Source organism: Ammospiza nelsoni, chromosome Z (assembly GCF_027579445.1).
Source record: "Ammospiza nelsoni isolate bAmmNel1 chromosome Z, bAmmNel1.pri, whole genome shotgun sequence".
NCBI lineage: Eukaryota > Metazoa > Chordata > Aves > Passeriformes > Passerellidae > Ammospiza > Ammospiza nelsoni.
The window spans coordinates 10,057,918-10,129,611 of record NC_080669.1 but is presented as its reverse complement, the minus strand read 5'-3'; the positions used below and the strand labels follow the sequence as shown (position 1 = coordinate 10,129,611).

General features: G+C 48.2%; 1 protein-coding gene across 1 annotated transcript; it reads right to left on the bottom strand.

The window, feature by feature from the left end:
- Nucleotides 1–20,925: 20,925 nt before the first annotated feature.
- LOC132087022 (serine/threonine-protein kinase PAK 1-like) lies at nt 20,926–29,301 on the bottom strand (the record flags this gene model as incomplete). The annotated part of the gene is made up of 6 exons (XM_059493047.1): nt 20,926–20,982; nt 22,708–22,761; nt 26,997–27,193; nt 27,594–27,693; nt 28,393–28,510; nt 29,195–29,301. Coding segments are annotated over 6 exons (633 nt in total), but the record flags the coding sequence as incomplete, so codon positions are not given.
- Between the last annotated feature and the right edge of the window lie 42,393 nt (nt 29,302–71,694).

The window sequence follows — 71,694 nt, the reverse complement described above, 5'->3', positions numbered from 1 at the left end:
AGGAGGACTCTGGACTGGCCATCTTGGATCTTCAGAGGACAGCTGGCTACCAGGACCAGAGAGATCGGCTAAGGACAGCGACGCAGAGGAGCACCGGAGCACTGGACTGGTGAGAAATCCGGTGGCGGGAGTGGGAGACGTGCGCATGTGTGTGTGAGTGAGATGCGGGCCGACAGCCAGGCCTTCGAAGTGAGAGGGACCCCTCAGTACTGCGGTTCCGGCTTTTCACGAGAAAAGCGGCCAGGAACAGGGGGAAGCAAGTGGAATTAGTGTGAGTGAGTCCTCTCCCAAGGGGGAATAAAGGGCCCCCCCACTCCGGGCGTGCGGAGTGAATTACTGTGTATGAGTGGCACGCACCTAAAAGTCCTGACAAAGGGAGGTCAGGCACTTTTGTAAGTCTCGAGAAGGATTCGAGTAAGATTTGTCAGTCCCGAGAAGGATTCAGGTGTTTCACAAGCCCTGCAGGCAAAGTAAGTCCTGACAGAGGGAGTCAGGCACAAACCCCAGCGAAGGAGGCTGCGGTTTGCTTTTAAGTCCTGATACGGTGAAGCCTAAAAATTGGCAGGTTAGGCAAACTGAAAATCAGGCAGTTGTTTTCCTGACTGAGGGAGTCAGGCACGACCCGGATTCTTGGCCGAGGCTTCATGTGTTCAAGTCCCGATAGATGTAAGACCTGACGTTTGGAAGTTGGGCAATCAAGAGATTGGGCAGTTGTTTCAGTATAAAGTCCTGAGCATCAGGCAGAAATTTGAAGTTCAGTGGAGGAGGCTGAAGCTCCTCAGACAAGGTGTTTTTGAAATTCCCGGTCAGTAGAGGCACCTTTGGGACTTTTTTTTATTGAGACCTGAAAAATGGGATGTTGTAATAGTAAAAAGACTGGCAAGAGACTGAGGGATATACCTCCTAGTAGTCTCTTAGGAGAACTGTTAGTAAAATGGGATTCTATGGAGGCCACGGAGGGATTAGATAAAGAGAAAATGATCCATTATTGTATGGAAGCGTGGCCAGAATTAGAGTTGCAAGGAGGATGGCCTTGGTGTGGGACAAAGGATAAGTGGATGTGCCAACAATTAAATAATTATCTGACAGCTTGAAGAGATACTGATCCTGAGCAATTATTGTATGTGGCTTGCTGGTTAAAGAGTGCTGTTGAGGATGAAGGGGTGCGAATTTGTACGGTACAGAGGAAGAAAGAGGGGAATGAAGGAGGGGATGATAGAACTAGTAAAAGATGGGACCCCCTGGATTATTTGCCTCCTTCTGCCCCTCCATTTTATAATCCTCTTCTTCAAGCACCTCAAATGGCAGGTCCAGTTCCTCCCCCGGCTGCCATCTCATTACAACCTGCTCAAACTCCTCCTTCTACCTCTTCAGCTTCCGCTATGATGAACCCAGTATCTCCTCCAGTTCCTTCTGCATCACCACAAGTGCCTACTCCACCTGCTGCATTCTCCACCCCTTCTCCAGCTCCGCTTAATATCTACTCAGGTCCCTCTCCCCCTCCTATTGCTGTCCCTTTACCTCCTCCTAGTTGGGACACAAATGCCTCCTCGCCCGATAAACAGCTATCAGCAAATACACCTGCTGATGGGCAGAACGTTCAGGGTAACCCAGATATCCCTCAAAGTAGTTTGGCACCTGAAGATGGGCCATACTGTAGCACCAGATCCAAGACCTCCAAGGCAGAGAGACTCTTTCCCCTCAGAGAGGTTCCTATGGGAGGAGTGGCGGGAGGTGTTGGCTTTGTGAATGCTCCCCTAACTGCTTCTGAGGTGAGAGGATTCAAGAAAGAGTTGGGGCATTTGGTTGAGAACCCAGTGGGCATAGCCAACCAAGTGGATCAATTTCTAGGTCCAAATATCTACACTTGGGGGGAGATGAATTCCATCCTGAGCATATTATTTTCCCCAGAGGAGGTTCAGATGATAAGGGCGGCTGGCATAAGAATTTGGGAGAAAGATAACAGTCCAGGACCCCAGGTGCCAACAGGTGAACAGAAATTGCCACTAACAGAGCCCAGCTGGAACCCTAACCAGGAGGAGGGGAGGAAGGCCATGGTGGAATATAGGTCTTTGATAATACGAGGGATCAAAGAGTCAGTTCCCAAAGGAACTAATACCCAATTGGCATTTGAGGGTACACAGGAGAAAGATGAAGCTCCTGCTGCCTGGCTTAACCGCCTAAGGCGGAACTTTCAGTTGTACTCTAGAATAGACCCAGACACCTCAGAAGGTCAAATGCTGCTAAAAGTCCAATTTGTTACCAAATCTTGGCCTGATATAAGGAGAAAACTGGAAAAGATGGAAGATTGGCAAGAGAAGGACATTAATGAGTTATTAAAAGAGGCATTGAAGGTGTATTTAAGGAGGGAGGAAGATAAAGCAAAGGCCAAGGCTAAGATCATGGTTGCTGTAGCTAGAGAAAGTGCAGGGTGGGCAGGTCCACCACCAGGAGGAGGCAAGGATAGGCCAGTACTGACCGGTGCACGAAGGACGGAGAGACTTCAAGAAGTCCCTTTGAGAGGACGACAGTGTTATTACTGTGGGGAGGCAGGACACATCAGGAGGTTTTGTAAAAAGCTCAGTCTCGATGAGGCAATAGCCAAGGAACAGGACAATTTAGGAAGGATTCTTAAGGGGGAGGACTAGGGGTGTCAAGGGCTTTTTACTATAGGGGACCCGAAGAAACATCTAGAAGAGCCCTTGGTAAATTTGGAAGTGGGACCCCTAAATGAAGAATTTGAATTTTTGGTTGATACAGGGGCAGATAAGTCCTGTCTCAACAAAATACCACAAGGTATGGAAATTGGGAGACAATTTTGTGAAGTATAGTCATCGAGCAACTGTTGCAGGAGGGAATTTTAGAACCCTGCATGTCACCACATAATACCCCTATACTGGCAGTTAAAAAGGCTGAAGGGAAATATAGGCTGGTACAAGATTTGAGGGAAGTCAACAAAAGAACCATTGCCAGACATCCAGTTGTGCCTAACCCATATAGTCTCCTAAGCAGAATTCCAAGAGAACATGCTTGGTTCACTGTCATAGATTTGAAGGATGCTTTCTGGGCGTGTCCTCTGGCAACAGAATGTAGGGATTGGTTTGCCTTTGAATGGGAGGACCCGAGTACGAAAAGGAGGCAACAGCTAAGGTGGACCCGATTACCACAGGGGTTCACTGAATCCCCCAATCTCTTTGGACAAGCTTTAGAGAGTTTGTTGGAACAATTTGTCCCTGAACAAGAAGTGCAGATCTTGCAGTATGTTGATGACCTGATGGTATCAGGAAAGGAAAAAGATCAGGTCAGACAAACTAGTATTAAACTTTTGAATTTTCTGGGGGAGAAAGGACTAAAAGTTTCCCAAGGGAAACTACAATTTGTGCAATCAGAAGTAACATACTTGGGGCACATAATAGGGGGAGGGTATAAGAAACTAAGCCCTGACAGGATTTCAGGCATTTTAGCTCTCCCGGCCCCAAAAACGAAAAGAGATGTGAGAAAACTCCTGGGCTTGTTTGGGTATTGTAAGTTATGGTTGGATCAATACACACAGAGTGTGAAATTTCTGTACAATAAACTAGTGGATCCAGAACCCCTAATTTGGACAGCTGAAGATGATCAACAATTGGAAAACTTAAAAAACAAATTGTCTTCTGCCCCGGTCCTAAGCTTACCAGACCTCAGGAAGGACTTTGACCTGTTTGTGAGTGCAGAAGGAGGTATAGCCTATGGAGTATTAACTCAAGAGTGGGGAGGGTGCAGGAAACTTGTGGCATACATCTCCAAATTGTTAGATCCAGTGGCTAGAGGCTGGCCAGTTTGTATACAGGCAGTAGCAGCAACCGCAATCCTGATAGAGGAGAATCAAAAATTGACCTTACAGGGAAAAATTAAAGTGCATACTCCTCATGATCTTAAGGCAGTACTGAGACAGAGAGCTCCGCAGTGGTTAACCGATGCTAGAATATTAAAATATGAGATAATACTAATGAATACAGAGGACTTAGAATTTATCACATCAAATGCCCTCAATCCAGCACAATTCCTAATGGGAGAGCCTATAGAGAATTTAGAACATGATTGTCTAGAATTGGTTTATCTCCAAACAAAAGTAAGAGAAGATTTGGAAGATCAGCCTCTAGCTACTGGAAGAAGCTTATTCATAGATGGCTCTTCGAGAGTAGTAAATGGAAAAAGAGCTTCAGGTTATGCCATTATAGATGGAGAAACATTACAAATTGCAGAAAAAGGGAAACTATCCCCAAGCTGGTCAGCCCAAAGTTGTGAAATATATGCCCTGAAAAGGGGACTGGACTTACTGGAGGGGGACCGGGGAACCATTTATACGGACTCCCAATATGCGTATGGGACAGTTCACACATTTGGGAAAATATGGGAGGAACGTGGGTATTTAAGTTCAAAGGGAAAGAGCTTAGCCCATGAGAACCTAGTCCGATCAGTACTAGAGGCCCGACAAAAACCTATAGAAATAGCAGTGGTCCATATAAAGGGGCACCAAAGAGGAGACAGTTTAGAAGTTAAAGGAAACCGACTGGCTGATCAGATAGCCAAAGAAGCAGCTCTAGAACCAGGAGATCCAGTAAAAATTTTGAAGACAAAAATGACACCTGAAAAAGGGGAGGAACCTATATTTAGTGAAGAAGAATTAGAAGCAATAAAAGATTTAAAGTTACATCTAGGACAACAGGGAGAGTGGTTAACCTCAGATGGACGGGTGTTTTTGAATAAAGCACTGGCTCGGACAGTGCTAACAGAACTACATAAATTAACTCACTGGGGAGTCCAAGGACTATGTGATCATTTCCTAAGAAATAACCTATGCATCGGGGTATATAGCCTGGCTAAAGCTGTTACCAGAGGGTGTATCATTTGTCAAAAAGTGAACCAGAAAGTTATGAGAAAAGTAGCACCTGGAGGAAGGGAATTAGCCTTGAGACCCTTCCAAAGCATACAGATAGATTTCACTGAAATGCCCCCAGTGCAAGGATACAGATATTTACTGGTTATAGTTGATCATCTCACACACTGGGTAGAAGCCTTCCCGACCAGGAGGGAAACAGCTCAAGTCGTGGCAAAAGCAATCCTAGAGAATATTATCCCCAGATATGGTATTGTGAACACCATAGACTCAGACCGAGGTCCACATTTTGTGTCCCAAACATTACAAAATATAATTGAGGCTTTAGGAATGAAATGGAGGTTGCATACTCCGTGGCACCCCCAGAGTTCTGGGAGGGTGGAGCGAATGAACAAAACTCTCAAAAATGTATTAACTAAATTGATTGAAGAAACAAAGATGAATTGGCTGAAGTGTTTGCCCCTAGCGCTGTTGCGCATCAGAACAAGACCTCGGGCTGACATAAGAATTTCACCTTATGAAATGATGTTTGGGCTGCCATTCTTGTTAACACCTTATAGCACAGGAGACTATCTGGAAGGGGAAGAAGCTACCAGAAAGTATTTAGAAATAATTGGAAGAACTCTGGAGGGACTTAGAAAGAAAGGATACCTTCCTCAAACTTCCCCTCTCGACACAAAAGTTCACAACATTAGTCCAGGAGATTGGGTTTTGATAAAATCATGGACTACGGGAACATTAATGCCTAAATTTGAAGGCCCCTTCCAGGTGCTCCTGATCACAAATTCAGCTGTGCGGACCAAAAAAAAAGGTTGGACTCATATCACAAGAATAAAAGGGCCAGTCTCACCCCCAGGTACAGGACTGGATCCAACATCAGCTTCCCCCTCTGGCATTGGACCAGAGTCCACACCACTCTCACCCCCCGGCGCTGGACGAGATTCATCTGCTTCACAAGCTAAATCACCTGAGTACACTGTGGTAAAAGGACCAAAGGATTTAAAGTTGACTCTCAGAAGGAAGAGTCAAAAAGACTGAACTGTGTGGGAAAAAATTGTTTGTTAAGAGTTCTAATATTGCTTAAAATGTTTTAAGACTGTTCTGTGTAAACTATGTTGGTAAAAAGTTTAAGACTGTAAATAAGTAATTCTAGTTAAGTTCCCCAATTTATTTCTAAAGACTCCAGGTTAATCCTCTACGGAACACTCCCCTGGGAGGGGAAACCAAAATTGGCAGGGAACAGACCAAGAGAGGTTTAACCAGAGAAGCGGGTAAAAGGGACTCTAAAGAGCTTGGAAGCTTTTCCTCAGTAAAATTCCCCAAGAGGCAAGGCCGGGTGGGCAGGCTGTGCGAGATGACCCATACCGGACTCTTGGGAAGGGTAGTACTGATGGCTCTGATTGCTGGTGGTGCTCAGGGGAGCCCAGCTGAGCCGTGCAATGAATGCGACCAACCCCTCTGTGAGAAGGAAGCGAGCTCCTTGTCGAGAGTCCACATCAGTTCTAACCCTGATTGTGTTAACCTCTTCCAATTGGTCTTTTATCAAAAAAATAAGAGAGTGTATTGGATAGTATACAATACTGCTACTTTTAGGCAGCCACTCCTAGGAGAGTGCCCTACAGGGGAAGCCTGGTTGTGCTTTGAATGTGATGCTGCTGAAACAAGCTCAGCAGATCTAGTAAAAAGCAAAGAAATGGTGAAAATGGTAAGAAAAATTGTTTGTTACAAGTATCTATATGAGTATACTGGAAAAGAGATCAACTCCTTTTGGAACACATTTCAGGGGAGCCTTAAACCCCTAGATTTGATCTTGTCTGGCAGCTGCGCCGCTAGAGTGATAAAACCAATTTTCTTATTACCCAAAGAAACTGGATCAAGTTTGGGAGTTCCTATATATAATAATTTGGGAGAAATTAAACAGAACAGGCACAGTGAAATAGAAATGGAGAGAATCCAAAATTGTAAAAGCCAAATTCGGACCCCAATATCCATGTTAAACAAAGTTATCCGGCTCCAGGCAGTATTAAAAATAAAGAATTCAATTATTAAGAACATTTCAAACGAAATAAAAAGGTTAGCATGTGTAAATAATGAAGATCAAACTCCTACACTTGATCCCAGTGGGTGGGAGAACCTGGAGATTTTCAAAAAGGATGTGTGGGAAAAGGTAGTTTTTCTCGCTGTGTGTGTACTTGGAGGATTGCTATTTTTACTATGCTTATTTATCTGTTTCAGTAAAATAGTGTTTGCCGTGAAGACAAACCTGAAGAAACCAAGGAAAGTAACAAGGTTAAGTAACCATGATTACCAAAGTGCACAAGAGATTTATAGTAGATTCAAAACAAAAATCGGGAGTTGATGCGAGCTTAAAATTTAAGCTCGATCAAAGAAAAAGAGGGGGGACTGTTATGAACAAAAATTCGGTTAATATTTTTTTGTGAGAAAAGGTTGCAAAAAGGCAGCCAGATCACTGTCGCTGCCGAAGTTCTGCGTGTTTTGTTATTGTAATCACGGGTCATTGTTGTTGATGGTTGTTTTTGTATTAGTAAAAGCCCTGGCTGGGGCGAGTTAATGGCCCTTCTCCTTAGACTGTAACGGGTGGGGACCTTCCCGAGGCTAAGTTGTACCTTTCTCATAGTGAAGACACCTGAGAAGGTGGGGGGGGGTTATGCAAAGTGACTCCAAGACCACAATGCAGCATGGGTCCCCCACTGCACGGAGAAAACCCCAAAAACAACGAGCCAAATAAGAGTTGAGAGACTGGAGTGATGTCTGGATGTGAGGAGCAGGGCGCTGGGCCTGCAGAGATGCGGGAAACCTTCGTCGTTCCTCACCCTGTTCTCGAGATCCCCCGGGCCAGGACTGGGAGGTCTGGAGACCCGGATCGAACTAAGATCTGACGGGATCAGCAGGCCCTAAAAGCTCCCAAGAGGATCTGATCCCCAGCTCTGCCCCTGGTGGACAGAGCTGTGCATATCCTCCTTCTCTTAGTCGCCCTGGGAGAGACGACGGGAGACTGCAGCCCCGCCGAGCTACCCAATCCTGAGCTGATCACTTTTAATAAAGGCATTAAACAGGAGAAGAATTCTCCTGGCCCTTGTTTATTTCATGACTCCCTCCGAAAACTCAACATTTCCTCCTCAGTTAGCAGTTGTTTTTCTACTGGTGCTAAGACACACTTATGGTTTCTTTTGAACGGTTCAAAAGTGGGGAAGGTTCTTCTTCATTCATCCTACCCAGAGCACACTGCCTTTGGAATACCACCCACTAGCTGGTTTTGGCACAGCTGCGGTATTTCTAGTTGAGACAGAAAAGGCAGTGGCATTTGCAGGAAAAACCAAAAGAGGAGTGGGGCAGCCCTGACATCCTGTGTGGATTCAAGCCTGCAGCTGTGACTCAAGAGCATTTGGGTTCCTGCCACTTGGATTTGGATCCCTAAATGCAATCTCTTTGGCTGCAGGAGAGACAGGAACCCAACATGACAGGTCATAGGCCAATTTCTAGCTGTCACTGCCTGCAGGAAAAGGCTCCATCCTGCAGGACTCCAGCACTCAGCATCCTCAGCCAGACACAGCAAGTGCTGGCAACTCAGAAACTTGCATTTGTAAGCTAAAACAGAAAAAGAAGGGCAGAGATAATAAGGAATGAAGATTTTAAAATTGCACTGTGCAGAAGAGACATACGAGCCACCAGTGTGAACACAGCTGGGAGATTCATCTTGGAGATGGATTAGAGTAGAACTCATTCACTGAATGTTTCTGGTGCACATGAGTGCAAAGACTGAGGAAAAAAGGAGAAAAGTTTAGTTTCTGAAAGCTATTTAGATTCCTGGAAGCATTGTCTAGAGACCTAAAAATCTAAAGCCTCAAAGAATCTGAACCTAAAACATCCCCACATGGATTGATCAGGTATGATGGGCACATCTCTGCTCTTTTCAGAGTCAATGAAATTGACAATGAGTGTCTGGAAATTAGGAATGCCTGCCCAGATTTTATGTCGGTTACTTTAAGAGCACCTTTATAAGGCACTTCAGGAACTGAACTCTAAAGTTCTTCACCCTGCTCTATTTACTTTACATTTGAAAAGAGGCTGGTAGAAGGAGAGATCTGGCTTTAATTTCTCCCCAAATCACCTGTTGCACTCTCAGGTTACAAGTAGATGTAAAATTCAGCTAATCACTCTCTCTATCCATGAATATTCCACTAGTGAACTGACATATAGAAACATCCTTTTTCCCTTGGTACCTTCCTAAATGGTGCCCTGATGAACAGGAGACTTGCATAAATCTCACATAAAATCACCAAAATTGCTGAAATTAACACTCAATTCCACGATAAAAGCTTCTGGGAAAAGGCTTGACAGGATCACTGAAGAAAGTCAAACTTGGGAGAGAAACGTGCATTTTAGTGCTGATCAAGGGGAAAGAAAGAGAAATGCTGTAAAAATTCCAAGTGGAAGGTGAGGAGAAAGACAGGCAGCACAGGAAGCACAAGGCCCCGTCAGATGACCTGTGGAAGGTAACTTTGTGCCCCAGCTCTGTTAGAGGACGTTGCCTGTCATTGGTGCAAGCAGCTGGAGACATAAATACTGATTGATTTGGGAGCCACAGTCTTGGTAAATGCAGAGGTGGTTCAGTAAGGTGACATGAGGGAGTTCCCTCAGAGCAACTGGGATGCCTGAAAGAAGTGAACAGCTCACCACAGCCCAGCCCGCTCGGCTGCTTTTCCTTCTGACCCTCCTGGGGAGGCTCTGACATTTCCTCTTCCCTGATGGAAGTGCAGCTGCTGCCAAGGGAAACGTCCCCATACTCACTCAGTGTTCCCTTTGCTTGCCGGATGCCCCATCTGCTGTCGCTGTCCAGGAGAGCTGCTCTGCACGGGAGGAGGAGCCCGAGGGAGAGGCTTTGAAGATGGGGCAGCTGGGATCCCTCTGCTTGGAGCTCTGTTTAAAGATACACGGACTTGCATGTGAACAGGGATTATTATATGGATTTGTACATAAGTAGCCAGCTATGTGTTCAGGCCTATTTCTGTACATATGGTATCAGATTTATGAATGTACTGTGTATCTGTGTACGTATAGATACCTGTATAGATACAGGTTTTCAGTCACATCTTTGTGTGTATATGTATCCAGTTTGTTATGTGTATTGTAATATCTGTGTTTAGATTTCCGTATGTATACGGTTGTGTAGGTATCTATTTCTATTGATGTATTGATGTAGTTTTGGTCTTTTTAAATAGCTATATTGGTATTTCTTTTGGTATATATGTATTTTTATATTTTTTTAGATGTGCATTGATGTATTTCTATATATATAATATTTACATATATATCCAGATATATTGCTGTATATTTGTATTGATGCAGTTGTACAGATATTTAGGTTGGTACTGCTGTTTGTCTGTTTATAGATAGGTTTGTTTTATGTATCTGCTTCTTGAATGTAATAGGTAACATTTATTCTGTATTCACATATGTACATTGTAGTGGTTATTTATGTATTCAGTTCTATTTAAATGTGTCTGGAGTGGTATAGTGGTGGAATTCTATTTGTAGAGTACTTGGTATTACAGGCAAATAGTAATATTTTCGTATTTGTATATGGGCTGTATGTTTGCCATAATATGCAATACATTAAGTTGTTAATTTTCCCTTGATCTCTGTGCGTAATGAGTGTTTTTAGAGGTTTGCAATAAATTAGTTTTTGTTACCAGAAGTTGTTATTTGTATCTTTTTAAATAGTGTGTTGTAACAAATACATAAATTACTTTTTTAAAATTTAACAAAGATCTGTATAGTTCTGTTTTGTCAGCGCTGGTGTAAGAAATGGTCAGCGCTGGTAAGAAATGCCATTTGTCAAGTGAGATGGATGTGTTGTAATTTGTGCTACCCAAAGGCATGGGCAGATGTAAATGCTGGAGGATTTTGGCCATGCAAATCTCCAGCCATGCCCAGCACGTGCCCCACCTGCACTCAGGCTGGGCAAGGGAAGCGCAGATTTGGGCTGGCAGCAGAGCCCCACGTTGGCTCAGAACTCGCTGCAAAGGCCTGCTGGCTGAGAAAAAGATCAGGGATACATTTCATAGATTCTATTTATTACAGTACATATATTAAAATATATATTATGTGGTGTATTGTAGAAATCCTTTAAATCAGAGGGTTTTGGGAAAGCTGCTCCTCAGTGAGGAGGATTTCTAGGCTAGAGGAATATAAAAATAAAAAGAAGGCCATGGACAGTGCCATTGCCAGAGGCCCAGGCTGTTAAACGGAGGAATGGATCGTCCCCTCCGCCGCCTGTAGCTGATACCCCGGTCAGTAATAAGTAGCAACTCCGGGGGCAACGAGATGGGAAACCATGTCTCTAAACCAGAATGGGATGTCGTTTAATAGCTTGAGGCAATTTTACAGGGTCAAGGACATTCAGACATGTCAAAACATGAACTAAAAGATAATTAATCTGGGTAAAAGTGAATACTCAAAATACAGACTTGAAGTCTGATTTTACCTTTGATTTCTGGGACCAGATAAAGTGGAAAATTCACAATCTAGTCTCTCTCAAAAAGGAAGAGTCTTTGGTCAAACTTATGCCTGTCTCCAGAGCTTTAATGGAGAGCTTTGGTCAGAATGATTGTAAGAGACTTTCTCAAACATCAGAACAGAACACCTGGCTCTGAGACTTTAATTCTGAGTGGTGCTGGACCTTCATCCTTCTCTGGGGGGATCTCAGATTTTGTTCACGGTGTTCTGGCATGTCCAGGGTTTCTCCAGGCAGTGTGGACAGCACCCCGAAGCCCGGAAAAGGGGAATCAGATCAGCTTCCAGCTTTGGTCATGTTCTCTGCTTTTTCCAGGATTCCCTGAGTCACTGACGCTGCAACCAGGAATCATTGTCCCAACTCCTCCGGGAAATCATCCACCCCCAGAATTCCCAGAAACGTGTTTGGGATTTTTCTTGCATTCCAAGAGATTGAGTGGTCATGGGACATGTTGTAGGTAGGCTGGGAATCAAATTGGTCCAGGAGATTAATGTTTGGGGAGGCTTTGCAAAAAAGGAGCTGCTGTTTCTGTGCTCTGCTGCTCTTCTGAAAAAGATGCGGCCGGATCTTATTCTGAAGTTGTGCAGGTGGGGTCAGCCAAGGGGGGGCCTGGACCCGCTCTGCCTGGCCGAGGGGCTGCAGGGTCGCTCCTGTCACTGTTTGCCCTTCCCAGGAAGTCACCCCCTCGGATCGGGCTCAGGCTGGCAGTTGGCTTTGGAGCTCCGAGGACTCTTTTCATACAGATTCCTCTGCCAAAACTTTCCGGGATTTTCACCACTTTTGGCTCCCAAGCCTCCGGTTACAGCGGGTGGTGGGGCTTTGGATTTGGCTCTGCCTGCAGGGGAGCGGGCAGGGGAGAGGACAGAGGTGGCGGGGGGCAGCCAGGGCTTGAGCAGGGCAGGGATGGCTCTGCCCGGAGAGGTGGATGGGGTGGAGGTGGGAGAGCTCAGGAAAGTTGCTGTGGAGGCACAGACAGTTCATTCAGAAGCCTTGAAGCCTGTCTCATTGGCTGCTGGGCTCATGGGGGAAGGCATGCTGAGATTGCTCTTGGACCTGAGAGTTTTCCAGCTGTATCCCTGCGGGCAGGGATACAGTGTGGAACCTCTCACAGTCCATTGGAAAGCATCACAAATACAAAGTCAGGGTGTGCAGCTGGAGAGCAGCCCAATTTGTATGAATCTAAAAAGATCCAATTTAGTGAATCCAGATGTGAGTTAGCAGGCTCTGGCTTTCTTCCTGTCACCAAGAACTTGGAGCTCTCCTCCCCAGCCCTTCCTAGCAGGGTTCCCAGGAAAGTTGCTGCGGCAACACTACTGCCAAGTGACGCCGCCCGGGGGCTATTTACAGACTTCAAACAAGACAGGGCTGCTATGGAAAGTGCCTAGAGCTGTTTATTTTTCAGCATCAGTCTAATTACATGATTATGATAATGGGAAGATGCTAGCAGCTCACAATCCAGGCAGCAGGCCAAAAATCAGAAGGTTACAACTTACTATATAATCTTCTTAACAAATCACACTAAGCAAAACATATTGACACTAGTTCTATCCAATCACCATAAGCACACGTAGCTTTGGTTAAAACAATGCTTGCTTATTTCAAATACAGTACCTGTTTGTAAGCCTTAAAACACAATGCACAGAGCTCCACTATTAAACGTCAACCTTCCTAATATCTTGCTAGATAAACTTTGTGCAGCTTAGAGAGCTATTCAGACAAGCATTAATACACAGGCTTATTGTTCTATTTGCCCTTGCTTTTTCTACAGTTTAAATAATTTTTTCTGCTGACCTATCTCATGACTGTTGCTTTAGATCTACTCACAATTCTGCTGTGTCTGAGGCCTGCCTTTTGCAGCTTTCCCAAAACCCTCTAATTTTATGGATTCCCTCAATTCCCCCTCTCTCTTCACCCAAAAAGAAACCTTACCAATTGTGTCATTTATTACTTGCGTTTTGTGGCCTTACTATAATATTTTTGTTTCTTATCTGCCTAAAGCATGTTTTTGTTGGCACTAAGCATTAAATTGCTGTATTACAACACAGCAATTTAATGCTGTGAAGGTCCAGTCAGTGGAAAGGCCATAAATTATGCCTGACAATAGTTACAAGTCATTGTTCAAAAATCTCTTGTTGATTCCAGGGTCTTAACTCAAAACCTTCCTCCATTTCTATACCTTCATCCACCATCTCCATGACATTTTGAGCACTGTCTGTGAATCCATTTCCTACCTCTCTCTCTTGTGCAATAAAAATTTCTTGGACAGTTTTGTTCATCTCTCGTTGCACACACTGAAGGATGCAAGGTATTACTATTAATATCACTACCAAAACACCCAATACACTGAGACCGATTTTGCAAAGTTCCCTTAGCCAAGGTGCAAAGCTCCATTCTTAGGACAAATTATCTGACCAGGACCCACCATCTTCTTTAATTTCAGTTTTTGTGTGCTTTTGAGGATGGATTCAGAGTGATCAGACAGGTTCATGCAACACAATCCTTCAAATTCCTCACAACCTTGTCCTTGTGCCAGTTAAAAAAAATCAATTGCTGCTCTATTTGAAAGGGTAGAATGTCTAACACTATTAACATCGGTCAACATGTCACTGATTGCTGTGGATGTGCCATTAGTTTGTTTACTCAGCCAATATCCAAACCTATCTAATTGTTTCAATGCCATTGCTGAAGCCAGCTGGGGTAAAAACAAACCTTGGAACTTGGAGCTTTTTGGCAGGGTTCATGGAACAGCTGATTGCTGTGACAACACTACCTGTTCTTCTGGATCAGATACAGGAGTGATGAAAAGGAAAAAAACCACGGTCTAAATCGACAGTAGACCTTCCATTGCAACTACCTAAGTGGTCTTACATATTATTCAAATATTATTCAAAATTTAGAAAAAAATTTGGATTCAAATAAACACTTCCTTGCCTTACCTGTAAGATATGCTCATAACAATGTAAATGCACAATCCATAATTCCTTCTCACCACGAGATCAAAGAACTTATAGGAAGAATGCAAAAAAAACTATCATAACTTTACCTGATCAGCCTCCAAGTGTAACAGAGATGCTAACAGCTTGCAGTAAGCTCATCTCTTCAAAATATCTTGCTAATGTGCAAGTCAGTGCTTTTGGAAAGCTGATTGCAGATTCTTAAGAAAAGTTAGGAATCCAATGGGAGATAATTTGGGAAAGGCTTTGGGAGAAAATTTGGGACAAAATATGGAAAAGCTTGAAAAGGCCCTTGAAGCACAAAAAAACATTTTCTAAAAATCTGTTGGTACTGTACAGTTGGACTCTGATAAAAAGGCTTGTGGCTTTGCTTGTGGTAAAGCAGGACACATGAAAAGAGATTGTCCTACAACAACCATCAAACCTAAACCACATTCTATTTGCCCGCAGTGTAGGAAAGGGAAGCATCTTTCTAAGTACTGTCATTCTCAATTGGACATCGATGGCAAAGCTTTGTCGTTAAACTGGAAAAAGAGCGCGGATTATCACCGCACCTGGACACAAGTAGTGACCTCCTTACAGTCAAGTACCCAGTCAAATGGCATTGGTACCTCAGTCATTTATCCTTCAGTCAACCATCCCTCAAATGGTCCCAGGTCAATACCCTCACATACAAGGTTTGAATTGGCCCCCTCAAAAATTGATACACCTTTGAAATAATTTCTGGTATGAAAGTATTTCTACTGGAATTATCAGGTTTTTTCAGCAAAGACAAGAGCTTTTGATTCTAGGCAGAGCTAGCACCAAAATTTTCAGACTTGCAGTCCTTCCAGCAGCTGTTTCCATAGATTTTAACAATAAACCAATATATTTAAATCTTGCATGTAACGTTCCTATAGCGACTCCACCAAAAACACCTATAGGTATTGCATTTCTTCTACCCATGAGTACAGCCAAGCAAAACAACTTTCCAGAGAATTCAATGCTGTCTGTGCCATTTGGAAGCTAAGGTCCTGAGGTCTTTTGGATGCAATTTTTGGACCGCAAGCAAGCAAAATTGACTTGCTGCCGGACTCACTGTAGTAAAGCAATTTACATTACAGGCATGCCGGATACTGGTGCAGATGTCACTGTAATCTTTCACATGTTTTGTCCCAGAGATTGCAATTTTAGGAGGAAAGATGCAACTTTGTTCTGTCATTTTTCAATCAGACACTTCTGAGAGAGATCCTTTGTTGATAATAGAATGGGGTTTTCTTCCCTCAAGGTTTCCAAAGACTATTTTCACAGTCTTAGAGAGGATAACACAAATTCTGATTAAGGCCAGAACAAGGTTATTAAGTTTAGCAGGTGAAGAATTTGCAGTTCTCTATTTACCACTGAAAAAAACTATCTTGATTGGGCAATGCAATATTCTGTAAATTCTGGTGATTTGCAACGAGAATTATTTAATTTTGCAGATATTGCTTCTCTTCATTACCCGGCTCACAAATTATTGCAGCAAAATTGAGTTTTAGAGAGAAACCTTTGTTAAGTAAAGAACCTTTAAACACAATAACTCTCTTCACTGATGGAATCTGGCAGAGGTCACAAATCAGTCATTACTTGGTTGAACCAAACCAAGTTCCCAACTAAAACTTGGGAATCAGATATTCAAATAGTAGAGCGATCTCCTCAGATTGTTGAGCTTGCTGCTGTGGTTCAGGCTTCTCAGTTCTTCCCACAACCTTTTAATTTATTCACACATTCTGCGTTTGTTGCTAATGTGGTTAAAGAATAGAAGGATCAGTTCTAAAGAATCCTAGTAATGACACTTGATATCATTTGCTTTCACGGCTTTTTACAACTTTACAATAACCAGCTAATCCACAGTTTGCTTCTCACATCAGGGCTCATTCTTCGCTTCCTAGATTTTTAGTGGAAGGAAACACGAGAGTGGACAAACTGACAGTGCTTATTTCCAACACTTTGCCAAACATTTTGGAACAAGCAAAACTGAGTCAGGCCTTTTTTCACCAAAATGCACAAGCACTTGTGCAAATGTTTCAAATTTCCAAAAGTCAAGCTAAAGCTATCATTAGTACTTGCCCTGACTGTCAGCTTGTGCAGCCTCCTGTTTCTAGAAAGAGTTGTTCAACCCACGGGGTTTGCAAAGCCTGCACTTATGGCAAATGGATGTCACTAAATAAATAGCCTTCCTTTGGTAAATTTACCAATACTCATGTTTCAGTGGACACATTCTCTGGTGGAGTTTTTGCTTCTCTTCACACAGGGGAAGCAGGTAATCATGCCTGTCAACATTTTTAGCAGAGTTTTTGCTTCACTGGGTGTGCCCCAAGAAGAAAAAAACTGACAATGATCCTGCATATATATCTCAAAAATTGGCCACATTTTTAAAGATTGGGGTGTTCATCATATCCTTGGTATTCCACATTCTCCCACAACCAAGCATTTGCTGAGAGGACACATCAGACATTAAAACGCATTCTTGATCAAGACAGGGGGGAGTCGAGGTCACACCACAGATGAGGTTAAACAAAGATTTCCATGTTTTAATTTCTTCAACAGCTCTGTTGCAGAACCTGATCCACCGATTTCTAGGCATTTTTACAATAACACACAGGCAAAAGTGAAAGACAATCCCTCTGTTTTAATTAGATACCCTGGGACAGGACCAATTGAAGGTCCTTTCTGATTAATCACTTTGGACAAAGGGTTTGCTTCTGTCTCTACAGGTGCAGGAATTAAGTGGGTCCCAGCAAAAAACGTCAAACCATATCGCACCTTTTGCCTTCTGGATCAAGGCAGGCGACCTGGTTCTAAGGATCAGCACGGTGGCCCACTCTCCAGGGCCACTCGGGCCAATGACACACGCAGACACCAATATGGTGGACGGTCAAAAGGCGTTTATTACTTCTTCTCATGGGGCCTTATAGTCTAAGGGGTCTCTACGTCAAAAGGGGGTTTGTCCTTCTTATCTATGGTTAGTAGGGAATGGAAAAGTACTGGGTAAGGAATGGAAAGTTACTGGCAGTACTGTTAGTGGAGCCACATTCCTAGGGTAATCTCTTATCTTAGAGGAACAAAGTGTTCTGGCTTTCCGTGACATCGCGTGATCTTCCGCAGCGCCTTTTCCCTATCTACCACACGCACCCCAGGACACTCGACGAGTTCAAGACCGTAGAAGCAAGTACACAGGTGTGAGCCAAACAGAGGGATCATGGGTCACACCTGACGTTCCTTGTGCATCGGTGGAACCTGCAAACTCTGATTTTATGTGGTTTACAAATGTGTCACTTGTTGGTTTCATAGAGCTCTAGTGGAGAAAGCGTAGGTTTTGTTTGGTTCATTTTTATTAAAGGTCAAAAGTCATGTTTTTGAATTGAAAAGGATATGGGAGGAGCTTAAGCCAACAATTAACTTATAAAAAGGATGCTGCAAAATCAAATGTTACTACGATGTCAGTACTGATTGCTTCTTCTAGTGCAGTGTTTTAGTCAATTTGTAGTGTTGATTTGTCTGTGGAACAACCAAAACCAAATGTCTGGGTAACCTTAGCCAAGGCAGCAGGCTTGGATACCATGTGTTTGTCTAATTCGGAACAGAAAAGCCTTTCTCAACCTGACTAGTCAGTGTGCCAGTAAAGAATTTGCCCTTGGTCAAAAAGCAATTCAATAGTAAGCCTGGTGAAATTGACAATGGCAGGAGCTCTGTATAGGATTGTAACATTTGGGAAAAAGAACTTCCCAAAGCAGTACCTGCACCCCAAGAATTAGAAATCCTTGGTCCTTTAACAATGGATTTTTGCCTTACATTTACAGTTAATGATTAGTGAGAAAGTGATCCTCCAAAGCACAATGTTACTCTCCATTGTTTTGCATACAGAAACTCAAGGTTTTGGTGTAATTATTAGGAATGTTGAGAGTTGCTTTCTAAAGCTGACCAATATCCACGACAGTTACCAAAAGGATGTTGGTTCACCTGTGTAGATAGGCCCTGGCAGGGCATCCCATGAAGGTGGCCCATGTAGCAATGGGATGCTCACTGTAATTGCGCCTACTGCCAAAGCGGTCATTAAGAAGAAACAAAGGGGAACAAGATCTGCTCGTCATTATTGTGAAAACTGTAGAAGTGATTTCACGCCTTGGAAGGCTGCAAAAAGGGTTTCCGCAGGTTTGTTTTTACCCCGGCTGCCTTCAGCAATGGCATTGAAACAATTAGATCGGGTTGCATGTTGGCTGAATAAACAAACTAATGGCACATCCACTGCAATCAGTGACATGTTGACCGATGTTAATAGTGTTAGACATGCTGCCCTTCCAAATAGAGCAGCAATTGATTTTCTTTTACTGGCACAAGGACATGGTTGTGAGGAATTTGAAGGATTGTGTTGTATGAACTCGTCTGATCACTCTGAATCCATCCAGAAAAGCATAGAAAAGCTGAAAGATTTGACAGCTCCAATTAAAGATGATGGTGGCTCTTGGTTAGATGATTTGTTCCAAGGATGGAGGTTTGCACCTTGGCTAAGGGGACCTTGTAGAATAGGTCTCCATATGTTGGGTGTTTTGGCAGTGATACTGGTAGTAATACCTTGCATATGTCGGTGTGTGTGACAAATGATGGACAAAACAATCTAAGAAGTTTTTATCACACAAGAGAGAGAGGCAGGAAATGGATTCACACAGAATTCCCAAAATCTCACAAAGATGGTGGATGAAGGTATGGACATGGAGGAAGGTTTTGAATTAAGACCTTAGAACAGGCGAGACTTTTTTGGAACAATCACTTGTAATTGCTATCAGACATGACTTTTGTCCTTTGAACTGACTGGACTTTCACAGCATTAAAATTGCTGTGTTGGAATATAGCAAGGCTGAATGCGAGCAAGAAGGATGCTTTATGCAAGGAACAAGCAGGTATACTACAGTAAAGCTATGAAATGCAAGGTAGTTAATAAACGACACGGTTACAAAGGCTTCTATTTAGCCAAACCGTGAGGGGGAATTGTGGGAATATGTGAAATCAGAGGGTTCTGGGACAGCTGCAAAAGGCAGACCTCAGAGAAAGCAGAACTTTGGTTAGAGCTAAGCAGTAGATTTGTCAGCAGAAAATTTATATAAGTAGTAGAAAAGTAAGGACAAATAGAACAATGGTTTGTGTCTATTACTGTAGAATGCAGGACATTCATATGTCTGAGATGTAACACAAAACAGAACTCCCTTTGGTCATCAGCAAACAGCTTCGTTTATTGCCTTCAGCACCCACAGTCCATTTAGCCCAGTCAAAACTCCCAGGCCGAGACATCTCATTGGTCTATCTCTGTGCCCCCAGACTCTGAACCAATGCAATGTCTGTATCTTAGGAGAGCTCCCATTGCCTGGGAACTTCTGTCAGTCAGTCCAGAGGCTGCTCCGTGGAGCTGAATTGGGCTCCTCATTCTAATTTGATTGATACTGACCCACCAGTGTATTAACGCTTGGCTGGAATGACTCCCTAAGCTACAGAAAAGTATCTCTAGCAAGATATTAGGAACTTCTAAGCTTAATAATTGTTATATTTGCCCAATTATCCCATCAAAAAAACCAAAAAACCAAACAATATTTAGGTAGCAGTAATTTTAATTGAATAGTTTAGAAAATATATAAATAAGGGATAATTTGGTTCAAATAATAGCACATAAGCAAAAGATACCGCGAGGTACGGAGGGCAGAGTTCTTGACCCTTGCCACTTCACGTACAAGCTTGCCAAGTGAAAATCACCCCTTGTATGCCATATGTCAATACCATCTCCTCCTATTTTCGGTTCGTCACTTTTCTGTCTCCGCCTTCCTCACCACCTTTACCACGCATGCGCCACCACTCGGTTTGGTGGTCGCACAAGTCTTTGGGGGTCGTCACTGATGAAGGCCCTGTAGTCTTCTTTGTTGTCCTTTAATTCACCTTTGGGTTACACATGCGCATCAAGCCAGCACGTAGCCAGTACAGCCAATGTAAGCCAAGACTAACGTATCACTCCATCTACATATCAAGGCAATAAATCCCTTATAATTAGGATTTGTTGGGACCGAACCAGGTTCTTGCTCATTTTTAGCAACTGTATCTTCAGCTTCTTTCCTGTGGTCCTTGAGAACAGCTGCTGGGAAGGGGGGTGGAGCCCCTCCTCTCCCTCTCTTCTTTGGCATTACAACTTTTTAACTATTTATTATTCTCAAATATTAATTACTGTATCAGTATCAATTACTCTTTCAAATTTTATCAGCATGAATGATACCTATTTATCACAATAATGGAGCTCTGTGCATTGTGTTTTAAGGCTCAAAAGCAGGTACAGTGTTTGAAATAAGCAAGCAGTGTTTTAACAAAAGCTACGTGTGCTTATAGTGGTTGCACAGAACTACTGTCAATATGCTCTTGCTTTGTGTGAGTGGTCAAAAAACTTTTCAAGTAAGTTGATTGCCTGCTGCCAGGGATGTGAGCTGCTGGCATCTTCCCACTGTAACAACCATGTAACGAGACTGATGCTGGAAAACAAACAGCTCCAGGCGCGTTCCTCAGCAGTCCCGTCCCTTTCGTGATTCGTACAGAGACCCGCGGCCAGCAATACTCAGCTGAGGACCAGAAGAGACCGGAATAGCCCGGGCACTCCAGCTTTAGTGCAAGGCATCCGGCAGCCTTGAGGGTACAAAGCGAGCACAGGTCGCAGCTCCTCGTGTCCGGAGCGAGCCCGGAGCAGCTCTCACAGGCCGCAGCCCCTCCCAGGCCCAGCTCCGGGCGCAGCCGGGGCCGCTCCGACTGTGCGGGGCCGCTGCCGGGGCGCTGTCGCGGCTCCTCCCGCGGGGCGGAGCTGACGCGGCCCCGGCGGCCCCGGCCCGGCCCCGCTGCGCTCCGAGCGCGGCCCCGGAGCGGCCCGGCCGAGGCGGCGAGGGACGGGCGGCGAGGGGCCGGGGGCATGGGGCGCTCCGGGAACGGGCGGACATCCCGGCAGAGGGGAGAGAGACCTGGCAGAGGGAGGAGTGAGCGGGAGAGGGGAGAGATGCTGGGAGGAGGGAGAAAATCCCAGGAGAGGAGGGCGAGCCCGGGAGTAGGGGAGATCACGGGACAGGGGGGATGAGGTCCCTGGGAAAGGGTGGGTAGCCTTCCAAGACAGTAGAGAGCCCTGGGAGAGGGGGGAGATCCTGGAAGAGGGAGGACTAATCGGGAGAAGGGGAGATCCAGGGAGACAAATAAAACCACTGGCTACAGCTAGGGAAAGGAGGGAGCTTGTGACAAGGGGTAGCTTAGGACTGGGGAAAACCCGAGAGAGGAGGGAGAACCCAGGAGACAGAGGACAACCTGTGAAGGGGGGGAGATCCGGAGTAGAGTGGACAGGGCCTGGGAAAGACGTAGGAGAAGAAAGCCCAGGGCGGGGGTCCAGGAGCGGAGGCTCCTGCAAGTGGACTGGGAACCCGGAGAGCCCGGAATCACGGAGTCCTGCAGCCAGGCCGAGAACGGGCGCGGGTCAGTGCGGTTCGGGAGAGCGCGGCTGCGGGGCTGGCTCCGGAGGCGGAGGCGAGTGGAAAGCGCTGCTCGGCAGCCCCGGCGGCGCTGAGAGCACAGCCCTGCCCGGGGAGGCAGCACCACGGGCGCCGCTCGGCTTCCCAGCCAGGCCACGGCACCGCTCGGCTTCGCCGCCGGATCCGCGGCAGCTCGGAGCATCGCTCCCTGCCCGGGCCCGAGGCTCACCTGTGCCAGGTGCACCAGAGCATCGCCTCTGCCTGGACAACCCACAGCGAGCAGTGCCCGGCAGGGACTGCAGATCCCCTTTGGTGGCAGAGAAAAAAGAGCAAGGAATCTTCCATGGGAGAACAGTGGCAATAGGATGAGGTGTCAGTGTCCAGTGTGTTCAGATGCACTCACAAGGATACTATTGCTCTTGGCTCAGAACATGGAAAAGAAGTGGGCAGACACAAATCAGAAACTGGTTGCAATATCCAGAAGAAAATGCTACGCAACTGCTGGAATGCTTAATGGATGACTAATTACCCCTTGCCAAGTAATCTGGACTTTTTAGGGGCAGCATACTTATCTCTCAAAAATTACTCTAGAGATCTTCTTAAGAAAATTTTGAAGAAAGGCTCATACACCCACATTTCAACGCAGTTGCTGTGGGTTTGATAAATGAAATCTGCTTTAATGTCTTGATTTTCCTAAAGATTTGTGGGGGTTGTTTTTAACACAGGCATGCATGCATGCTAAATTTGAGAATCTAAGGTAAGGTCTTTTTATAGGGGATATGGAAGAGACAGATCTTCAGCCAGCAATATGTCAGTGAGAGACAGCTGAGCGATGATTACTGAGAAGAAGAACAGCCCTGCAATAGAGGTGTGAGCTGCATTGAACAGCGCTTGCTGTGGGCCAGAGAGCACAAAGCAGGCTGGCCTGGTGGGCCTGAATATTCCTGCCAAACACTCTGCATCTCACCCCTTTGCTTGGGCTCAGTGCAGAACTGCAGGATTGCGGGCGCTTCCTCCCAGAGCTGCGTGAGGCGCTGGCTCCTGCAGATGTGCCCTGCCAAGCTGTCCCTGCCTCACGCTGGCCTCGCTTCCCCTGGCACAAGAGCTGGGCCTGAAGGAGGCTGCCCTGTGCTCCAGCCTGCCGAGCAGCCCGGCTCCCTGCCCCGGTGCCCAGAGTGCTGCACACACTGCTGACCTTTGCCAGGAGTTGCAGGGCAGCCGGCAGAAGAGGAGGAATCCTCAGGCAGCCCAGCAACCCTCGGCTGCCCTTGATCTTTCTCTGCTCCTGGGCACACTCCAGACGGCCAATGGCTCCAGGCTGGGCTGTGCCCAGCACGGCTGCGCTTCCCCTCGGCAGCAGCCAGCTGCCACCTGGGCTCTGAGAGCGGAGGATTCGCCCACTGCCGGGAACAGGCACCCAGGGCCCGGCTGCTGCCTCTTGCAGCTCCAAGGGCCTCCTTCCAGCCTGCCTCTGCCGGGGCTCAGCCTGCTCCGGCCTGTGCCGGGGCTCTGCTGGGGCTCCACCCCAGCCAAGGCTGGGCCCGCTCTCACCTCACAGGCGCTGACAGCTCTGCACCACAGGAGACCTTCCCGAGCACCCTCTCTGATCTTTCTGCTTTCTCACTTGAGCAAGGCTCTCCTCCAGCCAAAGAGATTATTGCATTTTGGGATACAAATCCAAGTGGCAGGAGCCCCAATGTTCTCCAGTCACAGCTGAAGGCCTGCATCTGCACAGGGTGTTGGGCTGCCTCATTCTTCTTTTGGTTTTGACTTCAAATGCCATTGCCCTTTCTGCCTCAAATAGAAATACCAAAGCTGGCCAAAAACAGACCAGTGGGCCAGATTCCAAAGGCAGTGTGGTCTGGAGAGGATGAATGAAGAACATCCTTCTTCCCCACTTTCACACCATGTCAAAGACATTGTGTCACTTTCCACCTTTAAGAAACAACAGACAATTCAGAAGAAATTCTTGAGCGTATTCGCAGAGTGAGAAGGAAGGGAATCTTCAAGGTGACTTGTGGTTTCAGAAACTGTATTCATTTCCAATCCTACTCTGCACTCCTATTAGACAATCCTACTCTAACCTTAACCTTAACCCTAATCCTAATCCTAATCCTAATCCTAATCCTAATCCTAATCCTAATCCTAATCCTAATCTTAATCCTAACCTACAATCCTACTCTAAAGTGGTTGACGAATAAATGGTCCTGATGTGATTGTCACATTCTTGTCTCCCTCCTCTTCTTCACTGAAACAATCAGCGGCACCAGGCTGGACACAGGCTCAGCAAATGTTACAAATGGATGCTGCCCAAAGGGAAAAAAAAACAAATCAACAAATCAACAACATGACTTTACAAGCTCAGTGCTTCATAGGATTCCTCTGTCTTATAGAAGGATGCAGGAAGAGGACCAATGGGACCATCTAGACCTCCATCTTTATGCGCCGGACTTAGCCATCACAGGCAAATGTGGCCCAGAATCCCACTCATCCATTTATCCAGGTGTCTTCATCTTGCTAGGATTTTTGCCCTGCCAGTGCTCTAGAAATGGTGCTTTCTGTCCTTGGAGTTTCTTCTTTTCAGGTATCTCTAAAGCCTCACACTGGTCCCTCTCTTTGAAAGACAGGCACTGTGCTGATTCCCACAGGGAGACAGAGCAGTGGCTACCTTTCCATGCCCTGCCTCTCGTGTGCTGGATGGCACCTTCCTTCCCAGCAGGGCCAGCCCAGTGGCACTGGGCCCTGCAGTTCCCTCTCTGCCACACAACCTGGCACTAACCCTGGCACAGTTCCTGTCTGCTTGAGCGTGCCAGGCAGCAGAGGGGGCTGGTACAAGTCCTTCCCAGCTGTCCCTGTTTGCGTGGCAGAAACCTCTAAGGGTGGGCTGGGGGGCACAAACCAGGGCCCCCAGGAGGCTCACAGTGAGCACCCCAGGACCCCTCCTGCCCACAGCCAAATCTCTGACCCCTAGGCTGGGACTGGCTTCCTTGGGTTCCTGCACCACCATTTCACGTCTCTGCAGCCTGCATTGCTCTACTTCAATTCTTTTGCCATTAGATAAAACTGAGCACACCACCAAATGACAAAAGAGAGCGACCGAAACAGCCAGAGGAGCTCTCTGACTCAGGAAATGCAGAGAGAGGTGGAGTTACTCAGTTTTGTGAAGAACAGGCCCCAGGGAGACTTTATTGCCACTTTCCAAGACTTCAGAGTGGCTTTGAAGAAAGTGAGGGACATATTTTTTAACAGGGCCAGTTACAATAGGATGTGGGTGAATATTTTTAAACACAAACAGGATCTAATCAGAACTTGTTTACTCGGAGCATGGTGTGACTCTGGCACTGGTTGCCCGCAAGAGCTTACAGGTGCCCCATCCCTGCAACCATTCTGGCTCCAGTGGGAAAGGGCTCTGAGAAGCCTGATCTCTTTGACGATGTCCCTGCTCATTGCAGGATACTTTCACCAGAGGACCTTTACAGGGCCCTGGCAGCCCAGCCCAGTCTAGGATTCCTCATCATTTTCATTTGAAGAGCACCAAGAATGGAGGTGAGGAGGAAGGGGGCTCATCTGATGCCTTGGACTTGAGTGGAGGAGGAGCCCATGCCTCAGAACCTGTTTCACCTGCAGCCCCTTCCCATTTTACCTGCAGGAGCTCCCTGGCAGACCAGCGCTGCTCCTCGTCTGTCTGCAGGCAGCAGCTCAGGAAGTCACGCAGGCAAGGCGAGAATTGGTTGGGCTGCTGGAGCCGTGGGGTCCCTACTGTGGCTATCAGTTGTGTAGCCTGGAGAAAAAGGAGACACCAGGCTCCACTTGCTGCTTTCACATCTCTAAGTGCTGTCCCACCTCCCTTTGTTTAACCTCTGTTCTTCAGTGGCAGTTTCTGCCCTGGCAGAGACCCAGAGATCATTTTCCTTTACCAACCAGAAAACCCAAACCCGATGCAGCCACAGCTTTTCCACCATCCCACAGATCTTGCCTTGGCAGCTGATTTCATTGACTGTGCTAGTTAATGGGAACTACATCAGAAAACGCACATTTGCTTCCATAAGGATTCACACCAGCTTGAGAGGCTTTTTGGAAGAGGGACTGTGCTATACAAACTAATTTCAAGGGTTACTACATGAAAGGCATGTCTGCAGTGCTTGTTGGTCCTTTAAGCGCACGTGCCCAAGAACAAAACTCATCATACCTTTTGTGCTTTTTTTGAAAACAATGGTAATTGGAAGGAAAGAAAGGGAATCCATCAATTAATCCCCAGGTAAGGAAATAAACATTTACAATCTCATCTTCAACAGAGACACATTTAGATGCCTGCACAAATGTATTGGGATGAAAATTGCTGCTTGGGCACAAAGGAGCCCCCTGCAGCTCTGTCTCTCGGCAGTCAGAAAATTGCAGCTTCCCATTTTGCAGCAAAAGAAAAATTGTCATGGTCAGAAGAAGGAGAGGTGCCATCCCTATGGCCACCCTCTGCTCATTTGGCTACTCAAGTCAATGCATTAATGATAGGCCCATGCCAGAAAGGGCCTGGAAAGAAATTGGAGGTTTTGGCAGGCTCTCCACATCACCAGGCTCTGGCTTGGTGACACAGAGAATTTGCCTTTGGCTAGGAGAGAAACACAGTGACTGAGTGTTTCAGCAGCACTGTACAGGAAGCAGAAGAGACTCAGTGGCCTTTACACTCTCATGCCCAGGTTTCAGGCATGTTTCCCAGTGAGAAGAAACTGTACAGGGAGTTAGGTTCATCTCTAAAGACCACAGTTTTAGAAACTTTGTTGGGTTTGTGTTGCCTTCCTTCATTTCTGGAAAGATAACAGCAGTTATCAGATGCTTCTTTTCTGCTATTAAGGCCATCTCCACAGCCAAAGGACTGGAACCACTTAAAAGCCAAAGGAAAGTGTTGCCTGAGAAGAGAGTTTGTTTGGAGTTTGTTTGCATGTGGTAAGGCTTGAGTTCCCCCACTGCTGAAACCAAAACTACAGCAGATGCTGATGTGTTGCAGGCACATTTTTAGGAGGGGACCTTGGTGGAAGTAGTTCAGGCAGATGACAATGGGCTTTTGTCCAATGGCACGCAGGACAAGGGACAGGTGAGAAAGACAGTGGGATCAGTGAGTATTTGCTCCTTACCGTGATGGGACTTTGGTTCCAGTAGGGAGGTTCTTGTTCGATCATTTCAATCCCCACGATTCCAAAAGACCATATGTCCACTTTGGGACCATATGGTTGACTTGTCAGCACTTCTGGCGCCAGCCACCAAGGAGTCCCGACTACCGAGCACCGTCTGCTCTGCTCAGGGCTGAGCTGAGTAGAGAGGCCAAAATCACCTGAGGAGAAAGCAAAACTCTGTTTCTATTTGAATTCTGTGCAATTAGGAAAGCAAGCCAAAGAATTGCCCAGTAGAAGTTGGAAAATGTGCTGTTGAATCTCCTGGCATTGGCGACTTTTAAACTCCCCCCATTTTTTACACTGTCGCCAGTAGTGTCTTTTGTTCTTTGGAAGCTTTAGACTTGTAACTCCCTCCCTCTGGAAGGGACACACACAGAGCAAGGCCACTCTTGACTGCTTGTTCCTTGTCCTACCTCTGTGCACGTTGCAACTGTGCCCTCAGCTCACAGCGGGTGTCCCTGAGCTGCCACCAGCCCCATTTAGGGGAGCTGGCTGTCACTCCAAGCAGCCCCACACCCACATCCCTGGAATGCTGCTCCTGACCAAGAATACACTGACCCAGCTTGACAGAACCATCGGTTCTGAGAAGGATGTTGTCACTCTTCACATCTCGATGGATCACATGGTTTGTGTGAAGAAAATGCAGTCCTTGCAGGCACTGAGAGAGAAAACAGAAAGAGGAGGGCAAAAATGAGTGATGTGATTTCATCCCACAAGAAAGGCAACAAAGAATCTAAAAGATTCCCTCTGCAGGGGAATGGGCAGTAATGGCAGAACACAGTGCCACTGAGAGGAAGAGCTTGCTGCTCCAGCACTTGAAGAGCAGGACCTTTCTGAGGAAAGGCATGTCAGCTTCTGAAAGAGCAACAGCACCTGCTGTTATAAACTGTGCCCTACAAACCAGCCAGGATGACTGCTGCTGCAGTGCATGTGCTCAGAAGCAAAGAGCCTTTTGGCTGCACTCCTGTCCTTGTATGCTGAGGCCTGAGAGAAACGAGTCTCTCTCTTTTTTCTTTGCTGATCATTTCAAATCCTGCCACCAGCACCTTTGCTTTCACAGGCAAGGAATGTAGTGAAGACAGACTCCAGGCAAACATTTAGAGAGGCAAGGTGGAGAACAGCAAATACAAATACATGAGCCCGAGCGAGAATACAACAGCAGGAGAGAAGAGTACTGGCACTGAGTACAGGGAGTGCAGGAGCACTGGCAGGCCTTTCACTTGAGATGCTTTTTCTTGCCCATAGCACACCAGCAACACAGAACCAAAGCTTGGCACAGGAAATCACTGCAGGTCTGAGCCCCTGTTTCCCAGACAATCCTGCCCAAGCCCTTGGAAACACAGATGGGATTGCTGACCTCCCGACTGATGGCTGCTGCCTCATCTTCATACAGAGCGGTCGTGCTGAGGATATCGTTCAGGGTGCCTCCGTCCATGTACTCCAGCACCAGCCAGAGTTCCTCACCCACAAGGTAGCTGAAAGAAGGAAAGAAGGCCGTGGAGATGAGCATGCATGGCTACGTTGATTTTTGCCTCCAGGTTTCTTACTTCCAAATGCCTTTGTGACAAGGACAGAATCATAGCAATAGATATTCCCTCTTGGCTGTGCATTGTTTGCAATCTTTGCAGTCTCAAGGAGAAAAGCACAGCTGTGAAAAAGGAGATATCTTAGATGGCTAGTGAGTGAAAAATGCAGTTTAGAAACAGCCCAGGTAAAAAACCAGCCCAGTTTAGAAACAGCCCAGGTCAGGCATGGTGTTTCTGGAAATAAGCACCTAGTCTTCCTGGCATGCCCAGCAATGGCAAAGAGTGGCAACAATCCAAGGGAAATCCATTTTAGGACGGTTCATCAGCACTTCAGAAACTTGAAAAAATCAATCCCAAAAATATGTGGAGGCAGTAAACTTCGAGGCTGATGACTAAGGAAGATACAGCTGATCCAGATTTTGAATAATTTTAGAATAATTTTCAAACTAGGTGTGCCAGGGAAGACTCATGCAGAAGGGATGCACTCTCTTCTCATCCATTGGAGATGAGTAGAGAGATATGAATAAATAAAAATTGACAGCTCTACTATCTGCCACTGACCAAAGTGGGTTTTTAACCTCTTATGTTTGCTGTATGTAAATGCACACATGGGATAAGACCAGAACCACTCACCTGTCTAAAAAATTCACAACATTGGGACTCCTGTACCTCTTCATGATTTGGATTTCATTAATGCTTCGTTCCATCCTTCTCGGTCCTTGAAGATTTATTTTCTTTATGGCCACCTAAAATGACATTGAAAATCAGTAACTTGAGCAGTTGGTGGCAGGAGACAACAACGCACATGAAGCGAGTGATTTTGCAATGACACAGCTGAGCTGTGCCAAACTGCCTTGTGATTAGGCACTGCAGTAATTAGGAACTGACATTCCAACAGCCCATTTCTCTGCTCCCTTGGGAGCCAGTTACAGAACATGTGGGGCCGCTGACATTTTGCCTTGTCCACTTGGTAACAGTTGTGTCTCAACTATCACCCACAAACCTCTGACCACAGTCTCTGCTGCTCTTTCTAGGATTCAGAAGAAGTAATCCATGCCTTAATATTCAGTGGATACATCTTGGGCAATGGGCAGGGCTTAGGGCTTTTAGGGCACTTGCAGATCTCTCCCTATGTGCAATTGCCAAGGGTAACACTGCAGGTGGCTAAGGAACTACCAGTAACTTTCCGATGGCTTTGCTGGCAGCCAGAATCGAGAATTCAGGACTCTTGAAGCTGTAGCCCCAAAGAGCAGGGAGGTGCTCTAAGGCACCACCTTTGTTTTAGCAATGGAGAGCGAGTGAGCGCGTCCTTGTCTGAAAGGAAGCGCTGCCCTGCGTGCCTTCCTTCCGGCAGCTGAGGAGGACAAAGTGCCAAATGTATTTTGCAGGCTGGCACCAGTCTGTGCTTATTGTGCCTTTTCAGCACGGCTCTAGCCAAAGCTCCAGCCACAGCTCACACCAGAGGGGAGCTGTGGGGAAAGTCCCTCAAGAGCAGCAGAGTCTGCAGGGACTGTTGACATTTACCTCTCCTCCTGTGGCAGTGTCGAGTGCTTTAAAAACATCTCCAAAACTCCTAGAAACAAAAGAGAAGCAGAGAAAGGAGAAGCCATTTAGATCTTGCACTGAAAGCCAGCCCACACAGGAGATCTCTGCTGTAAATGCCTTAAAGCTGCAGGACTCTGGAAGCATGGAGATGTTCTGGACAATGCCTTCTGAGCACAATTAGAAATTCTGATCAGCATTGACAATCTAAGCCCAGTGCCTGAACACATTTGCAGCTTGTCTGACTTCACGCTTGATACCTATTCCACCAGCAAAACACCTCATGCATAGTTTTGTAAAATTAGCATTGCGTGGACTCACCCACTGCCAATACTTTCCAGTTCAATGTATTTGATGATAGGATTTTCCGTCTTCACCATTCTGCCTGAGGGAAACAAAATGCAAGATGTTCACTTTAAAGCAGAGATCCCACCTTCTCGGAGATACAAATGGCAGCCCCACTGTCTGGGGCTCAGAGCCCTCCCTTTGTTAGCCAGCTCTGAGGTGGCTAACAACAACAGGAACAGGAACTGGAACAACAAGAAAAGAACAGCACGTCCACAGCACAAGTCTGGCTGGCACAGAGACTGATTTCTTGCATCCTTTGAAGTGAGAGACCTCTTGGCAGCAGACACACAGGGAAGCACAGGGAGATGGATTCAGAATACACTGAGACCAGAAGAGAATACATACCAAAGCAAGTAAGTTTGTCCTCTAGAAACATTGAGGAGAGCTGGAACTAAGAGTGCCTTTGTTTTCTTGGGAATAAACACTGCGAGATTTAGAAAAGGTTTCCCACTTGCTAAGATTAAATGCACCTGCACATCCCGAATCAATTCCTCTGAACAGATGTCAAGTTCAGAACAGGAGGAATATTGCCAAGTGTTCCCATCTTTTCCACCTTGCAGCAGTTTGCCAATAGAATGCCTTCCCAGTTGTAAACCAGAGCAGCTCATGCCAGAACCAATCGCGACGGGGCTTTCAGCATCAGGACCCTCACCCTTTATGAGCAGGCTGAGCTCAAAGACGCCCTTGCCCGTGCCCCGCGTGAAGAACCACGCCGCTTCTCTTCACCCTGACAGCGCGGATCAGTCGCTCCCATTGCACTCGTCCTCTCGGCACTGCACACCTCCCCATCTTCCCAACTCGGCACGGCGGGCACGAGCACAGAGGGACAGCAGTGCTCCTCAGGCACCCCTGTGACACAGAGAGCTGCCCAGAGGAGATGCTGACCCTCTTGTGAGTCCAGGCCATGCGAGGCAGAAGCCGGCCCAGAGAAGGGGCTGCTGCCTCAGGCAGCTCCGCGCTGCAGCAGCCGGGCAGCAGCGGGACCCTCCCAGCTAAGGAAGGCTCCAGCCTCTGCAGTCCCTGCAGCCCTCAGGGCCAGGGCAGCGAGCACAACCAGGCTGGCAAAGGCCAAGCATGAGCACTGACAGGCACTGATGGGAAGAAGCCAGAGTGAGCCTGAGCCCTGTACAAGCTGTTGCCCCCATTCAGGACACAACAGGATGGGCTTTGAGATCAGCCCCACCGAGGTGTGGATCAGTGCCCTTTTTGTCCCAACAGGTGATTGTAGACACAGAATCCCCTGGGCTCTCTTCTCAACTCTACCAGGTCTTATCTGAGAGCACAGCACTGGCAGCTGTTACAGGCAAGAAGCAGATTCATTGGGTTGTAGAATCACAAAGGGCTTGATTTGTTCTTCTAGAGACTGATCTCAGCAGGGCTTCTACCAGTGGCTAGAAGTCAAGCAGTCACAGCCTTCTGCTGATGCAGGAACAATTCCTGCTTCTGCCTTTGGCAGAGAGGGAAGCCCAGGCAAACTCCAGCCAGCCTAAGCTGCCCTCTGAGGCAGCAGGAACACCCAGAGCTCTCTCTTGCTGCCTTGGAGCAATGCCAGCACTTCTGTGACCCTGAAGTGAGGAGAGCCCTTTGGTACAGCTGTGCTGACATGTGCACACAATACACTGTCCCTCAGATAAGAAAGACAGCAGACGTACTGTGTTGCTCCAGGGAGTCACCCGCCATCTCCTGTTGCAGAGCAGCAGCTGGGTCAGCATGGGAGGTGAACCAAGTGCTCAGGCTCCACGTCTTTGGCTGGGGAGCAAAGGCTCCTTGGGGCGGCATTGCTGCAGCAGCTTCAGTGTCAGAGTTGGTGTAGATCTGAGAGAAGAAATGAGTTGATGTCAGGAAGGTGTGGCAGAGATTGCCCTGAAATGCAAGAGAGATTGCCATTTGAAATGCAAGCCCTTAGGAAGCTGCTGTCTGCCACATGCAGAGCTCTTCAACTGGATTGCTTTGGATGTCCACTTGTGAAACCAAATGGTCAAAACCAAAGACTGATTTTATTCAAGTTCATAGCCACTTTCTTGTTCTAAAGGATGACTGCAGCAACGACCGCTCCACTTCCTCTCAAAGACTCCTTTCCCCTTCCTAGGTCTGCAGATACATTTGCAGCTCCTCATTCTAATGTTCTACCTCCTGCCATGAAATTCTCTTTTACTGCACCTTCCTCGGGACGTGCTTATCCTGCAGCATCTCTGGATGGTACTGTTCCTGGGCCTCATGCCAGCCTCGGGGCTCTTGGTTGCCCGTCACTTGCTGGAACTCGCTGCAGGCTGCCAGGTAGGATGGCGAACCTTCCACCTCAAGTTAAACAGAACAAAGCAGTCAGAGACTACAGCTTGTCCCTGTCAGCCAGGAGTCATCGACTGGGAAGAAGTAAAGGACAGGAGCAGATTCACAAGGGTTACAGACAGCTTGTAGCCTGTATTCCAAATCTATATGAGTGACCGTGTTCACCTGCAAAAACACCTCAAGAAACAAGGTCACCCGGAAGAAGCCAGCAGGAGTTCATTGGGATGACTGCTGGCTAAATGGCCAAGGGAGTAATGCCACTGTCTAGAGCATCAGCTGCGATTCAACAGAGCAGGAAGTGTCCTTGAGAGCAGCTCTGACAGAGGCCTCATCAGGATGGCACTCAGAGGCAATACCCCACCCCCCTGCTGCTCTGCACTGCAAAGGCAAGGAGGGCAGAAACCACCCCTTGGGTGACTGCAGTGCCTGTTGCTATTTCACTCGCTTTTCTAAATCCTTTTATGCCTGAAGGAGGCAATTAACTTTCTCTTTGATGATTTCAATTTTTTCGTCTGGCCTCTTCTTCCTTGCCTTGATCCTAGCCTCAGTTTCCTGCAGTTGTGCCGGCACCTGTTTGTCCATGTTCTGTAAACAACAACGGAAAGGACTCTCTTTCATGAGTGGAGCGGCTGCCATTCTTTCATTCACCTGTTTTTGTTGACTGTCCCTCTGCATAGGGAGATTCTTCTCCTCTTGGATGTCTTCATTCCTCCTCTTCACTGCCATGTCACTCTGAGATTCGGGCAGCTCTGCTTGTGGTTCTACCTTGATGTTCTGTGCACACAAATGCAGAGCAAGTGACTGGAAGCTGTCATCAGGCTCAGCTTTTCCCTCTTTTTGCCTCAAAATCACATGGATTCAGCCACTTCTTTCTGCTTCCCTACCCACATCTGCTTCCACTGTAACCCTCCTGTCCCAGGGCTGATCTCTGCAGATTCCAAGGCTCTGTGCTTCCAGTGCCTGTGGGATTCCTGGCCTCCTCAGTCCCAAGAGCTGTGGTTTATGCCCTTCTTCCTGCCCTTCCCTCTGTGTCCTGGCCAGTCAGGCTTACCTGGCCTTTCTCCTGTGGCTCTTCCACCTGCTGCCCAAGCTGCTCTTCCTGCTCTCGGGCTGGGAACAGCTCTCCCTGAGTCTGGCATGGCATCTCTGATGAAGCAGTCTGCTCCTGCTCTCTCTCAAGAAGCACCTGCACAGGAAAGCAAGAGAAGATGGGTTTCAGCTTCCCATATGACCTTTGTGGGCCAAGACTCCAAGACTGCTGGGCTCACACGTTCCCAAAGCACTGTGCTGCTGCTCTGCTGGGTCATTCTCTGTTTGAGGGGAGGCACAGATTCCAAAGTGACCCTGGCTCTACAATCAGGGGCCAACTGGGACTGAAGCTGCAAGAGTCTCTCAGGCAGCTGACAGGGAAGGTGTGGCATTTTCAAGGGTCTGGGGAGGGCCTCCCTCTGCTTCTACCATGTCCTGTTTGTCTCTCCTGAAGGGATGCGTTTAGGTGAGCATTGCATCTTCCACTGCTTTGGAGCAGAGCCAGGAAGATTCAAATAGATAGATAGATAGATAGACCGATCTCACTTCTATAATCTCTCTTTACTGTACTGTGGGATTTACATTCTTTGAATGGAGAGAGATATAATTCTCTCTCCTAGGCTTTTGTTTAAGGAAGTGTAGTGAGAAACTTAGAGAAGAAGAGAAAACAATTATTATCTCTACTTGCTCTTCTTGTTGTTTAGTCCATGAAGAATGTGTTATAGTGATTGTTTACTGTAAGTGATTTGTCATTGCATTTTAGTGACAGTTGTTTGGATTGATTAGCTAATTAGATAAAAGACTGTGTGGAGACAGTCACTAGTTTTGCTTTAGTATCTTTTTAGTATAGTATTTCCATAGTATAGTTTTAACATAGTACTAGTGTAATATAACATAGCTTAATAAAGAATTTGTTTGAACTTCTAAACCACAGAGTCAAAGCACATTTTTCGCCACGTGGGGGTCACCCGGGATCAATAATGTTCTTTCTGTCGCTACACACATCATCACTTGGTAGCAGTGCCCCAATCAGAAGCCATCCTGAACTTGCTCTCCTGTTGCTTCAGTAACCCACACTCTTGGGGTCTCTGGAGCATGTGGGTCCTTATGGAATGCAATCAGACCCAGAGCGCTGCACAGGGAACAGCACTCTTTGTGTATCTGTGCTCGAGCAAGTTCTTCTCTTGCACTTGACCCCACTGACGATGCTAAAGTGGCTGGAATCAGAAATGCAGCCCAGCCCCTCCCACCTTCTCTAATCTCTGAGGGCCAGCTGGAATGCAAGTGCATTGATTTCCTGATCACGTCCCAAACACAAAACACACTGATTCCCTGGGCTGCCGAAAAACACGGGAGCCATTAACTTGAAAATGATAAGCAAGCCCTACTGGCTGGTCGGGCACCAGAACAGCTTGTTCTGCACAAACATCCCTGCCCCAAACTATGTGTTCCTGTGCATAAATACTGCATTATCCAGAACTGCCTCTTTGCAAACTAAAATTCTAGCAGAATTTCTGCCAGTGCTGTAAAAGGGCAGGAAAGATTGAGACAAAGCTCCCTTGCTCCCTGGAGAAGGAGAAATTGCACAAGGGTTTTCTTTCTATCAAACAAACAAATAAACAAAATATGAAAGTGTTACTCACACCAGTATCTAAAGCACTTGGATGCAGTGAGGGAATGTCTGGAAGGGAAACAGCGCTTGTGCTGAGCTTTGGATCTATGGATCTAAGGCAGCGATCTATGGAAGTCCGCCTGAAGGTGCCTCATGAGCCCCCCATTGTCCAGGCTAAAGCTCCCTCAGCACCTCCTCCCTGGCCTTGTGCTGCACCCCCTTGCCCAGCTGCCCTGTCCTTCTGTGCACACGCTGCAGCCCCTCCATGACTTTCTGCTCCCCAGGGCCCACAAGTGCACACAGCACTCCAGCTATGGCCGCAGCGCTGCCCAACACAGGGCCACGCTCACTGCCCTGCTCCTGCTGCCCCACTGCTGCTGGCACAGCCACCATGCCCTTGGCCTTCTTGGCCCCCTGGCCACACGCTGCCGCATCTTCAGCTGCTCAAGGCCTCCAGCCTGGCATCCTTTTGGGCCACGCAGCTCCCCAGCCACAAAGGTGCCTATTTCACTTCAGATACAGCAGGCACCATTGCAAGATGGCCTTCCTGTTCTACCACCTCATGTTCCAAGTAGATATCAGCCACTGCCTCTTCTCACCAGTGAGGGCTCCTTGATGAGCTCCACGTGGCCTCTGAGCTCTGGGTGCAGCCTGTCTCCGCACTCGCTCAGCAGATGCCTGGACACAACCAACAGGGCACTGGCACTGTGCTTGTTCAAGTGCAGACCCTGCAGGGCCATGACAGCCTCCGGCCTGCCCTCAGCCACTGCCCTGACAGAGTCTGCTGCACGTTCCGGGGAGGCTGAGGTGACATCAGCCTCTGCCTGCAGCTCAGCCGTGCCCTCGGTTGTTGCGGCGCTGGTGTTTCTGCGCCCAAGGCCCAGGAACCTCCGCAGTATCTGCAACAGAAGGAAAAGGCAGGAAGAGAGGGACGTTCCGTGGCCTGCTCCAAGCGTGGCGCTGGGCCGAGCAGTGCCAGCAGGCCCAGCCCAGGTGTGGATGGCCACAGGTACCTGCGCTGGTCTGTGGAAGCAGCCATGAGTGGGGTCCTGCTCCAGTGTCCCATCCTTGCCCACATCTGGCAAAGAGCGAGTGCAGCCAGAGCTGAGGGGCTGCGGGAAAGGCCGGACAACACGGCACAGCCCTGCACGGCCCAGGCAGGGACAGCCCCCGGGTGCCCAGGGGACGGAGCACGGCCAGCAAGGGCAGCCCCAGCCCCTCTTACGTCCTGTCTGTGGGGACATCCATAGGGGCGGGGATGGGATGGGGCCAGGCCGGCCGCAGTCACCAGTCCTGCGGCCCAGCTCTGCCACTCACCGTCCTGCACTGGCTGCAACTTCTCCGGCTCTGCAGGCTGCTGCGCTGGGGAGGCTGCAGGCCCTTTCTTTTTCTTCCCCCGAAGCACCCTGAAGAGCCTGAGCACTCGGCCTGCCATCCTGCTTTTTGGCCTCTAGGACACCTTTGAGCCAGATGCTTGGGAAAAGCTCGGAGGTAGCAAGTCCCACAGTCTGGCTGCAAGGCCAGCTGCAGGAATAACACCTCGCAATCGCTGTGGGTCAGTGACGAAAGAGCCGGCTGTGTGGGGCTCCTCACAGCACAGCTCTGGCACGTCCTGTCCTGTCACGTGCACTGAGCACTGTGGCGTTGCTTCGTCACCACCAGCAGCCACTTCACCACGTGTCACAAAGGGCCCTGTTCCATTCCGATCCATGGTAACCATGCTGCGCCGTGTCAGCAAGGGCCCTTGGACACGCTGCCAAGTGGGCTGCACCAACCCTACCCCAAATGCCTCTGATTGGAACAAATCCATTGCCCCAAGTGTCTAAGACAACCTGGGACACACCAAGCCCAGCCAAGTGCTCAGGGGAGGACTCTCCACAGTGCCAGGCCAGCACAGCCCAGCTCCCTGGTGGCTCTGGAGCAGAGCAGCTTCCAGCAAGCACGGGGCTGTGGTGGTTTGACCAGAAAGAAGTGGGAGTTCTGGGATGTTGTGGTCAAACCAATGGGTGCTTGGATTTTGATATTGGCACCTGGCGTAGCCAGTGGGTTTTAGGACACACCTCCGAGAACACCCAGGGGTTAAAAGCAGAGCTTCAGCCCTGGGAGGGTCTCTTGGGACTTCCAGGGACGGAGGTCGGAGCTCTCCCCCCTGCAGCCGCTGCCGCTGGGCAGGGGAGAGGCAGCCATGCGGTAGGCCTGGGCCTAGACAGACATGGGAGTGAGGAGGCCCTGGAGGATGGAAGGGTGGAGGAAGAGCCCCAAGAGACATCGGACAGCCTTCCCCCCCCCCCCCCCCCCCCCCCCGGAGACAGATAGAGAGAGAGAGAGAGTGCAGCCTGTGTCATTACTTTGAACTTCAGTAAATATGTGCTGGCAGCAGGCAGCCCAGCTGAGGAGATGGGGGGGGGTGCAGCCAGGAGTCTAGCCGCCTGGAGGAGTTTTTAACCCATTTTGGACAATGAAAACCCTACAGAACATTAACCCTTCCTAGACGAGTGATAAGAGTGAAGAAGGACGAAGGAAATGAGTGAGTGATGAAGGCCTGGACCAGAGAGAGATAGAGTGAGAGATGTTGGAAAGATGGAGAAGATGGAGTGGCATTTTATGCTGGACTCTTTTGTGTAGCCATGGACAGAGCTATGTTTCCGTGAGATACGGAGACTGAGTCCAGGGGGAGAAATGTCCCAGTGCCAAAGAAGATTCAGTGTGGGTACCCCTCGGCCCAAGGGGGTATACAAAATATGGGGGGGATAGATGTCCCAAAGGTGAGAAGGTGAGATACTGTGCTTTTCTGGAACTGGACAAAGCATCCTTAAAAAGACAACCCTGGAAGCAGCCCTGATCCCTGTTCGGTGGTGAGAGCACCGGAACAAGGACGGAAAAGGCCACCACGACACACAGAAGGACTCCCTCTCCTCTTGAGGAACTGTTGTGATGTGTTTTTAAAGTCCCCCAGTTTTCTCCCCTATTTTATGTATGCTCCCCCTCTGTTTGGTGTTAAATGGTTCCTCCCTACACAGTTTTCCCGCCACTGTAGCCCTGACAGTTAAGTTACCGTGGATACCCCTTCCCCCTCCACTGCCAATCTCTTATGTTATGTAATTTCCCCTCCCAGGCTTTACCTTATAAGTAAGTCTTCCCTCCCCCCTGGGCCCAGTCAATCACCCCCCACTCCTCCCAGACTTCTAGAAACTTCTCCTCTCTGGGGGTTGTGGTTGGCTGGTGTCCCGGGGCCCCTCCTTTGCTTTATATTTAGTGGCTATATCCTCATGTCAGTTATGTTTTGTACCTCCCTACCTATTCATGGATTGGTTTGCCGGGTTTCCCTCCCTTCTCCACCCCTTCACTTTAAAACCTTGTTGCTCCCCCTGTTCCTTGCCATTTGCTGGGGGTTCTACCATCTGTTGGTTGCCCTCTGCTGTGGGATTCTCCAATAAACCGACGTGTTTTCCCCTAGCAAGTGGTCGCCTCCTCATTCGTCCCTTGTAGCGCAAGCAGTCCGATTCCGCGATCCAGCCCAGCCCAAGGCCAAGACGCCAAGGGGGGCTGGCCTCCGATGCGTAGGGGCGTCGGCCACTCTCACCCCTTCAGCTAGCCGGACTTAGGGCCGCGTACGCTCTAGCGCAGTGTGGCGCCCAACGTGGGGCCTGAAAGTGGACGCTTGGACAGTTGACCACTGACCGGACCCCGCGGAGTTGGAATTACAGTTTTCCATTGACCGTTACGCTACCTCGGGTAGTAGCAGACCCCGTTTTAGGGGTAGCGCTCCCCGGGGATTGGAGTCCCAGCCCTCAGCACCGCACGAGGATGACTCCAGGGACGGAGACCACCACCCAGTTTTGTTTTTCGTCGCCGCCGGGTTGGTAAGTTCGGGCCCTGCCTTGGGGACTCTCCGGGCTTCCCCCCTGCCTTTTTACCTCTCCCTAGGGGTATATGCCCTGCCTTGGGGACCTACCCCCTGCCTTCTTCCCTTGAGGTACTTCCTCATCCCCGCGCCTTTTTTGTTTTCTGTTCCCTGTGGGTGCCGGCTTCCCCAGACGTGGGGCCCGGACCCATCCCCTAACCTCCTTTTCTTCTCCGGCCGGCTCAGAATTTGGGGCGGTGGGGGGAGTGCAGGGGCCGGTGGCTGGCGATTTGTTGTTTTAGTTTTCGGTATTCACTGGGCGAGTGGTTGAAACACCAGAGGATTTCCCCCCTTTCTAGTGGCAGTAATTCCTGCGCTATAAAGGTGCCATGGGTGCAGGCTTGGGGAAATCCCAAAAGGAGGTTTACTATGTTGCTAAAGGGTTGTTGCTTGGGAATGGGCAAAAGCCCCCCAAGCAGGCGTTGAAATGTTTGATTAGATGGGTCTTTTCTAAGTTCCCCGAAACCTCCCCGGAACTTGTAAAACAGCCACGATATTGGGCAGCTGTTATAGCAAAATTAGACGAGGCCATAAATTCCGGGGAGGCGAACTTGGCCACTGTGGCTTACTGGGCGCGCAGAGTGCATGCGGCACTCCGTGCGTTAGGGGAGCTTCAGAAAAGTCCCGCTGGTTCTAGTTTATCCCCTCGTTCCCCTCGTTCTGTTGCCCTTGCCCCTCAAACCTTACCCTCATCCCACAGGCAGGAGCCCTTGAGGGGGATCTTAAGGGCCAACCAGAGGCAGGGGGTCCATCCCGCCCCTGCTCCCCCTCGACCTGCTCGGCCTCCCCCTTCGAGGAGCCCTGGCCAGGCTCCTTCTCTTTCCTCTCCCTCTACCCCTGTACCCAAGTCCCCAGTTCTGAATCCCAAGGTTGTGCGGTTTGGTGAAGAATCTCAAAATGGCTCCCTCGGAGCCCAAGATGGCGGCGGCCATGCGGCCATTCCCGCCAGGGCTCCTTCTTCCCCTCCTAACCCTTTCCTCCCTGAGGCCAACCCCTTCCTTCCCCTTGATCCAACCCCTTTTTCAGTTGTTCCTCCTTCATACCCGCCCTCAGTTCCACCCATTTCTCCACCCTCTGCTCCTCCTTTGGCTCCTCCCCCGGTTCCTCCCCCAGTCCTGCCCCTCGTTGACTCCTCCCCCGCTCCGCCCTTGTATTCTGCTCTGCCTCCGAACGCCACCAAGGAGGCGGAGACGTGCGGTGTGCCGCGCCCACTCCCTCGCCCCGCCTTACTACCAGACCCCGCCTCGACCTCCTCCAGTTCCGGTTCCCACGCTCCCCCTTCCGGTTCCCACGCTTTGTGTTCCGGGAGGGGGGGGGGTGGATGACCGGAAGCCGAGCAGGCGCCTTTATTGGAAGCCGCTCCGGTCACCTACCACCTTAGTGGGGAGGGGAGCTCTCAGGCCCACTGGGTGCCACTTGCACAGGCCCAGATCAAAGAACTGTGCAAGGCGCAGAAGGACTACTCCCGGGAGTCAGAGTACTTCCGGGGGATGCTCCGCAATGCCCTTGCGCGGGGAGATCTGGTGCCTGTGGACCTGAGGGCCCTCTTCTCCAGCCTTACTAGGCCCATGGAGTTCCGGGTCTGGGTGGCAGAATGGAGGAGGGAGATCTTGGAGGCTCTCCCAACCCTTTGGAAGAGTCCTTCAACATCTCACGATGCGGATGGGCTGGTGGTTTCTCAGGAGCATCTGTTGGGCGAGGGACAATGGGCAGAGGGGGCAGTTCAAGCAAAAGCTCTGTTCCCGTCGCAGCTGGTGGAGACCGCCAGGGCAGCAGAGCGGGCTTTTTACAAGCTGCACGTGGTGACCTCCCAGTGGGAGGACGATGAGGTTCGGCAAGGGGCACAAGAGCCGTACATTGCCTTTATCGAGCGCCTCTACAGATATGTGGAGGCGCAGGCGACCGGGGACGAGGACAGGGAAAAGATGCTCCAGAGAATGGCATATAGTAACGCCAACTCGGAGTGTCGAAGGGCAATCAAAGCACTCCCTCGAAATCCCCGGCCCACGGTAGAGGCCATGATAAAGGCCGTGGTAGGCCAGGTCGCCTTGACATCGCGACCTAAGAGGTCATCAGTGGCCTTTGTAGAATGCCCCGAGCCGGACTTCTTTGAGCTGGAAGCTGCCCCCGTTGCTGGACCCCCAACACCAGGGTCCGGCAGGAGGTCAACGGCCACCCACCCTTGCCATCTCTGCGGAAAGACCGGGCACTGGATGCCCCAGTGCCCGATGAGATTAGACTATCTTGAATACCGCAAGAAGCGAGAGAGGGAGGAGAACAAGAATCAAAAAAACTAGACCAAGAGCGCAGCCCCTCCCTGCGCGATGATAGAAGTGCGGCGGGACAAGTGACATCCAGCGGGGAGGAGGGAGATAAAGGAGAGCCGCCGTTTGCATTGCCGGACTTGTCTTACCTTTTACCTGACGTGACATACACCTGTGGTATTCAGCCCACACCTGCTCTTAACATCATGTCCTCTGCTTCCCCTTACAGGCTGCAGCTCACTAGGGACATACATCTTCCTAATAGTGATTTACAGCTGGTGTCTGTCGACCTCCAACATCCGGGTCACTGGAGGAAATTAGGACGTTGCAGGTGGACCGTCGTCGGAGACACAAAGCACACGCCGCGAGACATTTACATCGTCCCGGGTTTGGTAACTACCGACCGGGACCGTTTCGCGGTAGGGCTGTACTGTGTCCGACCCCCGCTCTTTCTCCCCAAAGGACAAGTTATCGCCCAGGCCATTCCGGTTCCAGGGAAGGATCATTGGAAGAAGACTCCGGAGCAGACATCGCCTCCGACGGTGGCCTGGGCGCAGGTAGTGGGGAGGGAGAAGCCCCGCCTGACGTGTCAACTTTCGTTGGGCGGGGATCGGAAGATAGTGAGGGGTCTATTGGACACAAGGGCAGATGTGACGATCATTCCCTCTCGGGAGTGGCCGTCACATTGGGACTTGCAAAACGCTGCCGGCACGATTCAGGGTGTTGGAGGGCTTCAATTGGCCAAACAATCAAGGAGCGTTGTCCAAATTACGGGGCCTGACGGGCAATTGGCTTCTCTACGCCCGTTTGTTTTAGACTATTGCTTCTTCCAAATTCCTCTCCACCCTGACGATGCCCCGCGTTTTGCTTTCACGGTTCCGTCCATCAACCGTGAGTCCCCAGCCAAGCGATATCATTGGCGGGTTCTACCACAGGGCATGAAGAACAGCCCTGTGATCTGCCAGTGGTACGTCGCTTCGCTGCTGTCTCCAATACGTACAGCCCTCGGGGATGTTGTCATCATTCATCACTACATGGATGACATCCTCGTGTGTGCACCCGACCACAGTCTGCTTGCCCATGCGCTTGACCTGACAACCAATGCGTTGGTTGCTGCAGGGTTCGAGCTCCAGCAGGATAAGATTCAGCGGATGCCACCTTGGAAATACCTGGGCCTTGAGATTACCAAGCGGACCATTGTTCCGCAAAAATTGGCTATTAGGACAAAAGTCCAGACCCTAGCGGATGTTCACCAACTGTGTGGGTCTTTAAATTGGGTGAGACCCTGGCTGGGCATTTCGACCGAAGACCTAGCCCCCCTTTTCAATTTGTTGAAAGGGGGAGAGGGGCTTAGTTCCCCTAGGGCTCTCACCCCAGAGGCACGGGTAGCCTTGGAGAAAATCCAAAAGGCCATTTCGGCCAGGCAGGCCCACCGGTATCACCCGGGCCTGCCCTTTAACACATGTCCCATCATTTGGTCGACTGTGTTACGTCCATGTCTCAGTGGACACTTTCTCCGGGGCTATCTATGCCTCTGCCCACACAGGAGAGAAGGCAGTGGATGTACAGAAGCATCTGTTTCAGGCATTCGCTGTCTTGGGCATCCCTAGGGCCCTAAAAACAGATAATGGCCCTGCGTATACATCCAAGGAACTGCGGAGCTTCCTGCAGCGATGGGGAATAGTGCACAAAACTGGCATCCCCTATTCCCCGACAGGCCAAGCCATGGTGGAAAGGGCCCACCAGAGCCTCAAGAAGATCCTATCCCGACAGCAATCGGCGATGAAGGTGGAGACCCCCCACGTCCGTCTGGCAAGAGCTTTATATACACTTAATTTTTTAAACTGCTCTTTTGACAGCCAGAATCCTCCGGTGGTCCGACATTTCGGCAGTCACCAGCAGCTGCAGCCGAAAGCCAGGCCCCCGGTTCTTGTAAAAGATCCGGAGACCTGGCGGACGGAGGGCCCTTTCGACCTGGTGACCTGGGGGAGGGGATACGCTTGTGTGTCCACTCCCTCAGGCCCCAAGTGGGTACCATCTAAATGGGTCAGGCCCTTCGTCCCGAAGCAGAGGACAAAGCAGGAGGCGGTACCACAGGTCCAGCAGGCTTGTTGGCGGCGGCGAAGGAAGTCCGATAATCCTTTGTCCTTCTCTCCTGATCTCCCCCCTGTGACTGAGGAGCCCTCCCCTCCTTCCTCACCTCTACCCCTGGATTTCTTATGTTATGTTGCCTCCCATTCGCCCCCGGCTCCAGTTATTACCCCTCGCACATTCTATTTAGATTGGTTATTTGGAGAGGAACCATTTTTGTGATTTTGTGATGCTTTTACTTATTTCTTTCGTTTTAGTTACATCTCCCCAATGGCCCTGGTGTCAACATCGCTGGCTACCAACCCTTGTCTACTAATGATGTTCGTGGCGACCTGTGGACTCCTGTTGTCACCTTCGGAGCCGTGGGTCATCCCCCAGCCAAAAGTCAACGTCTGGTGTGCCTTAGCCCAATCGTTAGGACAGGACAGTATATGCCTAGACACCGGCGCAGCAGAGGACCCGATGTCGTCTTGCCTTGTGGGGATCCCTTTCTCTCCAGGCGAGTTCCCTGTTACGTTCCAACATGCCTTTTCCCCAATCCTATCCCAGAGTCTCACCATTCTCCCCAATTTTGATTCATCCAATGCCTGGAGAGACGGAGTGGTCAGGCTGGATCCTGCACCCTCTGAGCCCACCGAATTACATCTCCTCGGGTCTGCCAACGCCTCTATTTGTTTTCAGTTCGATTATGGCATTACCCCAGTTGAGAAGGGTAGTGAGGTGGTCCGTCAGTCCAAAGAAGAGTACCAAGCCAAGCAGTGGTGCCGAGCCGTTCTAAAAATCCTCGGCCCCACCACTACTGGACGGACCCCTTACTCCCTTCCAAGAGGCATTTTTCTAATTTGTGGCGACCGAGCGTGGGCAGGCATCCCCTCTGGCCTGGTCGGAGGGCCGTGTACTTTTGACCGGCTGACGCTGTTTACTCCTAACATCACCCAAATTGTTAATTGGAAGAGAACAAACATCACAGCAGAATTGGGCAGAGCCAAAAGAGATTTGAAAGATCTCACAGAAGACTGTGATGATGAAATTACCCATTGGTCGCATTCCAAATCCGTTGCCTTTACCATTCTGTTGCCTTGGGTATCGGTAGCGAAGGCTCTAGGTGAATTGGGCCGCCTAGAGTGTTGGGTAGCTAAGCAAGCGAATCTTACATCAGCCGCGCTTTACGACCTCCTCACAGACGAGGAAATAACGAGGAAGGCGACACTCCAGAATAGAGCAGCAATAGATTTTCTATTGCTGCTCCACCACCACCGTTGCGAGGAGTTTGAGGGCCTCTGCTGTCTGAACCTCTCCTCTCGGGCTGAGGACGCCAGACAGTCCATCAGAAGACTTCAAGACCTGTTGCACCAGGTTAAGCAAGAAACATCTGACTGGCTGGGGGACATTTTTAAGGGTTGGGGCCTAAGCGGGTGGGCCAGTTCTATTTTAGAATCGGTTGCTAAAGTTGTGTTGAGTTTAATTATCATTTCAGTTGTGATTGTGTTGATCCGCGGGCTGGTCCAGAAACTGGTAGCCAAGGCCATCTCGCCAGCTGTGAACCACGCCACCATTCCATCGGAAGTGCCCTTCGAGCTGGAAGACCTCACCCCAGAGGTTGAAGAGGATGCAGATGAGGAGAGGTCAACTGGGCATCCTCAAGAACACCTAGACACTGACGAACTCCAGCTCGAAGGAGGCGAGAAATAGCCGGGCCAGCCGCGGATTCCCGAACTTTGAATTTTCATGGACATTCCAGCCTCTTTTGTTTTTATTGTTAAGAAACGGGGAGATGTTGTGATGTGTTTTTAAAGTCCCCCAGTTTTCTCCCCTATTTAATGTATGCTCCCCCTCTGTTTGGTGTTAAATGGTTCCTCCCTACACAGTTTTCCCGCCACTGTAGCCCTGACAGTTAAGTTACCGTGGATACCCCTTCCCCCTCCACTGCCAATCTCTTATGTTATGTAATTTCCCCTCCCAGGCTTTACTTTATAAGTAAGTCTTCCCTCCCCCCTGGGCCCAGTCAATCACCCCCCACTCCTCCCAGACTTCTAGAAACTTCTCCTCTCTGGGGGTTGTGGTTGGCTGGTGTCCCGGGGCCCCTCCTTTGCTTTATATTTAGTGGCTATATCCTCATGTCAGTTATGTTTTGTACCTCCCTACCTATTCATGGATTGGTTTGCCGGGTTTCCCTCCCTTCTCCACCCCTTCACTTTAAAACCTTGTTGCTCCCCCTGTTCCTTGCCATTTGCTGGGGGTTCTACCATCTGTTGGTTGCCCTCTGCTGTGGGATTCTCCAATAAACCGACGTGTTTTCCCCTAGCAAGTGGTCGCCTCCTCATTCGTCCCTTGTAGCGCAAGCAGTCCGATTCCGCGATCCAGCCCAGCCCAAGGCCAAGACGCCAAGGGGGGCTGGCCTCCGATGCGTAGGGGCGTCGGCCACTCTCACCCCTTCAGCTAGCCGGACTTAGGGCCGCGTACGCCCTAGCGCAAGGAACTGAAAGTTTGAGCATTCTAAAGGGTAGTGCTGGACCCAGAACTGGTGATTTTGGAAGATGTATTGTATTGGGAATTTAGGGGGGAGGAGGAGGAGAGTGTGGTTTGTGAGGTTTTAATTTTCCTTGTGTTTATTTTTCTTTTGTGTGTAGTTTAGTAATTGTTTGTGTGTAGCTTAGTTAATAAAATTTTCTTTATGTTTAAGTTTGGAGCCTGCTTTGCTTATTCCTGGTCACATCTCACAGCAGACACCGGGGAGAAGGTGTACCCATGGGGGCTCTGGCTTTGCCAGGCCCAAACCATAACAGGCGCAAACACATCTTGCCAAGAGTTAAAACTCACCAGATAGGCTAGGTGGCATGAATGTGTGCGTCAAGGCCTTTGAATTCACAGCTCCCCAAGAGAGCTTTGGGGCACTCGGCTGGACAAACAGGATCCGGCTCAGAACTGTGCTCAAAGGTGAGCCACAAACCCTGCCGCAGGTGCTTGGCTTGGTCTCTGCCGGCCCAGGCAGATGCAAAAGCTGCTCTTCACATCCTTCGCCTGCCCCTCGGCCAAGTGCAAGGACTGAAGGAAACACAGGAAGTCAAATGGAGACACTTGCACCTGTCTCTTTAGGGGCTCCTGGGGAAGCAGTTTCCTTGCCAATCAAGCCCCTCTCTTCCAAAGGCACTTCTCCAAATGTGTACATTTCCTGGGCAACACCGACCCACCCTTAAGTGCGGGGTGCGGAGGTTCATGGGCATCACACCATAACCAATATGATCCAGTGAAGCTAAATTTATTATTCCTAAAAAGACTATCTATAATAAATCTCTACTGTCCACACGTCTCTAGCTAATACATGATTGGTTAATCCTAGCTGTTCACACATCTAAAATAGAATGCTGCTTGGATTATCTAAGTTTTCACGCATCTTGCTGGGTTTGTATGGCCCACCCATGGCTCACTTTCTCAAGCTTGCTGACAAACTTGCTGAGTCCTGATGACTCTTTTGCTTGCATCTTCTTCAAGGATATACCGACCCCACTGAACGTGTTCAGTGTCCATTATTACAAGCAGCCTGGATTGTGCATCGGCTGAATATGGCTGTTGTCTTGCAAAAACTCCTCCACCTGCAAAATATCTTCAACAGTTCCCCGCTTTTGTTTTTGCAGAAGCCAGACTGATTTAAAAGCACGGTCAATTTCTTTTTGCACACAGCGTAGTAAGCAAGGCACTATTAGCAGAACTGATAAAAGAATGAAATACAAAGCCAATAATATGTAAAATTGTTTATTCATTACATAGCCAAGAATACCTAATACCAAAGCATACTAAGTCCTTGAGCCAGCCTGTTATTCCCCAGGATTTTATCCCCTCATCAAAAGAATTCTAAACAACTGTCATCTTTTATCATGTTCTCCTTAAGCAATGACACTTGCTTGTCCATAGATTCAGAGTGCTCAGAGAGATTCATGCAACACATCCCTTCAAAATCTTCACACCCATCTCTCTGTGCTAGCAACAAAAACACTATTGCAGCCCTATCCTGTAATACAGCATGGCGTATGCACCCACATCAGTGGTAAGCTCATTCAGTATGGCAGATGTAATGTTAATTTGTTTGTCCAACAAGCCAATCATTTGAATTGTGTAAGGGCCTGTGATGAAGCTACTCCTGGTGTAAAAAGTGATGCCAGTAGAACCAAAGGCATATTCTACAATTCTACATTATCCTTACAGTCTGAGCCTAATAGATGAACAGTACGTTTTGGACACTGGAATTTGTGCCTGATGTCAAGCATCTGTTGCATGCTAGGGGCAAACAGTGTCAGTTTCCCAAAATAGCACAGTCCTCCTCATGCTTTCTCAGGAGTCTCAGGCTAAGCTTTATCTCCACAAATGAGAAAAACTCCAGGAGGTGACATCCTTGCAGATTTTGGTTTTAGGGATACAACCATGTCCAATTGGCACAGTATGCCATGGTATTGTAATACCAGGAAGAAACAGGAAATATCCAAGTGCCGTCATCGCCGAATTTTCCTGATTTCTCCCTAATCAGCTCTTTAACCCGGTGGTACTCATAGAACAAACAGTAATTTCCTGGCACTGATCCCAAAATATCTAATTCCTGTGGTCACTGACTTGTAGTATTTAAACCTTGAACGATTGTAAATGCCTGAATTCCTAACGGATTTCTATTGATGCTTTGTTTTTCACACCAAATTTCTGTGATCATCCCATTTTGATTAGTGCACCAATTTGAACAGGCCTTACTTAAGTTGCCATAAATTTGAGCTCTGGTCCAATTTCCCATTTCTTCCATTGAGTCTGAAGGAATGCCAATTAAACAGGTGGCAAATGGATCCAAAGGTGGAGCTAGTGATAGGCAGAAAGATTCTTGCCTTGTTCTGTTAGCCTATGTAACCCTCATGTTAGCTCGCTGCTCTATCTTGTATACCCCCTGCGTTTCCTTAATCACTCCACTAAGCAACATGGTTAATATTTTCCAGACTGGTGCCATTGTCGCCCTTGTGGTCCATCACGCCTGCGCTTTGCCCAAACTGCTTTAGATGTGTTTGTGGTATTGCTATTCTTACTCTACATTCTGTAGCTATTATCTTGCTCTCTAGCACAATTTGATTTACTACAGCAATTAAAGCAAGTTTAAACTGCAATTGCAGTAACAATCTTTGCTTATATATTTCTATCAAAGATACATCTTAGAGAAAACTCTGATATCTTCTTGAGTTATGCCTTAAAAATTTAGCTAATGCCATTCTCGGGGTACTAGTGTTAAGTGTGTAAGAGCAGTTATTGCATATTAGGTTGATAGGCTGAAATTTTTGCTTTTCCCTCGGACCACTGCTCAATTATGTTCTTGACAAACTCGTTGCCAAGTTTTTTAGTTACACTTGATACAATGAACTTTAAGCCATGGCTTACATGCACAACTATGCAGATATCAAGCATTTTCTATCTGATTTACAACTTGTGAGGAAAGTGAAGGTCCACGTGGCTGGAATCCAACGAACGCCTTTATCTGTTAGTAAGCACATAGAACTTCTTTCTCTTCATTTGACTGTAGCTGGTCCTTGCCACGCCCCTGTTCCTGGACTTGTGAACATGACCTGAATGCCCTCAGGCAATTCCTCCCTTGGATTATCTGTGAGGGCATGATGCACAAGAATAGGTGAATCTTCCCTATCTCCTGTTGTTCTGAGCTAATTAGGCACAAAATTGGCTTTAGCTGTGTTTTCCTCAGAGGATAACTCTGGAGTTCCCTCTTTTTGTTTTTGCAGCAAGCCCTTCAACATCTGATGGGCACGCTCAATAATTGCCTGTCCAGTAGGATTGTGAGAAATACCAGTGTCACGTCAAATACCCCAAAATTACAGAAAGTTGAATCTTAAGGAACACGAAGCAGGACTATTGTCAGTCTTAATTGCTAAGGGGATACCTAATATAGGAAAGCAATTGTACAAATGTTTCTCAACATGACGTCTCACCAGTTAAGAGAGTACCCTATAAAACACAAGCATAGGTATCAATGCAAACATGTACAAATTTTTCCTGACCAAATTCTTCTACATGCGTTATATCCATTTGCCATAACCGCAAGGGCTGAGTACCCCTAGGGCTAACACCATGCCTAAACCAATGCCATCTCATTGACCGGGCAGGACAGGATCACGCAATACTAGAAGCATCAGTAAAGGGAATAGCAAATTGTTTACCCAACATTTCTGCAGATTGATGAAGAAATGCATGGGAAGTTTTGGTCTGTCAGCCTGTGCCACTTCCCTGTCACCTCAGGGCCACCATGGCCCTTGGCTGCCCCACAGCCCTCAGCCCCAGCAGCAGCTCAGGGTCAGCGTCCCTTCGGCGCCACCGCCCCCTCAGCCCCCTCAGCCCCCTCTGTCTCACCGTCCTTCAGCAGCTCCTCAGGGGACAGTGCCTGGGGCCAGCGGCAGCTCCCACCGCTCCAGGGACAGCCGGGGCTGGAAGTGCTGCTCCGCCCGCACCGGCCGCCAGCTCGGACCCAGCACAGGGTCAGGGGACACAGGGGGCACAGGGGCAAAAGCAAGAGGTGAAAAAGCAGCCGAGGGGGGAAAGAGGTAAAAATGCAGCCTAGGATTACACAGCTCAATCTATGCATCTAAACTTCCACATACCTCTAACTAAATAACTCAGCATATTTCTAGATCTATATCTAAGCATCTAAATTTAAGCATCTAAATGTAGGTGTCTAAATGTAGGCATCTAAATGTAACTCTATTAATTGTATAAATGTAGATCACAAAATCTAGAAATGTAACTAATTCTATCCCATCTAGAACAATAGAGATCAATTTAACTATATAGATGTATATAAATGCACATATAAACACACCTCTGTAAATCTATAAATGCAACTATATGGATATAGAAAGAGAATTGTAGAAATCTATAAATCAATGTGTACACTAAGGGATTCCACCCGTCTGATGCTCACAGGCTCTGCCTCTGGTCCTTCTTCCCATGCAGGGCAGCCCTCCTGGCAAGGCAGATTAGCTGGAAGTCTGGGAAGCAAAGGGAACATTGGGTCAATATTGGCCTCTCTGCATCATTTGTCCTCTTGGAAGTAACTGTCCTTCTATCAAAGTCTGTAAAAGATGAGCCGAAAGGCAAAATCCCACTGGCAATTTGAAGCCTGCTCTTCAAAGAGCCAGACTCCTTCCAAGAGTTTATAACTTCTGAAGTTTTGAAGTATCCCAATACACTGAAAGCCCTCATTGTATTGGGATACTTTTGCAGGGCCAAGGGCCCCCATGAGAGCTTCAAACACAAGACAGACCCAGCTGCCACAAAGAAGCCCAGCCTGGTTCTTTCTCTGTGCTGACAGAGAGACCTCAGTCCTCACTGAAATGGCTGAAGCTGAAAGTGCTGGGAGCTGAGTTATCAACTAGCACCGTTCCCTGCCATCTACAACCTGCCCTCTGCAGTGAGCCACAGCTCCTCCAAAACAACCACCAGCTCTGGGATTAACAGCTCCGTGACAAATGACCAGGTAATTTTGGCTTAGGCATTTATGTATTAGCTTATGGGCGTTGTTAGTGATTATAAGTATTTAGAAATAGCATCAGTTAGAACTCTTGTAGCTGCTTGTAATATAATAGAATTTATCAGCACTGTGTTGCTCATAGAAAGAGTAGCATAATGAATATAATATCTATGCATCACTTATGGAAACAATTGTGTGATGAATGTATTGTGTTATAGACCCTAGCAAAACATAACTGGAAAAAAGGCTTGTGTGTAACTAAAATCAGTGTAAGGCTGTCCACTGACCAACCTGTCCAAGTGATAAAATAACCGTGACACAAACCAGAGCACCAGAGAACAATTAGAGAATACCATGTGAAATTTAGGGAGAACCTACTAAAGCCTTATCAGAGGGTGTGAAACATCAGGACACACAAGCAGAACTAATATATGTTGACCTCATGCAAGGGATGTCATGCAGTAAAACTGAGTGCGAAGCAATCAAGCTAAGGAGTTCCCAAAACATCAGAAAATTCCCAAGAATGCTTGAAAAATTCATGAAACACATGAATATACTTGCCTCTCAGCAATGTAACACCATAAAGCTAACACTGTCACTTAGCACCAGGTGTTGTTTGGGTGTTAGCCCCGAGCACCACAGTGCTGCAAATATTGTCTTTTTTTATCCTATTAGTATTATACATTTTATAATTCTAAGCAGTGAATTCTGTTTCTCACAGCTGTGAAGGAAAGAGCTCCCTAACAGAACTGCAGGCAGCACCAGCTTTGCTCAAGGATGCAGACCCCAAGTGCTCTCTCTCTCCTTTAGTTCTCACTAACTTTAAGGGGTGATTTCAGATTTTCCTTGAGCTCCTGGATCTGTGACTAATGATTTCCTTGGCCTCAGAGCTTCTGCTGCTTGTATTTTTAATGTATCTCACTACAGCTATCGGCAGACTGGCACTACATGGATTTAATGCTTGGAGACAAAAAGCTCAGACTTCTACACTGACCTTTTGCTGCGCTTTTCCTCTCTTGCTTCAAGAGTCACTCCGGGTTGCCTCCAGAGCACTGACATCCTGCAGCAAACTTATCCACGGACATCAGCACAAAACTGGGACACCTGGCTTGGTGACACAACTGCCACCAGGTCAGGTTTATTCCCTGCTCTCTTGCCCCAGCAGAGGACTCAGTGTCAGAGCCTCTGGAGAAGCGTGGAGGGCAGGGCTCAGGCAGGTTGTGCCCGTGCGGGATTTGAACTCAAGGCACCAGGAAGCACCAAGCCTGCAGACAGGAACTCAACCCTTCTCATCTCCCTCACTGCCAGAGGCAGGCTCAGAGCAGCCATCTCACCCCTCTCGAAACCAGTGGGGGCTCTGTCCCTACCAAGCTCCTCGGGCTCCTGGGAATTGTTCCTGCGGCTCTCGGTGCCAGGCAAAGCTCCCTCTGCTGCAGCTCTGCCCACAGGCTCCTCTCCTGAAGACTCAGGGGCAACAATAATATTGCCCTTGAAAGAGAAACAGAAAGGAAGAAACCCTTCTCACCACTTACACAAAACACCTGGTCCAACAACTCCATGGCTCACACACTTAATCCCTTCTTCCTAACAACAACTCTGGGACCCAAAGCCCTTCAACAGTCAGAAAAATTGACTTCTCAAACACAGTCCAAAAGCTGTCAGAGCTGACAGTGTTGAACATGGGGGTGACACTGAACACATGGAATGGCTGCTAAGCAGGAGTCCTGCCAGCTCCTGGCAAAGGGATGTGCTCCTTCCTCCACAGCCCTGAGCACAGAAGTCTCATCCAGGCTGCAGCACACATCTCTTCCCACAGAGATGCCCAAGAGCAAGGGGAAAGAGCTCTGCTACATGGACAGCAAGACTGGCCAGTTTGCCCAGCTGAGGATTTCCCAGATGGAAACTGGACTGCAGGCAGCAGCTTACTGAGAGGACAAGAAAGCTGCAGCTGCAGCCCAGCCCCAGCCACGGCTCTGGGAGCGCCCACACGCATGGCAGGGCTCACACAGCAGCAGCAGCAGCCCAGCCCTTGCTTTGCCTTGGCCTTCCCACCCAAAAGAGGCACAGCCCACATCTGCTGCTGCAACAGAGGCACCTCTGGCATGCCCCTCCCTGCACGGGACACGGGGCCTTCAGTGCCACTTCTCCAAACATTCTTCTCTTCTTTCCCATCAAACAAAGCCTCTTAGAACCTACAAAGCTTCCACTTCCTCACCACAAATGCTCCTGCATCAGGGGTTCTTCCCAGGAAAAGGAGCACCCAAACTTGGCCAACACAGGCTCACACCTTTCCATCCTTACTCATGGATGACATTTTCATTCCCTCTTCTTTAGGAAGTCATGCTTTACCAGGCAAATGCTTCCTTGTCCATTCACAGCTGAACTCAAGAAGCTTTTCCTTCTCAGCCATGCAACAACATTCACAAGTTCTCAGTCCAGCCCCTTTCTTCCCTGCCCAATGCTGTTGCCCAAGCAGAGGGAGAAAACATCTCCTCCAGTGTCTCAAGCACCATGTCCAGAACCGGCAGTGGCAATTCCTCTTTCCCAGGAGTATTCCACAGCCAGCTGTGGCTGTCCATGCTGCAGAACCTGCGCTGGCAGCTGGAGTGCTGGGGGCTGAAGTGTCTGGCCTGGCTGCAAGAATCCAAACACATTGGTCAGGCTCCAAAATGTGTCTCTGGGACGCAGAGCTCTAGTGCTGCCTTGGATCAAACATCACAGGAAGCACACAGCAACCTCCGTTCCAGAAATGTATTCAGACTTCCCAGGGGATTGAAGGAGTGAGTTCTTCCTCTTAAAAATATTTATCCATATTGACATGTACATAGATTTAAGCATAGACTGGAAATCTGATATGGACACACACAGAGACACACACACACCCCAACACCCTAGAATCACAGCTTTGTGCGTCTTCCCAGCAGCTTTGGGATTTGGCTACATTTGGTTTCTCATCACAAAAGACCACAGAAAATGGATTCACCCAGGAAGAGCCCAGATCTATAGACATGCATGCTAAACTTGTACTGTGAGTTTATTCTGTAAACAGCCTTGGGGGTGAGGCCATATTCTTCAGCTGCAGCTGTTGTGGGGCACACAGAGCTCATTTCAATGGCACGGCTTGATTTGCAGGGCAGGCAGTCTTAAATATCTGCAATGTCCTATCAGAGTCCCAGTTTGGCTTCATTCAAAGAAAGAGGAGAGTGCACCTAACACTGACCACTTGTTAGGCAATATCTTTCACCATGCCCTTGTACCCCTACAGAGAGTCTGTCTACAAAATGCCCAGAACACCCTCCAAATCTGCAGTGAGGACAGGAAAATGTCACAGAGCATCTTTCTGTTTTCAAGGTCCCCCTTCCTAGGCAACTTGACACTTTCTACCTGCTTCTCACTTGAGATCTACCCATGATAGAGCACTGCAGGAAAACACTTGAAAGGGTCATTAACCAGGAGCTGCTTGGAAAGCAAGGGTAGAAGCTCTTTCCCTCCCTGATGGGCTGCGGGCTGGCAAGTGCTGCTCTGAAGATGTGCAGCTGCTCCTCTCTGGAGTGGCCATGTGTCCTGGGGTGACGTGATGATGCTTGGATCCCCATTCATCTGTTCTGTGCCTTTAAGACTGTCTCGGAAGAGTGGAAGTTTTGTTTGGCTTTCTCTTATCAGGGCCACAGAGACAGCAGTACATAGGGCTGTTTTTCACTTCTTGCTTTCAGCTTGCTGCTTTGCTTGCTTGCTCTTCTGCTCTTGCTTCTCCTCCTGCTTTTGCTTCTACTTATTAGCTAGTTCTAGCTAAACAGTCCAAATTCCTTCCCGGACTGTTTCTCCTCTCCTGTTCCTGTGACCATCTCGAACCTGCTCCGGACTGGGACCTGGGAACACCGAAGGTTCGGCTGCAGCAGCTGCCCAGCGCCGGAGGGACTGAGAACAGAGCAACCACCCCGAAAGAGACTTTCTGATTTTGTCATCTTTCTGAGAGCGGTGTCATTGGGTATTGTTCATTTTGTGTGCTGGGGCGTGCTGGGCCAGTCAAATAAACAGGTTCTTTCCACCTCTCTCCAAGGAATTTTTTCCCGAACTGGTTGGGGGGAGGGGCCGTGTGGGTTTTGCTTTCTGGAGGGGCCCTCCTTTGCAGATTCTTTAACAAATTTGCCCTAAACCAAGACAAAATATTGGTGCCCAAACGTGGGGCTTGAGAGAGAGTGGAATAACCCTGTTTTGACTGCATTTTGGTTGCTATTACTCTGTGTTCATTTAAATCAGCTAATAGCCATGCTTTTTGAATTCATAATGTCTATTGGGGTGAAGGTTTGCATGCATTTCTGGTCCCTAGGGTTTTTTGAGATTTTAATGCCTCTCTGGTCCCTAGGTTTATTTTCTTATCCAGAAATAGCTTTAGTATTGCCCCTAATACGTAGTTTTTATATCAGAGGGGCAGTGACCAGAGTAGCTGTCCGGCTGGGCTTGGTGGCAATAATGTGCAAGAAGTTTATAAACATGCTAGGGTCTGCTCCAGGTATGAATGGTTCATGGCTATGGTTATGCATCCAGTTTGTTGCAGGAGGAGCAGCAGGGAATGAGGTTTTTCAGCCCCTGCTTTCCTCCTTCTCCTATGAATCAGTTGCATCACTAGTGAAGGATGTTCAGTTTCCCCTCAATGTTAAAGAAACCATCTTCCTGGTATTCAATCTGGTAACCTTCCTCTATACAGCCTGATGCTTCTCTAGAATGAGGGCTGAGATTTCTAGACGGGCTGATGAGACCCCTGACTCAGTAGTTGACCCAGGTGTGGAAAATCCTAAGTGGTGTGGGAAATGGGAGGATATGGGCCAAATCCTGAAGGAATTCTCTGACCCTGTAGTCTGGGATTTTCCCCATGAACAAATTCAGAACCCAGCTGAGGTGGGGAAATATCTGAAAGAGAAGTACCAGGATGAGCCTAAGGAGAGGAAGGTCATTGCAGTGAGCTGGGCCCTGGCGTATGCTTATCGTACTCTGCTAGATACTGTCGAGCAGCAGACAAAGGCAGGGGGGCAGGGAGATAAATCAGCAACTGTCCCAGTGACTCAGGCTGCAGCTAACACTCCAGGCTCAAAGCCAGCATCTAAACCCATGGCTGTGGCTACCAGCACTAGAAGTGGGAAATGCACGGACAAGACCAATCGACCAGGGGATGATGATGATGATGATGATGAAGGAGAAGGAGAAGGAACCTCAATGCCTCCTGACATAAAATCGGGAGTCAAAGCAGCAGGTGCAAGATCATATGAGTCCTTTTCCCTGAAGGACCTTCGTGGCCTATGGAAGGACTACACTCGAAGGTCTGATGAATCCATAATTAGTTGGCTTGTCCGTCTCTGGGATGCTGCAGGCGAGGCTACAATTCTGGATGGCACTGAAGCCAGGCATTTGGGATCCCTGTCACAGGATCCTGTCATAGACCAAGGAATGATGAGGGGAGCTAACCCTCACAGCCTCCGGGAATAGGTCCTAAGAAGCGTAGCAGAAAGATACCTGTGTGCGGACGATCTCTATATGCAGCAAACTCAGTGGAAGACAATAGAGCAAGGGATCCAACGCCTGAGAGAAATGGCGGTGGCAGAGATTATCTTCTCAGATGATGTAACAACTAGGAACCCAGACTTAGTACCATGCACATCTGTGATGTGGCGAAAACTCGTACGACTTGGGCCACACAAATATGCTTCTGCCTTAGCCATCATGAAGAGGGATGAGAGGGATGAGACTGTGCTTGACATGGCAAGGAAGCTCAGAGCATATGCAGATGCTGTACATGGCCCAACACATGCCAGAATCGCAGCAGTAGAAACACATCTGCAGAACTTAGAGGATAAGATAGAGGAGAACCATAAGAAGCTTAGAGAGGAGATTAAAGGAGACCTTCTCCAAATTTCAGCAGTAAAGATCCGAGGTTCTGGTCTCCAAGGCAGACGTTTCCCAGATGGTGACAGAAGGTACACCCCACAAGCTGAGCTGTGGTTTTACCTGCGTGATTGTGGGGAAAACATGAGAAGGTGGGGTAGGAAACCTACTGCTGTTCTGGCATGACGGGTGCGTGAACTGAAGGAAGCCACCAGGAGGAAAGCAGCTCCAGTTGCCCGTAGCCGAATGGCCAGGTATGATGATGATGATGACATGTCTGATCCCCTCGAAGGAACATCCAAAACATACGCCCAGGGAAAGAAGGATAACCAGGCTTAGAGGGACGCTGCCTCTAGCCAGGTAGAGGCCAGGGAAAATCGTGTTTTCTGGTCTGTGTGGATTCGTTGGCCTGGCACATCGGAGCCACAAGAGTACAAAGCTTTGGTCGATACTGGTGTGCAATGCACCTTAATCCCATCAAGACATGTGGGGACAGAGTCTGTTTCTATTGCTGGTGTGACAGGGGGATCCAAGGATTTCACTTTGGTGGAAACTGATGTGAGCCTAACGGGAAATGAGTGGAAGAAGCATCCTATTGTGACTGGCCCAGAGGCCCTATGTATTTTGGGCATAGACTACCTTCGGAGTGGGTACTTCAAAGACCCAAAAGGACTCAGATGGGCATTTGGAATAGCTGCTGTAGAGACAGAGGGCATCCAGCAATTGAACACCTTGCCTGGGTTGTCTGAGAATCCATCTGCAGTAGGATGCCTGACGGGAGAAGAGCAACGAGTGCCAATTGCCACTTCCATAGTGCATTGACGGCAGGATAGGACCACTTGAGATGCTGTGATCCCCATCCATAAGATGGGGAGAGCCAAGGGGTGGTCAGCAAGACCCACTCACCCTTCAACAGCCCCATTTGGCCTGTGCAAAAATCTGAAGGAGAATGGAGATTGACTGTGGACTACCGTGCATTGAATGAAGTGACTCCACCACTGAGTGCTGCCGTGCCAGACATATTAGAGCTCCAGTATGAGCTTGAGTCCAAGGCAGCAAAGTGGTATGCCACTATAGACATTGCCAATGCATTTTTCTCCATTCCTCTGGCAGCAGGCCTCAGTTTGCCTTCACATGGAGGGGAGTGCAGTACACCTGGAACCGACTGCCCCAGGGGTGGAAGCAGAGCCCCACCATCTGCCATGGACTGATCCAGACTGCACTAGAAAGGGGAGAGGCTCCAGAACATCTGCAGTATATTGATGACATCATTGTGTGGGGGAACACAGCTGCGGAAGTATTTGAGAAAGGGAAGGAAATCATCCAGATCCTCCTGGGAGCTGGTTTGGCCATTAAAAAGAGCAAAGTAAAGGGACCAGCTCGTGAGATTCAATTCCTGGGAGTGAAGTGGCAAGATGGACGGCATCAGATTCCTGCAGATGTCATCAACAAGATCACAGCAATGTCTCCACCCACCAACAAGAAAGAGACACGAGCTTTCTTGGGTGCAATAGGTTTTTGGAGGATGCATATTCCTGAGCACAGTCAGATCGTGAGCCCTCTTTACCTGGTCACCCACAAGAAGAACAATTTCCAGTGGGGCCCTGAGCAGCAACAAGCCTTTGTCCACATCAAGCAGGAGATTGCCCATGCAGTAGCCCTTGGCCCGGTCAGGACAGGACCAGAGGTAAAGAACATGCTCTACTCTGCAGCCGGGAACCATGGCTTGTCCTGGAGCCTTTGGCAGAAGGTGCCTGAGGAGACTCGGGGTCGACCACTGGGATTTTGGAGTCAAAGCTACAGAGGCTCTGAAGTCAACTACACTCTAACAGAGAAAGAAATCCTGGCTGCATATGAAGGAGTCCAGGCTGCCTCGGAGATAATAGGCACTGAAGCACAACTCCTCCTGGCACCCCGACTACCAGTGCTGGGGTGGATGTTCAAAGGCAAGGTTCCTTCCACTCACCATGCCACCAGTGCTACATGGAGCAAGTGGATTGCTCTCATCACTCAGTGCACCCATATAGGTAAACTGAATCACCCTGGGATTTTGGAGGTCATTACAAATTGGCCCGAAGGTGAGAATTTTGGTGTCACAGATGAAGAGGAACAAGAACCAGTGACACGTGCTGAAGAGGCTCCTCCCTATAACCAACTGCCCCCGGAGGAAACACGCTACGCTCTTTTCACTGACGGTTCCTGTCAAATCGTAGGGATGAACCGGAAGTGGAAAGCAGCCGTATGGAGCCCCACACGAGAGGCTGCACAAGCTACCGAAGGAGAAGGTGGATCAAGCCAACTTGCTGAACTCAAAGCTGTTCAACTGGCCCTGGACATTGCTGAGAGAGAGAAGTGGCCAAAGCTCTACCTCTACGCTGACTCATGGATGGTAGCCAATGCTCTGTGGGGATGGCTGGAGAGGTGGAAAAAGGCTAACTGGCAAGGTAGAGGGAAAATAATTTGGGCTGCTGATGAGTGGAAAGACATTGCTACCAGGGTAGGGAGGCTACCTGTGAAAGTCCGCCATGTAGATGCCCATGTACCCAAGAGTAGGGCCAATGAGGAGCACCACAACAATGAGCAGGTAGACCAAGCTGCAAAGATAGGGGTGTCCAAAATAGACCTAGATTGGGAACATAAGGGAGAGTTATTCCTAGCTCAATGGGCCCATGATGCCTCAGGCCACCAGGGCAGAGATGCCACCTATAAATGGGCACGAGACGGAGGGGTGGATCTAACCATGGACAGTATTTCTCAGGTTATCCATGACTGTGAGACGTGTGCTGCCATCAAGCAGGCCAAGCGAGTGAAGCCCCTGTGGTACGGTGGGCGGTGGTCCAAGTACAAGTATGGGGAGGCCTGGCAGATTGACTACATCACACTGCCCCAGACACGCCAGGGCAAATGCTACGTGCTGACCATGGTGGAAGCCACCACTGGATGGTTGGAAACCTACCCTGTGTCTCATACTACAGCCCGGAACACCATCCTGAGCCTTGAAAAGCAAGTTCTGTGCAGACATGGCACCCCTGAGAGGATCGAGTCAGACAACGGGACTCATTTCAAGAACAGCCTTATCAACACCTGGGCTAGGGAACATGGCATTGAGTGGGTGTATCATATCCCCTACCATGCACCAGCTGCAGGAAAGGTAGAGGTACAATGGACTACTAAAAACCCAGTTGAAAGCTTTGGGTGGGAGATCTTTCAAAAATTGGGAGCAGCATTTAGCAAAGGCCACCTGGTTAGTTAACACCTGAAGTTCCACCAACTGAGCAGATCCTGCGCAGTCTGAGTCCCTGAATATAATAGAAGGAGACAAAGTCCCAGTGGTACATATCAGAGGTTTGTTAGGGAAGACTGTGTGGATCAATTCTGCCTCGAGTACAGACAAGCCCAGTTGTGGGGTTGTCTTTGCTCAGGGACCAGGTTGCGCATGGTGGATAATGCAAAGAGATGGAACAACACGATGTGTACCTCAGGGAGATCTGATTGTGGGGTAAGAATGATAGTATAGGGCCTGGATTCAGTGGTCCAATGTGGGGATGTCATGAGGGCATGATGGGTATTGCTTGTAAATTTTGGGGGAACAGATGGAAATTTTGTATGAATAATGCATGATGTGTGGTAGTATGATGATATGATGATAAGGGGACAAGGGGTGGAATGTCCTGGGTTGACATTATGATGCTTGTATCCCCATTCATATGTTCTGTGCCTTTAAGACTGTCTTGGAAGAGTGAAAGTTTTGTTTGGCTTTCTCTTATCAGGGACACAGAGACGGGCAGTACATAGGGCTGTTTTGGCTTTTTGCTTTAGGCTTTCTGCTTTGCTCTCTCTCTCTCTCTCACTGCTCTCGCTTCTGCTTACTTTTGCTTCTGCTCATTAGCTAGTTCTAGCTAAACAGTCCAAATTCCTTCCTGGACTGTTTCTCCTCTCCTTTTTCTTCGACCATCTCAAACCTGCTCTGGATTGGGGCCTGGGAACACCGAGGGTTTGCACCATTTGGCTGCAGCAGCTGCCCCAGCGCCGGAGGGACTAACAGAGCAACCACCCCCGAAAGAGACTTTCTGATTTTGTCATCTTTTTCAGAGTGGTGTCATCTGGTATTTCCCACTTCTTTCCACATCAGGTTCTTTCCACTTCTCTCTGAGGAATTCTTCCCGAACCGGTTGAGGGGAGGGGTCGTGTGGGTTTGCTTTCTGGAGGAGCCTTCCTTTGGAGACTCTCTACGAAATTTGCCCTAAACTAGGACATTAAGGAAGGAGGTTGATATTTCAGGGTTGTGACTGCTGAAAGCAGGTGGTCTCTGGAGGTGTCCAGAACTGGGAGTGGCTCCTTTTCTCACTTGCCTGCAGAAAAGGAAGTTGCAAAGTGGGAATTTCATTTGTGGAGATGGCTGCCAGGGGTGTTTGCCAAGAGATGGGCTGGCAGAGAGGCAGGTCTCGTGCTAAACTGGCTGTGTGTTTGTTTTGATGGTGGGGAGGGTCAGAGATGCAGACACAGACACCATCTGAAGGAACAGTGTAATTTACTGTAATGCCAAAGTGCAAAAAAGAGTCAGGAAAGAATAAGCTAAGCAATGCACCTCAGCATTATTACAAAAGGGTGCCTCTGGTTATTAAGGAAGATACATCACCAGGTACCCCAATGCTTTCCCCTTCATCCAGTGCTGCACATCAGCTGGGGGAAGCTGTCCCAGCCAAGCCCTGCAGAGCCACGGCCGGGATCCGGGAAATGCTGCGGTGCCTCCACCTTTGCTGGCCACGAGGCTCCCGAGTGCGCTGTGAGAGTAGCCCGGCTCTGACAGTGCTGGACGAGCAATGTGCCAGAGCTTCTGCTGGGGCACAGCTGGTTTCATTCTCCTCTTGGTTTTCTCCCCGAGCCTGCCCAGGGCTCAAGGAGGAACCAAGGCCAGGTGTGGCCTTGTCTGTTTACCTCATGCCGAAGGGTGAAGATGTGTTTCACCGTGAATGGATGCAACAATAATTTTGATAGTAACACTTGGCAAAGGAGCGGATACATAGAACATTGGGTTGGAAGGGTCATCTAGAGGGCAGCTTTAGCTCAGGTCCTGTTGTGGAGGCTTCAGTCAGGGTCTGTTGTTCAGGCCTTAGTCCTTTGGTATTTTGCAGTGCACATCAATGCTGTGTAGAGCTGGAAACAAACAAGTCTGTCTTTAGCACATTTGAGACAGGGAACAGGATTACCCTGCAAGGCCAGGCTAGGGCCAAGAGCAGAAGGCCAGCACCCTGCTTTTGCCCACAGGCAGCCCTGCAGGGCAAGCAGCCACTCCTGCCCAGGGCTGAGGTGCCCGAAGCTGCCTCCCCGCTGTGCAGCTCTGCAGAGCCCGCGGGGCGCAGGGTCCTGGGCAGCCAGGGCAGCCCGGCTGCCTTGGAGCACAAGGAGGGGCCCAGAGAGAAGCTGCTGCCCTTTGCTTTGGAACTGTTCCTCAGAGTCTTGTCATTAATCCACAGTGTCTGATCTGTTTTCTTCTCTTCTCCCAAATTTAACAGAGCTTTTTGAGTGAAATTGACTGATGTAGCTTTTGCTGCTGGTGGTGGTCCTTTGTCTGCAGTGAGGGCAGGTGATTTGAACCAAGGACAGAGTCCATTGTTAACACCCCAGCTTTGCCAAGTCAAGAAAACCATTCACAATTGGGCTGCCAGTGCTGAGCAGTTTTCCTACTTTTTGGAAAGCTATGACCTTTAGAAACCCGAGAGATTTTCCTCCAGGAGGATACCAGCAGTACCTTGATGCCAATGTGTTCCACCCCGGTTTTTGTGTCTTTGGGGCTTTTAAGACTTCCTCAGTGCCCAGCAGGAATGAAATGACCTGTCATAATGTGATCTGAGAGCCCTGTGTTGTTCGTTGCCACATGAGTGTTCATGACAAGCTGGACATACCAGTCGTGGCTCTGTTGAGTTAAATTCATCCCAATTTTGTGCAAACAGCAGCCCCGAGATGTTGAGAAGAGCAATCACAGTGGGTGGGTGTGCATGCACACGCCCGGGGGCTGACTGCTGTGTGGGCAGAAGGTTTTGCACTGTTGTAATTCTTCACTCTCCCCAGCTGGAGGAAGAAACGAAATCTATATGAAATGAAAAAATATAAATCTCTATGAAATTAAAAGATATGAAAATGTATGAAATAATACCTATTGATTTATCATGGATGTAATTTAACATCTATACACTATTGCCAGCCGGGGGTCCCTGTACAAATCACGAACGGGACGGGACTGCTGAGGAACGCGCCTCGAGCTGTTTGTTTTCCAGCATCAGTCTCATTACTTGGGTCTGACTATGGGAAGATGCCAGCGGCTCACATCTGTGGCAGCAGGCAAAGAACTTAATGGTACAACTTCCTTGAAAAGTTTTTTGAGCAATCACACAAAGCAGAAGCATACTGACAGTAGTTCTATCCAACCACTATAAGTACACGTACCTTTTGTTGAAACAGTGCTTGCTTCTTTTGAATACAATACCTGCTTGTAAGCCTTAAAACACAATGCACTGAGCTCCATTATTAAGCTGAGAAGTTCTTAATATCTTGCTAGAGATACTTTTTTGAAGCTTAGGGAAGTTATTCTAGTCAAGCACTAATACACAGACCATTGTTCTTTTTGTCCTTAGTTTTCTACTTCTAAAATTTTTCTGCTGACAAATCTTATGGCTGCTGCTTAGCTCTAATGCAGTTCTGCTGTCTCTGATGCTTGCCTTTTGCAGCTTTCCCAAAACCCTCTGATTTGAAGGATTCCCACATTAGCCCTCTCGGTACAAGTGAAAAGAAACCTTTGTATCTGTGTTGTTTATTAACTACCTTGCATTTAATAGCTTTACTGTAGTATACCTGCTTATTACTTGCTTAAAGCATCCTTTTTGCTCACATTAAGCCTTGCTATATTCCGCAATAGCAATTTTAATGCTGTGAAAGTCCAGTCAGTTCAAAGGGCTAAGTCAAGTCTGACAGCAATTACATGTCATTGTTCCAAAAAAGTCTCGTGCGTTTCCAAGGTCCTAATTCAAAACCTTCCTCCATTTCTACACCTTCATTCACCTTCTGTGTGAGATTTCAAGAACTCTCTGTGAAACCATTTCCTACCTCTCTCTCTTGTGTGATAAAAATTTCTTTGATAGTTTTACCCATCATTTGTCACACACACTGATGTATGCAAGGTATTACTACTAGTATCACTGCCAAAACACCCAATGCATAGAGACCTATTCTACAAAGATGTATTCTACAAAGTTGGGTATTGGGCATTCCTTGGCTGACACTGGCACACTGATCAAACAGGTCACCAAGGGTTTGTCTGGGCTTGAATTGGGCAAACATACAGTGTCTGAGCCTGCTGACTTGGCTAAAGCAAGGTAAGCATTCATTTTTGGTTGATCTACAGGCATATATGCACGGCAAAAGCAAGCAAGAAAAACCAACAAACGCCAGTATATCATTTGATCAAGCTTCATGTTCCTGTTCAGCTGCTTTTTGGCAAAAGCTTCCCTGTCTATTTCAGTTCTCAACCAAATCTTTTAGCACTTGTTCAGGGACTGGCCGACTATAGGGCACTAAACTGTCCCTCTAACCTTCAATTTCTACAAATTTGGGTATCTTAGAATTCTTTTGAACACAACGGACACCACACTTTTGCTGAAAAAGCTCTATGATCTAAACCATTTTCACAGTCCAAAAATCAACAATCAAACTCAAGATTTGTAGCTTTCACAGGTTGAACAGGGAATGTCTGGCATGAACTGTAGTTTCTCCATGCGGCTCACGTCTGCGTGCTCATTTCCCTGCTGGTGGAATTGTCGGTGCGCTCTTGTGTATGAGACGGTTTCACGTTCTTCGCAGGGACCCACTTAGGTCTGGCACCTGTGCAAATAAATACAAGCATACCCTTTGCCCCAAGTGATTAGTGCAAATGGTCCTTCAATTTGTCCTAACTCAAGGTTTCTGATCAAAACGGCAAGATTTTCTTTCAATTTTGCCTGTGTGCTGTTTGAAAAGTGCCTAAAAATTGGAGGATTAGGTCCTGCAAATGAGCTATTGAAAACATAAAGACATCTAAAGCTTTGCTCAACCATATCAGAGGTGTTGCTTTTGGCCATTCCCCCTTTTGTTGATCTAGAATGGGTTTTAGAGTGTGGTGCATCCTTTCAAAAATTGCCTGACTCTGTGGGAATAGGGAATTCCAAAAGTGTGGCAAGCAGTCCAGTCCATCAAAAATGTGGCCAATTTTTATACTCTGCATGTGGGGCCATTTGTTGGTTTTTGCCTCGTGGGGGATCAGTTTGGTGAGCTCTGTGTTTTGTGGAGAAAAGAAGAAACCTCACAACTTCATAAGAAAAGTTGTAAAGCTTGGTATGTTTTTATTATGGCACGTGTCGGACGCATGCAGAGGAAATCCTCCTCAACAGGCCTGCGTACCCCTGAAGACCTCAGGTCTCCTTTTATTCCCCCTTCCAAATGCATATGCATACAGTTTCACAATAGGTTCATAAATATTCATTCAGCGTGACATTTATCACCAGCTCTTCATTATCAAAGGAATTCCTAGGTCGGGGGCAAATGGACCTCGTGGCCGTTTCTGTTTTTCTTTCTCTGTCTCCTCACTGTCTCCGGCATGTGAGTTTTTCCTTCAGCTTTGGCCTCACAGACTTTACATCTCTCCTAGACACTTCACCTAATTCAGAATGGATCTCTACTCTGTCTCAACCTGGACCCCAGTGACACTGACAAGGACAAAGCAAAAGACGAGAGGCGCTCTTTCTTCTCGGGAACAAAGTCGCACAGCTTTAATGGAGAACCACTCCAGGAGAGAAAGGGAGCATCCAGGAGAGGAAAGAGGATTTCCAGGAGAGGAAAGAGAGTGTCCACCTCGTGGCAGGAGATTTGTAACCCTGGGGGAGGGGGGGTGGTATAAAGGAACTACCATAGGTCAACATACGTAAATCACTGCACAGTAGTTTTCTGCATAAATTGCTGCACTTGTTGTAAACATAATCCTAAAATCTCCCCAAACACAACCGTACAGTCCCAAATGATCACAATGTGGGGAAAAAAACACTCAACCCTCCTATATACCCAGGCACCAGGCGTCACAGGGAGTACCAACCCCTGCAATTACAAAGTCCACACACACAAGCTCACCGGGAAAGGAGTATCTCTTTATGAGGGGACAGAGTGCTTGCTTTTCTCAACACAACTCACCATCTACCACATCAGCATCCACGCACATCATCTTCCTCAAAACACACCCACTGAAAACACAACCACAATTACATCACACAGGAAAACTTGCAGCAATAAAACAGGATTTGCTCAATTCACCCCCAGAATTTCTAGCAGGTCCTTATTGACACAGCAAATCCTTTCTGCTGGCAGCCAGACCCAAATCCAAACTGTACAGGCATACGCTGTGCGCAGGACATCTCTGTGTGACTTAGGAACAGCCCTTCCCCTGCGTTCACCTTACGGGTTACTTTATACAGGGTTATATATATACTTTCTCCACAGTCCCAGCAGTCTTGTCTGTCCCCTATGAGGAACAGCCCAGACCAGAGGTGCCTCCAGGAAAGGAATGTCCTGGCAGTGCCCAGAGACGTCCACAGCGCGGTTGTTCTTGCTGGAGCAGAGAAGCGTTCCTGCCGCGGTCACCAAATGAGGTGTGGAATAGAACTCACCACAGTTGAAGTTAGAAGGTGGTGTGTTTATTACAGCAGCAGGCACAGGAGGAGTTGTCTCCTAAAGACATGTGTGAAGAATCACTGGCTCTCTACTCATCTAAAATGAGTACACATTCATATAATTCCCAAAAAACCTAACACGTATTCATTAGGTAACACTGTGTGCCCCCCTCTGTATTAAAATGTATTATAATTGAGTCCAAAGTTCCTTCACATTTCTGCAGTCTTTCACTTCAAATGGGCTGGTGGGCTTTAAAGTGGGGAATGGTGTCCTTCTGATGAAGGCCAAGACGTCTTCCTCAATTTGACCTCTTTACTTATGACCTGATGGCAGGCTTTTGCACTTCTCAGCTATAGCTGAAGTTTCGGGGCCCAGGTGCAGGCTATGGTCCTCTTCTTTGTCACAAAGAAATCCGCATCCCATCCTGCTTCTTTAAACATAGTAAAGACAGTGATAGCAAGTGATATATTACCCTAGCCTTAACTACCTTACCTGCAAAACATTAACTATTCCTCATTATTTCTACTCTTCTTGTTATACTCTTTCCCCCTAACTAAATCTTGCTAAAATTTTAACACTTCCAGTTCTTTTAAATCCTTGATTCATTGGCCTCGTCTCACATGCCAGCCATGTGTGAGCCGATACCGTAACTGCGAAATTCCACTCCTGAGCAGGAGGTATAAAGCCTGGTTCTGAGCTGGAATGGTGAGAAGGATGAAATGCACATGGTTTTGATCCAGGGGATGTCCTGGAAGTGCACAGCCTACCTGCCACTGCTGCAGAGAACCACGCTCCACCTCCTGCTGCTGCACAGATTTTTAGGAACCCAGGGGTTGCTGTGTATTATTTGCTACCACAACTAATAGAATCAATTTGCTTTGGAAGTTCAGTTTTGTCCTGGGTCATTTTGGGCATGGGTCTCCTACTGAACCTGTGAGAAAAACTGGAATGGACCTGCAGGACACTCCTATTCTCATGTCAGTAAATTCTGAGAAGTGATTTAGGTATCAATAAGTCAATAAGTATCAGTCAGTAAATCAAATAATTTGGGGGAATATTTAGCCTGTGAGTTTCAGAAAAGTAAGGAGAATTCTTGGATCCATGGATACACACTAGTAAGTGAGATTGCTGGGTGTGCATGTATCAGGGAAGTGATTCCCCACACACCCAGTGCTGAGATCAAGTATTGCCTCTCTTCTAACCCTGAGCTGGCAGCAGGAATCAGGCCCTGCTTGGCAACATTTATTTTGAAGACTTCTGTTCAGCAGGTAAAAATGGACCAAATGAAAACTTTTCCAGCTGTTTCCCTTTGGTTCACCTGTTTGAGGGTTAAGATTCTGTGCTGCAGGTGTCCTGGGTGTGTGCAGAGCAGAGCAGCCCCAGAAAGCCCTTGGCTTGCCCACCAGTTGTCATGCCTTGTTGCCAGGTGTGCCCAGCTCTGGCAGGAGAAAGAGCCCGCAGCGCAGTGGGCACCGTGCCCTGCCCAGCCGGGGCTCTCTGGCACAGAGCAGCAGCAGCGCCAGCACCGTTCAGCCCACTCCTGCCTTGGCTTCCCCTGGCACACAGAAGCCTCTGGAAATCAGCACCGCCAGCAGCGTTCCCAGCTTGGAGCAGCTGCTGCTGGTGGGCAGATGCTGCCAGTTCGACTGCTTCCAAAGGGGAAGAAAGGCAGAGATGTACATGCACCAGAGCCCTGGGCATGTCCAAAAAAGGGGCAAATAGGTGGGGAGATTTGTTAGGAAAGATTTCAGCTGTGATGCCAACAGTGGCTTCTCTCCTGGTTCTGTGTGTTCTAGATGAGTAGTGCCATGGTTGGCGCTGTCAGTTAAGAAGTAGATGTTATGTGGATGTTCAAATGTGTAGTGATATTTTTATATATCCTCCCACCCTCTTTCTCCTCCCCTTTGTAATCGCCTTGGTAGTCAGGGCATTTGGGGAGGGCTGGCTTGTGACCAGCAGGCAGGGGGAAACAACACCTGACCTCCAGTCAAGGTGCAAGAAAGTAATCTCCACCAATGGACAGCAGAGAAAGAGCTGACTGACAAAACTTCTGGAGGAGCTAAGGGTATAAAAGGCAGAGCATCTCTTTTGTAAATGACCAGGTAGCTAATAGTCATGGAGACTCTCAATGCTGCAATTTTTCCTTATTCATTCCTTTGTTAAGGTTTAATATACCTTTAAAATGTTAAAAATGAGAGTAATTTCTGACATATGTGGGCCATTCTCTCGGTCTGGTTTCCTTTGCTGTGTCCCATCTGAGTGCCCAGGTGGGGTACAGGCTGTAGGTGCTTGGGGCACTCCTGCAGTTCCTCTTGGATGCCCTGAACAACAGGGTTTGGTCCATGAGGGGAATTTGTGCTGCTCTGTGACAGAGAAGAACTTCCCAGGCTCTTTTGTGTTTGATGTAGGGAAAGTTGGGTATTGCTTGGCATAAACTCACAGACCAACATGGAGCGTTTGCTTTGTCATGTCCGGGCATGGTTGTCACATTGACATAGTGACATCAGAACATTGCCTTGGTGCACGGAAGGCCTGAGTGTCAGAGCAGCCCAAGGCCTTGCTCTGATCAGGAGAATCTTCCTGGTCAATGCATCTCTCTGTAGGCAGCTGCCCACTGAAAAGAGTTTTGTAGCTTTTAGAAAAGTTGCAGAAATGCCAATAATGAACCATCTGGCCACTGCAGCTTTTGCTGCATATTGCATTACATATTCCATTTATTACTTTACAAACTTTGCCCATAAGTAGAGGTTTCCCTTCTACTTAGGTTAGGGTGTATCCTAACCTGGCTTTCGTATGTCTTCCTACTCTTCATTAGTGACTGAGTGCCTGATTTTGAAACAGAAAGAGCATTAGGATGCCATTGCTTTGGTTAAGCTTCTGTCAAGTCCTTCATCTAAAAAGGGAGTGAACTGTAGCCACAGGGGCAGCATTTGCAAGGGAACCTGCAGGGGTTCTGTTCCCTCCACGGGAGAGTCTGTGGCAGCAGTCTCTGTCATTTCCTCAGTTTGCTGGGACAAGCAAGACACCTTTGAAAATGTAGACTGGCAGACCTTCTTGGAAGGCCTTCTTAAAACTCTGCAATTTGCCCCAGAATTCAGGGAAAGCTTCTTTCTTTCAACAGTTTCTCTTGAAAGGATCTGACTGTCTAACTTGACCCTTTACTGAGTGCAAAAATTGTGATCTTCCCAATGCAATGAAATGCAAATTCCAAAGCAGTGAGTGTCTGCTATTGAACCCTGCAGCTGCTGCTCTGCTGTTTCACAAAGAACTGCCAGAGCTCAGGGGGATTTTGGGGAAGCTTTTCTGGGCAAGAATTTCCAGCAAGTTAACGAGAACTGGAGCATGCAACTGATTTTTTAAAAAACGTACCAGAAGGAGATGATTTCAGAAGCTGTTAATGTGTTTAGTAGAACAGGAGCATTGAGAGTTAAAGAAAAATCTGCATTTTCTTGGTCATGTTTGTAGTCATTTACTGGCAAAACAGGCCAAAGTGTAGGCAAAACCAAGGATATTGACCTGATCTCTTTCTGGCTGTGTGAATGAAATGTGTCTCCTGGAGGGATGTTATGAAATGGGAAATCATCTCTGTTTGGGTTGACTTCTTCTGTGGGATTCAGCAGCCCAGGCAGTTTTCTCACAGCATCTGATTCATTTTCCCTGCCCACTGCAGGTCACCTGAGGTGTGTATTCAGCGGAACTGATCCTGAGGTGAGTGAGAAAAGAACATTTTATGCTCCTGGTGTTTAAGCATTGTAGAGGAAGCTGTGAGCTTGGCCAGTGGCAGTAGAATATAGAGGGCGAGCTAGGAAAGCTGACAGAAAATCCATTTGCACGCAAAAAAAAAAATCAAAGGCAGAAATGGTAATTTATTAATTTCCATCCCAGAGCTTTGAAGAACTACCAATCCAGTTTTGCAGAGAGAACGTTGTTTCCTACAGCAATATAGGGTGGAATATTACCCTAAGGGCATGGTTGCCACGTTGTCTTAACTTGCATTTAACTAAAAGCAAATTCCTATATAGTTGAATTACACCATTGAAGTTAGGTCAGAGTACCTGAGAATTCTATTCCTACCAAAACTTTTAATATCTGCATAAATGATGGGGTTGCAGAAGAGGAAAAAGCTCTTGAAATGGTGGATGCTGCAATTGAAGCTGCAACCTTTGTGGCTGGGGAGCTGCATGGGCCAAAAGGAGCCAGGGGTGCTGGCGGCCTTGAGCAGCTGAAGATGTGGCAGCGTGTGGCCAGGGGGCCAAGAAGGCCAAGGGCTTGGTGGCTGTGCCAGCAGCAGTGGGGCAGCAGGAGCAGGGCAGTGAGCGTGGCCCTGTGCTGGGCAGTGCTGCGGCCACAGCTGGAGTGCTGTGTGCACTTGTGGGCCCTGGGGAGCAGAAAGTCATGGAGGGGCTGCAGCGTGTGCACAGAAGGACAGGGGAGCTGGGCAAGGGGGTGCAGCACAAGGCCAGGGAGGAGGTGCTGAGGGAGCTTTAGCCTCAACAGTGGGAGGCTCTTGAGGCACCTTCAGCATCTCTGCAATGCATTGAAATATTTATCTACTTTTGGACTGGACTTCCCCTCCCTTTTTTGTTGTTATTTTTTGCTTTACTTGGAGGAGAAGACCCAATTCATTTTCTCTTTTTCCCAACGTAGGTTCTTTTTGAAATTATTTCCAGCCCTTACACAGCACTGGGAATGGTTCTGCTTGAAGTTTTTATTCCAAGGTGTCACTTCTGGGGAACGCAGTATTTTTGCATGAGAACACATCATTCTGTGCAGGGACTTTGGTGCAGAAGGAGCTGTTGTGTTTCTAGGCCAGCCACTATGGCCTTACAGATCACCTTAAAATTAGCAGTGCCCGTGCCCTTCTGCAGCCCAGGCAATCAGTGTGTGTTGTGTTTGGGAATTGAGCAGGAGATCAATGCTTTGCATTCCAGCTGCTCCTCAGCAATCACAGGAGCTGGGAGGGGCTGGGCTGCAGTT